The 72089-nt window shown below is 38.1% G+C and overlaps 2 protein-coding genes and 1 long non-coding RNA gene across 3 annotated transcripts in view; 1 reads left to right on the top strand and 2 right to left on the bottom strand.

Moving 5' to 3' along the window:
* CYP77A5P (cytochrome P450, family 77, subfamily A, polypeptide 5) overlaps positions 1-1997 on the bottom strand; it is a 4666-nt gene extending 2669 nt beyond the window's left edge. The window contains exons 1-3 of the mRNA XM_090020268.1: positions 1458-1997; positions 177-287; positions 1-60 (exon numbers count right to left, since the gene is read on the bottom strand). The exon at positions 1-60 is cut by the window's left edge and continues 157 nt beyond it. Coding sequence (XP_089876394.1) covers positions 1-60; positions 177-287; positions 1458-1922 — 636 coding nt within the window. The 5' untranslated portion in view covers positions 1923-1997. The remainder of the gene's footprint in view (positions 61-176; positions 288-1457) is intronic.
* Positions 1998-28791: 26794 nt separating this feature from the next.
* On the top strand, positions 28792-33641 carry LOC149827236 (uncharacterized). The gene is made up of 3 exons (XR_016434764.1): positions 28792-28872; positions 32439-32774; positions 33613-33641. It is a non-coding gene; the product is annotated as an uncharacterized LOC149827236 (long non-coding RNA).
* Positions 33642-37329: 3688 nt separating this feature from the next.
* Positions 37330-57471, bottom strand: LOC149827235 (uncharacterized). Its single transcript, XM_090018471.1, has 3 exons — positions 57468-57471; positions 56230-56918; positions 37330-37428 (listed from the first exon to the last, which is right to left on the bottom strand). The coding sequence occupies exons 1-3, from the start codon at positions 57469-57471 to the stop codon at positions 37330-37332; spliced, it is 792 nt and encodes a 263-aa protein (XP_089874597.1).
* Positions 57472-72089: the final 14618 nt, after the last annotated feature.

The raw sequence follows: 72089 nt of genomic DNA, 5'->3' as shown, positions 1-72089 counted from the left end.
CCCCTGTTTGGAATACTTTGTAGCAAGCGTGGCTGCTTCTACAGGTGAAACAATTGGAATCTGCATGTCCAGATGAAGGATGGCAACAATTAAGTGAAACTTCAATGAAGGAAACAATTTGAAATCTATTTTCTCAATTTAATCCAATAATTCATTCATTAAGATGGAAACTTAACCGTTATATCAGTTGTAAGGGAGTTTGAGAAACCACCAAATAATCTCCAGAGAGGAACACGAACACTATTAGCCACTGCATCAATCAGAGCCATCTCGATTCCTGCTCTAACCTATAGAATATTATGTCGAAAAGCTTGAGATCTTTTCTGGATTTATAAGATGAATAAGACACATTGCATAAGCTTATCACAGAGAAAGGTACACTCAATGCGACATAAATAAATTACTTTAAGATTCCAGGGAAAAAAAGAAAACCATGAAAATACATACTTCGTTAAGAAGAAGAATGACAAGCGCATAGCCAAGTACAGCGAACTCATTATTTCTTAAATTAGATAAGAATCCATAAAAAAGACAATATGTATCTGGTATGTCCAGTTGCAAGCCCAGAAAGGCACGCATGCATGGGAATTAGCAACACAAATATACCTAAGACAGAATACACAAAATCATATTGGCTGCTGCCCAATTGACAAGCATGGTTTCAAAGTCGAAATCAACATTCCGTCTGCCTTATGTACAAAATTGAAATTAGTTACTCTGAAAAATAGTTTACTTATATAGGTTTGAATTGGTAGTGTATACAAACCGATGAAGAGCTATTCTTGTTGGACGAAATGAATCATGTCCACAGATTTATTATATCTTGCTAATGAATCGTAATTACAAAAAACTATAAGTAGCTTGCACGTGTTGTGCATACATAACCAAAGCTTTTCACAGTTAATAGTGGGGAAGCACTATATTTAGCTTAAATCTGAACACACAGTCAATATACATCAACAAAACATCATGTTTAAATGTTCCACATAACACAGAATCCACCGATACATCATGTCCAAATTTATCAACCTTAATCTCAAAATTCACATCCATCCTTTTCTGACTACCATGGTACACTGCCAACATCAAAGAAACAAGTTGGCAAAAAGAAACCAAACCAACGTATCCAAAATTCATGGAAACCATCTTTTCCTCGATCATTCACATACCAAGATCTCCTTTTTCTCAAGAAGAAACGTACAAACTGGAGTACCACACATGCCCACATCACAATTTCACTATATTTTCCATTCCAACCAATGCCCACTGAAAGGTGTCCTACAGTCATCCTTAATTTGCATAAAGCCATAGACTTCTAGCTAAAAAACACCCAACCATCATCATAGAACCAAAAAACACATAATTTGAAGACATGGGTATCAAAGATCACCCTCAAAAAACAAGTACCAGAGGAGAGAGAGAGAGAGACTATGCCACAAAGAACTCTAGATACTCACAGAAGCAAATGCATGGCCAGGAAGCAACTGATTGATCTCATGCAGCAGCGAATACAGCGTCTTGGGTTGAGCCTTCTTAAGGAAGTCGCAGGCCTGCCTCGCCTTCTCCAACGCGAACGGCTGATCTTCGGCCGTAACCGAAGTGAGGACCGGCGTTTCTCCCCAACCGACACTCCCATTGCTCAATTCCACTCTTATTGCCACATTCTCCACCTTCTCCAATCTTGAAGATGCAATCGTGAATGGGGAGATCAATGGTACATTGAGAGGCCTACCCTCTGCTTGCCTCACATCAATAGTGAAGGTCTCCCTCATACTCTGGAACCCAAAAGATGTGGTGGAAGTCATGCTTCTGCAGACAATCTTCAGAGAAATTTTGAGGGGTTTTTGTGAGGAAGAAGATGACCCGTTTGGGATTCTGAGGAGATGGGTAGGGAGCAAATTGGAGGAGGCAAGAGAAGCCATTCTTTACACAGAAGACAAGGCAGGCGGCATCTACTCATTGAGCTCTTCTTGTACTCCTCGCAGGTGCCTACCCCCATTATTTTTCCTTTCTTTAATTTTTCTAACGTTTATTTTGCCTCGTAAAAATATTTTCCTCACTATTCTTTTTTCATTCTCCTGTTCCAACTTCATAAATAATGCAAACCCTGGGGATGGCAGTGGACTTTGGGAAAACGGGGCTCCGCCCTGCCTTGCCTCGCCCCGTAAGACCGTGGATGAAGGACATGAAACGAGAATAGGGGCGGGGGGCGGGGATGGAGGTTAAAATGTGTAAAATAAAAGAACACAGCAAAGAAGCAAAGGAGAAGACTTTAAGTGGTTCGGCCAGTATAGCCTACATCCACGGTATAACTAGAGAATAATCTTTTTTCATATGTAAAACAATTAATACAAAGGGCTTAATATAGCCCAGCCATAATAGGAGATAAGCATAAGATAAGGAAAACAAATCTTTTCAAAAAAAAGAAAAGGAAAGCAGCTCAGGTTGCACTAAAAGAAAAGACAAACTTAACAAAATCAAAAAACCCGTGAGGAATGGATTTACTCTTTTTCCATATGGATTTACTCTTTTTCCCTCCCCACCTCCAATCTCTGCCTTGCCCCGCCCCTATCCCCTGATCCTTCCTTAGGGATGCCAGTAGACCAAAGGGGAAATGGGACCCTTTCCCACCTCGTCCTGTTTGGATCAGGAATGGAAGACATGAAACAGAGATGGAGGTTCAAATTAAGACCCGTGCGAGAATGGAGGGCAGGATTTTAAGACGGGAGGGGAGTGAAGACCTTGTCCCCCGACCCCGACCCCGACCGGTCCACTGCCATCCCTAGCAGAGCCCCACCATTCTGCTGTTTCAGCCACATTTGTGGGAGTAAGATGGAGTGACAGGTTGCTATGAAGTTGGTGACTTGTCTCAGGGAGTAAGACTCGGTTAGGATCGAGTTGTTTCAGTTACGAGCTCAGTGGGCTTGGTCACATTTGATTCGTGGGTCTACAGGCAAGACCTTGCAGATTTTATTGATCCAAGTCCATGGTGATTGGCACGACTCAGCTGGTTAATGAAAGTTATTGTGAAGTCAGGGACTGAGCTCTGTGGCTTTTGGCTGGTGACGTGATTGGTTACTGTCGTTTATGGATTTTTTTTTTTTTTCAAAAGCAAGCTGGGGTTAGGCAGACCCCTACCATGTATCTCTTAAGCCCCATGTGATAGAGGGATTCGAACCTGGGCCTTCAGCCTGGCACAGTACCTCACTTACCACATGGGATACCACCTCAGTGGACCAGATCAAATTGTTCCTGGATAATCCCGAGGGGGCTTGGCTTAGGCCATCAGATGGGCGGTCAAAGTTCCGATTCTTATGAACATCACTCCCTTGCGCAAACCAGCATCCAGCATAGGCCTTAGGGGTGAGGGTTCTCCCCTTAAAGAGGTGCTTCTGGTAACTGTGGTAGTGACAGAGCTTGTAAACCAGCTGAGGAAGAACTCTCTCTCCCTCAAAAATATGTATGTCATCCCTCACAAGTACTTCATGGCTTTGCTCGCTTAACTTATTTTATGAAAGACGAGCTTATCCGGATGAGTTAGAACCGATCACAAACTGCTTGTCTCATTTCCTGGCCTTAGTATTGACTAAGAGGCATTTTGGAGCACATTAGCTTGATTTAAAGCTAGGCTGTTATGCTAAAGTTAGGTACAGTGAGTCTGATTGAACCAGTTATGTGCTTAAGCTCATAATTAATTTTTTACTGAGATTCAAATTTTACACTGATTCACCTGGGTTCTAAGTAGCTTGAGCAATACGACCCATGTTGATGATGCTCCAATTGAATTGATTTCCAAGTAATCTAGAAACCATTTGAATTTACTCTACTTGGCTGGCTAGTCTTTTGGCTCAAGTTTGACCAACATGTCAACTTGGTCTTACTGGCTTGTTTCAAGTAATGGACTAACACTTCTAGGATCCTGTGGTACCATAGTCATCCAAGCCTTTCATTATAACTCTTTTTTTCGTTTTAATATTTTGCTAGGGTTGTCAACCTCAACTTGTGACACACTGATGGAAGGTGGAGCATAAACTTTTTTTTAGTTTTAATATATGTATTAACTATTACATATGGTAAGCATATTCCAACCACCTTGGGGTCGCCAGCTTGACCAGCAGGGTGGTTGTGAAGGTGTTGAGTTGAAGACCCTGGATCAAACCTTTGCACAAGGGTGTTTTTTTAGCTTTCAGAGGTGGACCAAGTAAGGCAGGGTGATCGTAGGGCCTCACCTGAGGTTTTCCTCACACCAGCCAGGTTCCTCGTCATAAAAATAAAAAAAAGAAACATATGGTAATTAAGCATATTCCAAATTAGGTATCACTTTGTCATATAAATCGGCCTGTATATTCTACAATAGTTTTTTTTTTTAGAGAGAAATAATAATTCATTAAAAAGTTGAAATAATTTAAGCATTATACTGTTGCAACAAGTTATGAGGTATCACTTGCTGCAACAGAAAATCAGAGAAAAAAAACAGATCAACAATACATTCACTTCAATCCAGCTGTTTCGGAAGAACAACAGCTACAACTGAAAGCCAAAGAGGTTCCACTGCAGCTGCAGAAAACCCTAAGCGAATTATCTGGTTGCCCTGGAACCAGATCAGTCACCTGTAACAAGCCTGTTTCGACCGACCCCAGTTGCTACTCCAGATTACCAAAGTACATTAAATATTGAATATGATAGAAGAAAAAGATAATGTTAGATATGAATGGTTATTATTATAAATAAATAAAGGTAAAATTATTGTAAAGTTTTCTATGCCGACGCCAAATGGTGTCATGCATGCACTTGAGAAAATTACAGAAAACCACCTGCCCTGCAATCTCTCTCCTGTTGCTGAGGTTAGTCAAACAGCTGATGTGAAAACCAGAATTGAGTTAACCATCCCATAATAATCCGCAACTTATCTAAGTTCCTGGCCACATGATGCAACTTTCCCTTATCAAATTACATATAAACCTACCAAATTGCCCACATCTAATGGAAGCCCCATTAAAAAATATTTATATTTTTTTTTTTACTCAGAGAAACTGCCCCGGGTGCAGAAACCTAACCGTGCTGGCTCAACCTGCCATTCTAATGGTCGTTGTCCTGTCAGCGCAAAACTCCTGCGAGGTAAACCTCAGGTTGGGTTGCTGATACCAAAGCCTTTGCTGTGCCCACCAGCTAAAGGAACCCAGATCAGGCAGTTTTTTGCTCTTTTATATAATTACTGGATAATGCAAAGAGAAATGATACTTTTTTATTGCTAGATAAAGGGCTTATTCACAGGGACTGTGGTCCTGATCCCATGATTACGTATAAAATAACTCACTAAATACACGGTCCAGCAGTGCAACGTAACTTTCAAAGAAATAAATTTGCATGCATTATCTTGCTTTCTGAAAAGAATAATCCTTTTGTCACGGTGGACGTAAGAGGTTTTACTGGTGGAGGCCTTTACTGGGGCCAAGTATGTTCACACACATGCATGTCTTATCTGATGAGAACTAGGTTCATTTTGTGGCTTAGCCACACACAAAAAAAAACACGTTTAATCAAGTTTGCACTAGATTATTTGACTGTTGGGGTCCAATGAGATAGTGTGATGGTTATGTGGCACTTGTTAGTGCAACGAAACAAGAGTCACAGAGAATACGAGAAGGAATAGGATGAAGGAAGCTCACCCAACAAGCGCTTATATGCACTTACGTTCTAAGTGTTTACAAGGAGGCTCACACATGCACTCCAATGAAAGCAACAAGACAACACGTGGAGACTCTCGCACTCTAGCATACACAAAGAAAATGTTTTCTCAATTCATTTCATTGCTTAAACTTTGATGCTCGATTGACATAGGATGGGTTTCACCCTACACTCAATCCTAATCATCCAATCAACGGTTAAGATTGGTCCACAGTCTCACCTGGACATGCATGGACTGATCCTATTCATTCAGATGCTTGAGTTGGAAAGCTAGGATTGATATAGATTATTATGATGATTTGATATAGCTGATACGTAAAGAGCATGGTGCAAATGACAAACAATTTCAGACCTATATCACTTTTGGGCACCCCTTTAAAGGTCATCACAAAAGTCCTCGCTACACACCTCAAGCAGGTGATTCACCAAGTGATAGGCCCCTTGCAATTTGCTTTTGTCCCCAAACAAAGGGTTCATCAAGGATGTCTTTTTACATATGAGGTGGTGCATTCGATGATTTTGTCAAAAAAAAAAAATCATTCCTTTTAAAATTGGACCTTCTAAAGGCTTTTGACTCGATAAGTTGGAGCTTTCTTTCCCTATCATGAGAAGAATGAGAATAGGTGAGAGGTGGATTCAGTGGGTAAACACAATATGGGAGTCCTCCTCAATCTCGGTCTGTATTGATGGTAGTCAAGAGCTATTTTTCAAGCCCAAGAAAGGCATCAGGCAAGGTGACCCAGTCTCTCCACTGCTTTTTATCCTTACCATGGTTGAGTTACATGCTTAGTTAGGCATGCAAGAGTGGGTTGTTCAAGGGGTGGGGGTGCCAGGTATAGAAAACATTACGCACATCCTCTTCGTAGATTACATTTTAAGTTTTTGAGAGACAAGCGAGGAAAACATGAAGAACTTAGCAATAATCCTCAAGGTTTTTTCAGAAGTCTCCGGTTTGCAAATTAACATAAGGAAAAACATTTTATGTCTCTTTAATGAGGATGTGGGTGACTATCTAGCTGGGGCCAATGTGAGGCATATCTTTCAATGTGGGCATCTCAACCTGCCTATGCGGTACCTAAGTATCCCCTTGCATAAGGGTGTTACGAGGGCTGCCCTTTGGTCTTAGGTGGAGGATAGGGTAAGGAGTAAAGTGGACTCCTGAAAGGTTAAGGTGTTGTCGCAAGCCAGGAGGGTAGTCCTAGTGAAGGATGTGCTAGCCACAGTTGACTAGCATTTCATGAGCATCTTTGCAATCTCGGCTATAGTATTGAAGAGAATAACTAAGATGATCAAAAGTTTTTTTGGTTTGGTCAATCGAAGAAATAAGTCACGGCTCTGATTTTATGTGAAGTGGTCACTAAGCCGCTTGTGAAAGGAGGGCCTGGTATCAAGGATTTGCGTTGCTTTAACATTGTTCTGTTGGTTAAATGGTGGTGGTTGATAGCTAATGGGGACTGGTCGATATCCACTGTCCTTTGTTGCTAGCATGATATTCAGGGTTGGACATGGAATTGGGTAGGCACCTCAAAATGTAAAACAGGGTTAGGCTTTTGGAAAGGTTTGGTGAAGGTTTTGAATATTTTTATGTAGAATGTTATAGTGGAAGTAGCATAGAGTTTTTTAGAGATGTGTGGGTTGTCGAGAGCTCCTTCAGGCATTCATTCCCTGATCTCTTTCATATATGAAAGGGAATCGAAAAATCTGTCAAGGACTATTGGTTTGACGTGAATGGTTGGCAGATTGAAGTCTGTCATGATTATAACCGGGTCACAGTTTCGTAGCTACAACAACTGCTCAATTTGGTAGGTGGGAAACATCTTGCTACAGGGAGCAACCATTTATGTTGGGTGCTCACAACAAATGGGTATTTCACAGTGATGTCCGACTACAAGGCTATAGACAAGCCATCTGTGATGTGATTGCCTGATTGCAGCTTATGGTAAAACCATCTGCCTCTACATGCCTCTATTCTTGGTTGGCTAGTTTTCTGTGGCCGGGCAAGAACTGACAATAACTTGCAACATAAGGGAGTGCACCTTGCGAGAAAATGTCGCTTATATGAGCAGGTTGATGAGAGCATACAACATTTATTTGCCCAATGCAAATGGATGGCTGAACTACACCTCAATGCTTAGGAAGTGTCATTCCCTTATCATTGTGCGAGCCCCTGTTCTTGTCACACCATCTGCATGCTGCGGGCAGCAGGGCGGCTTCATTTGGAGCAACTGGGTGCTGATTTTGTGGAGGCATCAGTGATTGTATCGCAATGAAGTTATTTTTGATGAGGTGGTGCCATGCTTGTATAAGGTTTCCTGCATTATTTACTGTGACCACTATCAGGTTGCCAGGTTGAACCTCAGGAAAAAACAACAATGTTGATTGAGAGGAGTTGTTGTTGCTTTGTTTGTAGGGGGTTATAAATCCTGATCCTCCATTATTGTTGCCTTTTTGTTCCTTTGTAAAGATCACTCTCTAATTTGTGATCAGTAATTTGCATCTTGTATGTGTCCAATTTTAACCTAAATTTGAATGAATAATCGTGCTTTTTTATAAATAAAAAAATTATATAAAAACTTGAGTTATTAGTCTTAAAGCATTCAGGGATGTTACTTTTTTTTGAAAATGTGGAGATGTACCTCTTGGCTTGAAAGAGAGAGAAAAGAGAGGGTATGTCTCTTTTGGTGTTCTCACTAAGGGATGTAATAGAGAAAAATGGTGGTTTTGCTTTCTTAGGTAGTTTTGTAATGTCTTGGCTTCTCTTGAATATTGAAAGAAGTTGTTGAAGGACAAAGAGAAGGTACATTGGCTTCTTCTTGGTGACAAAGAGAAAGGATTGGGCTGCACTAATTAATCCTCTTAGTGGGTCAAACCACAGGTGTACTTGTTCTCATTTGTGTTTTTGTTTATTCTCTCTTGTATCAGTGATTGATTATATTTAATAAAGGCTCTCAGTAATATCTTCGTGAATGTAGATAGTTTTGTTGAACTATGTAAAACTATCTTGTCTTGTGATTATTTGCTTCTTTGTTGTTATTATTGTAATGGTCTGTATTCTCTAATCGCATCAATATATGTAGTGTAATCTTGGTTATGAGCCCCAAAAATCACTACAATTCTCAACTTTTTTGGTAAAGAAAAAAAACTTATGGGGAACTTGAGTTTTTGTGAGGAAAGGGTGACTTTTGAGTTACTCCAACAAATGTTCCTATTTAAGATTTTCAATGAAAAGTAGGGTTTCACAAAAATTGTGAGGTCAATTTTGAAGTATCACGTGAGAAGTGAAACCTTAAATGAAAATTTCTCTAAGGTTGTTAATTGAATAATTAGGTTCTTACCACTAAGAAAATAAGAGGCTGCTCTTTCCCCCACAAGGGCTTGAGCAGGCGACTTGTGATTGTTACTAAATTGATGGAACATCAGGAGCTCAAAACTTACTGGAGGGTTCCCTGTTGCAAGGTTGAAGCCATAGTTACCAGAAGCTTCTTGCTATATGAGAAAACTCATTTTTCTAAAAGCTTGCTTCAGAAATGAAAAACTCTTCACTTCTCCAAAAGAAGGCGAAGCTTTGAGAAACCGCTTATCAAATATAAAAAACTCTATCCTTTTTTATGGGAATCTCGAACGATTTTGTTTTTTTTTAATACTTTTTGTCACTTTTCACTTGCTTTTCTTTCACTTTTTATTGTTTTTATATTAAAAATTTATAAATTTTCTATAACAAGCTTGCATGTTGTTTTTATATATACGGCATTTCTTATTTGTTTCTACCCATGTATCATATTGCTTTATGCATGTTTCCTGTCATTTTTTCATGTGCTTGTATAATCAATCGTATCGTGCTTACTGCTTCATAGTACTTTTTAACGATAGATTCTCCGCTTTCGCTTCACACATCACACTTTGCTTCTTGTATTTATTTTGTTTCCTGATAATTTTTAACTTTTTTTTTATGAATAATACATACTAGAGAAGATTGATCCTTGCTTTCATTAGGATGTAAATAATAGAAGACTCCACCACAGGTACCATAGGTTCAAGCAAGAAGCATTTTTCAGCTACTTAGATACAAGAAATTTGAAGGCCAAAAGAGCTCATGTAGGATATAAATGTTAGAAGTTAATCCATCTTTAAGCTTAGTTCATGTAGTTTAGAACTTGAAATGCTCATTTAAATTGGTAATTTGCCCAAACATTCAAAAGGAAAAAAAGATAAATAATATGAAAAATGGCATATATATATATATATATATATATATATATATATATATATATATATATATATATATATATATATATATATATATATATATATATATCAGTGATATTCATGGGGCGGCTACCTGTCAGCATATCCAACTCGCACATCAAGAACTAAACCTCCAATATGTCAGGCAGCTGCCAAAAGAAGTCTGGAACCTACTTAAGATGTGGTAAGAGTCTGACCCTTAAATGGTGAGTTTGGATTCAAGGAATTTGGTGGAATTGGACCCATTTCTTTTATAATTCTTGCATCGGAAACAAGGGAAGGATACATATTTGGATGAATCAGATTCCAATTCTAGCTAATTTCACCAATCCAAGCATATCCCTTATGATCGACCTTATGATGGAGTTGTGGGTAATCTCAACTTCAATTGAACTTAAATCTGTGTCAGTCTGCACTAATTTGCCTTGTTCATGGTCTAAGAGATCACAACAAATAAGGTGCAATCACTTTGCACATTTTAGTGAGCTACTGCACCTGATCTACCCTTTATCTTTTGTGGAGCCCAGCTAACGACAATTCAAGGTGTGCTAATGGCACTCTATGTGTTATCAACTGAATTGAAACATGATGACCAGGATGACTTGTTTTAATCATTACTTTATATCTGAATGTATACGTTAGAAAGTTAACATCCTTAATTTTAAATCTTTTAATTTAAAATCAAATTTGATCATTTTGATGATAATACACTCAAAGTAGAGTCAAGAATTTTATTGAACAAATCACTTTGGTTGTAACTTTAGATTAGAATGTCAAATTGACCTAATCTTTGGCTCATTTAAAAGCTAAAATCCTCTGTTCAATCCATCTTTTGAACAAAAACTCTGAAGATACTGTTTGAAGGCCAAAAAATAAGGTTGAAGTCATGATAGTCTCAAAATGGGTAGAAAAACATTGGATTTTGGCCGAAAATGCTTAAGTCAAAATTAAGGTGTCTACACTTGCACATTTTGTTTACAAGAAAAAGATATATGTTTGCCTATTTCACATGAACTTCTAAGGTTAAATATGTACAATTGTGAGTCAAGCATGATGTTTGAATATCTGATCATTTGTGAACCATGGTCTCATGTTTATTTTACATGCATGATATGTGTTGTTCTGTCATGCTTTACACATAATTGTAATCCCAAAATTTTGAAAATCAAAAGAGGATTTTATCCAAAAAAGTTTTTGGATTAAAAAAAAAAAATTGGATTCGAATATAAGATGAGTGAGTTGTAGGGACTGTTTTTTAAGAGCTTTCTTTTTTGTTGAGCAAGGATTAGCCGTATGAGAAGCTTAAAATCTTTTATATCCAAGCTTTAGCTTGCAAAGGATTGTACCTCGTACACCACCGATCAAATAAAAAGAAGCAAGTTTAATGGTATGAGCCATCACCATACTGACAAATATTGCGAGAAATTGCTTGAAAGTTTAAAACGGCAATTTCTTGCAAGATTTTCAAAATATCGTGAGATTTATGAAAAAAACATAAATACCATGATTTAAATGCGATATTTACGTTTTAAACGGATTTTTATCATGGAAAATCATGTATTTTTATTTTTAAATATTTTTATTAATAATTTCTTATAAAAAATAAATTTTTTATTTTTAAATTTATTTTTTTATTGCAGAGATTTTGCCGAAAAAAATGCAAGATTTATGGAATTTTTTCAATTTCTCGCAAGTTTTTGAAAAATGAGAATTTGCCAATAAAATCGTTTGTCACTATGGCCACCACTAAGGCTCAAGAAAAACACTAAAACATGAACAAGTATACTAAATGTTAGGAAAAAAATCACACTTATAATGATAAAATTTAAGAAAATAGAAGCACAAAAAGAACTAAATTTCACCTCGAGATTGGTATCCCTTTTCTATGAAGTATACGGGCACAGGGAGACTTCGGCATATCATATGGGTGCTGGTCAGGTGCAGTGGCACACTCAAAGTGTGCATTGCGATTGCACCTGATGCGCCTTTTGGCTAAGATTGATTCTTAATCAACTTAACTGTAAAGCGTGGGTTCCATAAATCAAGTGAAAACTAGGGGTGGCAATCGGGTCGGGTTGGCGGGTTGGCGTGTCAGCATACCTCAACCCAAACCCGACCCGTTTATTAAACGGGTCGGCTGTGGCAAACACGAACCCGACCCGTTTAATAAACGGGTAACCCGACACGACCCGCCAACCCATTTAATAAATGGGTTGGGTCGGGTAAACGGGTTTTCAGGTTCGCGGGTCAGGTTGGCGGATTGGGTTGGCAGGTAGGCAGGTTGGCGGGTCGGGTTGACGGGTTGACGGGTCGGGTTGGCGGGTCGGGCAGACGGGTTGGGGGTTGGCGGGTCCGGTTGGCGGGTTGACCCACCCGCCTAACCCGTTTATTAAACGGGTTGGCTTAAGCCCAACCCGAACCCGCCTAAGAGGCGGGTTGGCGGGTCGTGTCAGAAATTGCCACCCCTAGTGAAAACTCAAACTAGTAAGGACTTTGTAAACCTGGCTAGATGGGTCAACGTAAGATATTTGACGTAGAAGGACATGAAGAGTTTGATACTTTGGTATCAACTGCATGTAATTAACCTGAGTCCAACCTTTTTTTTTTATGACAGAACTCATTTGGATCGAACCGTAACTGGGCCCACCGTAAACTACTAAACATCAGGATAGTGGAGTGGCTCTACAGTGCTGCTCCATACCTATCTCTGGTTTGATTCAAGGGTGACTCAAACGCGAGCAAATCCAGCGTTCAACTAGGGGGAGGAATGTAATTATATTATCTTTATGACGAAACCTCTTCGTCTATGCTGACTGAATTTTAATAAAATCTTTTTCATTACTTCCAAAATAGAAAAACTAGGGGGAGCCATGTAGTGGCTGCCCCTTATAAACAAAAAAAGAGGTGCCCCCTTATTAAAGAGGGAACCCCAGAAGGGCTAACACTGCCCTAACCAACTGAGTACAGGGGCGAGTACTACCTATACTCTTATTCTATATGTCCAAAATGCAAGATAGGTTATGGGATGTCTCCATTTAAATGCAGATACAACCCAAGTAGTGTGACCATGTCCAGGTCCAAATGACCCGAGTCTTGCACAGCCAGCCCAAATGGTTGTCAGGATACAACCCACTGTGACTTGTCAATGACTTTACTCATCAAGTAAAAAAATTCAATAGGTGAAGACTCAGGCCAACCTGAATATATAGGAGAATAATGCACCAAGTAAAACTCAAAAACTGCTCCGACACGAAGCATTAGTAAAGGCCTAGGATTGAGCCTATGATCGAGCTTGTCAGTCTTTAACCAAGTGTGCCCTGAGGACTACCCGTACCTTGATCGCGGCCGGATCAGGTCAATCACATTGCATAAATGCAATGTGCCCCTCCATCTTTTTGATACACCCTTTGAGCCGTGGGGGCCTAACAAGAGATGGAGGGCACTCAGGTGCAGCAGCACATTGCATTTGTACAACATGATTGGCCTTGATCGGGGTTTGTCTTGACTAGGGCGGTTCAGTCCAAAATGTCTATAAAGAGGGTATAGATTCACTTTGGATCAACATTCTAGAAATTTCTATTTTGAAAAAAAACAGATAAACATTAAGACATCCTAATGCACAATCTCAGGTAGCACATGTATGCCCTAGCTTCATATGAACGCTTTGTCATGATCTGCAACCAGTTGTTACGTGTAAAGCCAAATTGGGTTCTCACACCGTAACCGGGGCAGTACAAAAATGACACTGATCCCTACTCAGTCGTCTAGTCTAGTTCGACAAGGTTGGTATTTGGTAATGACAAAAATGCGTGACGTTAGAAAAGGGGCAATTTTGATATAGGCACCTAACCTATCAAGAATTTATGTTTAGCTGACTCAACTTTTAAATATTTAAGATAAACACTTAATTTTTTGAAAAAACAATGTAGGATTGCGAGCTTCGTTACTTTGCATTCACCTCATGCTGGTTGGGTTGTTCATTTAGAGAGAGAGAGAGGCTAAATTAAGGAAAATAAGATATTTTAGCAGGTGAAATTGCATTTTGATGGTGAAAACTAGACAAAAAGTAACGCAGGCAGCCATTCAAGAAGTTTTTCAAAAAGTGAGGAGTATTTCCTTAAATACTAGAAACCTGAGAATGCTAAATGGAAATAAGTCATAGGCAGGCGGCCTGAATCTAAATTATCCTTAAAAAAAATGCCTCACGTATTTCAACAATCTCATATATTCCGTTCCATATTCATCGTCTTTGCAAGTAGTATTCCTAAATCCATTTTCTCTTGCAAACACCTGTTTGCAACCATGAACTACTCTGACTCCAACAGTTGTTTTTGCAGTGACCAGTTTATAGATTTCCAGCCTTCTTCCCCACCAACAATCCCACAACTCCTTAATACTGTGGACGTAGAGACTCTTGGTTATGAGTATGAACCCTTATTCTCTGACCTTCTTCCTTTTTTTGCTTCTGAGATGAGCTTACCAGGTCCTATGGGTCAGTCGGCTCAGGCCCCTTGCGAGAAGATGGAATCTCAGTATAAAGGATCACCATGCCAAAGCATCTCTAATCTTGAGAACTGGACAAGTCTGGTTCAGCTTGATCTGCCTATATCAGGACTCACCCATAATGTGGTCAGCACCGGGGACACTGGGTTCGCATGTGGAAGTGGATGTAATGAGGACGTTGGTTCACTAAGTAGAAACCATAAGGAAACTATGGAAACCATTAGAGAAGTAGGCATATCTTGTTTTTACTGCATAAGTATGTGCAAAGAAGATAACCAGATTACATTTTCAATCACAGGATGGTGCTGAAGCAAATCTAAAGGTTGACAAGGCGCCTGAGGGTTGTAGGAAACGTCATGCGATGCACAAGGTTCGGAATCTCGTAGAGAGGGTAAGCATTAAGATCAAATTGTTTATATTATGTGTTATATTGTAAGATTCTGCGTTTGTTGATCTAATAACGTTAGACTCCCACCGGGTGTGCGGGTGCCTTTAACTGGTGGGCTCCGTAAGGGCTTAGGTGTCGGTGATCCAACTCGGATTTACCTCGGCAGGCCCATTAAGTGACCCGATTCTCGGTGAGGGTTCCTCATCATAAAAAAAAAAAAAAAGTGGTGCTGTATGTCTCAGTCATCTTAAGCTCATATTCAACCTAAACTGAGCACTTTCTTACAGTGCAGTTAGGGTGCTATGTTAACAATACACATTATTTTGGTTCACCTTATTGTGTTATTGACAGAAAAGAAGAGGCAGAATCAATGAGAAGATGGAAGCTCTGCATAAACTTATACCTCATTCAGATAAGGTCAAATGAACCCTGTGTCTGTGTCTGTGTCTGTGTGTGTTGAATTAGGTTTGTTTGGAAATTTGATCATTGAAATTGGATGACAAAGGTCTCAGTGATGAAGATAACATTGAATTTACAGCGTGACAAGGTCTCAATGCTAGCTGATGCAGTTGAATATATAAAATCCCTTCAGCTACAACTTCATGTAAGCCATAATTCTTATCTAAGTTAATTATTTGTTGCAATGACATGATAGTTTATCCTGACATTAACTCAATTAAGTATCAAGGGATCATTTTCATCTAGTGTCCCATGCAAAGAAAGGCATTCCGACTGCACCATGCATTATTTAATAGTGTTTTTCTTTATCATTGGTTATATAATGCTTTTCTTTGGCATTAAAACAGGACTACTACTTGCCTTGAAAGTTGCAGTGAGTAATCACTCATCAGGGTTGGCCAAATTGGGGTGGACTCGTATATGTATTTTCCAATAACCCATTCATTTCATCATCATAAAGCTTTGTGCCTTTGCAGTTAGGAGGTTGCGTTTTTGAGTTTATCTGTCCAATTGTGGGACTAATATGTCATTTAATTTTTAGAATTAGGAACCTTCTAGATTTCAAAAATGTGCTGTTTTTTTCTCCTTATTGTTTTTTGGGTACATAGAAAAGGGCATTATTTATTACAAATAAATCAATACGGTTTGGTAGAATATATCGTCACAGAACTGGAGGGCAGGTTGGGTCTGGGACTTTGTAGTACACACAGATCGAGAACCACGTATATGTGGATCTGACTCACGCCTACAAATACAGATCCCAATCTGGTTGGACATTGAATTTCTTGGGTAATAAGTTGGATCAGAAAGATTAGTTCAGATCCAACAAGATCTACATCTGGTCAGATATGAGGAAGGATGATACAGAGTCCAGCAGGCCGGGTCCAAACCAAATCCAACCCAAATATGGGAACAGAGACCATTTCTAGGTCACAGGTGCGTTTTCTAGGTATGTATAGATTTACATAGTAAATGCATGGTCAACATGAAAAGAGACTCATGGTGACCGTGAGCTCCACAGGAAAATGGAGTTCTCATGTTTAGGGATGGCAGTGGACCGGGGGACAACGGGCCCCACCCCGCCTCACCCTGTTTGGACCACGGATGAAGGGCATGAAACAGGGATGGAGGTGGGGATGAAGGTTAAAATCTATCCCCATGCGGGGATGGACTTACGCTTCCCCCCCCCGCCCCATCCCCATCCCCATCCCAATCCCTGCCTTGCCCCGCCCCATCCCCAATCCTTCAAGGGATGACTATAGACCGAGGAGAAACGGGGGCCCGCCCCGCCTCGCCCCCGTTTGGACCGGGGATGGAGGACTTGAAACAAGGAGGGAGGCGGGGTTGGAGGTTAAAATCCATCCCCGTGCGGGGATGGAGGTTCAGATTTTGAGACGGAGCGGGGGTGGAGACCTTGTCCCCCGCCCCGGTCCACAGACATCCCTACTTATGTTTGCTTCACCAGAATATGAAAATGAAGGATTTCATATGTAAACCTCCATTTTCATGTGTAAATTGGGTGAAACAAAAGACACGGCTCCTAATCCATGAGGGTAGCAAATATTTTATATGCACACACACACACATAGCCTTGTTATGAGCTTAACCGGCTATTCACCTAGTTTAACAGCCCTAGTCCCCATGACTACATTATTCCAGCTTGCTTACTCTTTGATATGCTAGTTTTCAGAAGGCAGCATTTCGTGTATAGCCACAATCTTATAAGTTTCTAACATTGCATTAAAGCAAGCCCTTGGGATCCATATCCAACCATATAATCATATCCACGAGGAGGTCTTGATCAATAGTAGCAGTGAAAAAATGACTAACGTTTTGAGGCTTTCAACATTTTCTCATTTCATGATTTTACCATGCATCCTTGAGCAGGCTATGTCAATGGGAAGCAGACTATACAGCGTGCCATTTGTTCCCCATTCTATTGGGCAACATCATCTGCAATTCCCTCACTCTTGGCCAGAGGGACAGAGAACAATACATGAAGGGATGTGCTTTGGTGATGGGTTGCAGGAGATGAGCTGCAGCTGTTGTGTTCCTCTCCAGAACTTGGGTCATTCGTTTGTTGCAGGGGATTTATCTCTGCCATTGATGCAAGGCTTTTCACCTTCACAAATACCAGTTTTTCCATCACCTAATGCTCCTATGAACATTAACTGTGGATTGTTTAGTCCACAGTATTAGCAAATGGGAATGCCACACCAGGTTAATAACTCAACATTTTGAAAGCAAAAAATGCTTACTGTCCAAGTATTGCACTAGTGCATTAGAATCAAGAGAATCTTTTTAGTGGACCCTGGCAAGAGATGGACAATGTGGGCTGGACTAGGCCTGGGTCAAGCCCAATCGAGCTAGATGTACCCAGGCAAGTGATTTGACAAAACACAAATTTTTGTGTTTTGAAAACACCACTATCCACTGTGAAATGATGACATCAGCACTTTTTGATGGGCACACCGCTTGCCCAATGGTGGTTATTGAAGTGATGGACGGTCATGATTTCAAAATACAAAAAATTGTGTTTTGTCAAATCACTCGATCTGTCTTCTGACATACCCGAGAAGGCTAGACCAATGCTGTCACTATCGTTTTGAATCGGTCAATTACGTATCGTTTCAGAAGAAAATTTATACATACTAACCTTAATCGGCTAATTTTTAATAAATGTAAATAAAAAACTTATTTTTTTTAATATTATTTTAATGGTTTTAACGCATCACATTCTGATTAACACAAAATATTTTTTAATTATTTTTTAACCGATTCAGAATGCTTCACTTGGGGATGAATTGGTATCGGCCAATTCACCTAAATCATCCGCCAAACGATTCAGGGCCGATACCCATACTGACAACATTGGGCTAGCTAGACCATTGGCCAAATTCTTATTGAAAATGAGCCCACAGAAACACATACACATACAAAGCACATGCAGACACCAACACATATCTTAATCACCTTAAAAAAAATAGCTGCACATGTTTTTTTGCTTAATCCAAACTTGTAGACGTGTTCATCTTTGCTTATTTACTAAAAACATGTTTTGCAGAAAAAATGTGAGTCAGGTTGCAATCCAAGTGGTAAGTCAGTCTCTCTCTCTCTCTCATATGTCTTTCATATGCAATAATATTTCTTTCACTTAGCCATTCAAGTTCTTGTTGATGGCCGGCCAAACTAAGCACCATTCAAAAATTTAAAGAGCTGAGAGGTTTGCCAAATGTCTCCTTGCCAGACTTTCCATGCAGGGTCATCTGACATCAAAGGATGCTCATCAAGTGTTGTTTCAAGCTGCTCCCTTGTATTATATGTTTATATTGAGCCTAGGAAATTTGTAATATTGCAATTAGAGATCCCTTGCAATCACCCTTCCCTTTTCCTCTTGTGTATATATCTCTTTGTTTTTCATCCTTTGCTGAGAATAGAAATACGTGCAATATCCCTGCCTTTTGCAACTCAGTTTTTTCCTGCAACGTTGAAAAAACACACACAAAAAAAAAAACAGAAATGTGAGTTCTGCATTTATTTGGGGAGTTTCGAATCATTACCTGCAAAAAAATGAGTTCAGTCGGACATTCGATCCAAATCTAACACTTTATTTCTGGATTAGGATTCTTGAAATGTGATCCAAGAGTGCTTCTGATTTCATATTCATATTTTTCAGATTTGGGTTGGATCGAGATGTGTTTTGAATTGTTGAAAATGCTTGCATACATGTCAAAATCTGATTCAAAAGCCAATCCCCACTAACTGGACCATGTAGATCACATCTTTTGAACTAGATTCAGTTAAAAGACAGTGAGATATTGCTCATTTGAACTGATCGATACTGTGTATGCATACATATATATATGAGTTAATATTTTAATATTTGGTACTAAGATACAAAATTATAAAGATAGAAATCATACGAGTAAGCAGTGTCGAGTCAATTTGACCACATATATAGATGTGTTCAGCGTGATTTGTTTGCTATGGATCTGACCTTGCGTCACTTTTTTCAATGTAAAATATATATTTTCATAAAATTTTGCTAAATTGTAGGCCACTGATTTTTGAAGTTATCAAGAAACTTGATTTCGTGTCACAATCACATGGTTTGAAACGTACACCTACCAAGCAAATATGGTAGATCACATTCATAGTGTCCAATCCAAAAAAATCAAAAAAATATGAAAAGAAGGTGATTTGAGTCAATATTATTCTACATTCATTAATATCATATATTCAACACTAACCCAACCTCCTCAGGTTATTTTCCTTATACCGATGATAATTTATCGTCGGCTATATTAGTTTCAAAATAAAAAAATAGATATAACCGATGATAAAAATCGTTGACTATCTTTCTTGTAGCGACAATAATTGATCGTCAGCTATGTTAGTTTCAAAATTAAAAAAATAGACAAAACTCGACAGCTATATTACTAATATCGACAATAAATATTTGTCGTCTATGGTAGTTTAAAATTGACGATAATGTTCGTTGTCTGGTAATTGGTGACTATTAATTATCGTCATAATTATAATTTTTTTTTTACAATAATTAATTATCATCATAATTTAAAATCGATGATAATATCATCATCCATACCTCTTCTTGATCATCTTTCACGTCTTCCTATTCATATTACCGACGACATAAGAACGAAGATAAAATATCATTGATAATACTTGTTTTTACAACGATATTATATGTCATCGACATTAAATTGTTATTGAAGACGATAATTTATAGTCTCTATTTTTTTTTTAAGTAGGTAATGACCTGTTTTCTTGTAGTGGTTCAGTTTTATGCTACTAGGGTGATACAGTGGGTGCGGCTGGTTAAGGCCAGTATCTCCACGTATAACAAACAAAAAAAGAAAGAAAGAATTAATGTGTAAGGCCTCAAAAACATTGTTACCATTTTATGACGAACCATGGTGGCATAAATAAAGGTGGGTTGGACAGAAGGAAAAAGGGCTAATTAACTACTCTTGGGTCTGACTCAACCCGACTTGCATGGAAGCAGCTGCGGTCAAAATTTTACACCATTTTAAAATATGAGGCTTAACGCTATGCTCCACCACATTGACTGGCTTTTATAATCAGCGAAACCAACCCAGGCCAAAAGCTACGTACATGTCCAAACAAACAATTAGTAAACGAACCGAGTAGCTCATGGCTCGACTCGTCGCAAAGTCTTTCGTGATCGGGTCGTATAAATGGCAAGCGGAGACATGAGTTGCATGTTAAGTATAAACGAGTTGAGCCTGAATACAGGGTGTTCATCTCGACCCATGTAAGCTCGTGAGATCACAATATATAAGGAATATAAGTCTAAAATTAATCACAAAGAGTTTGTTTGTTCAAGTGCTCAAGGTGCATGTCAGGCGAGCATAGGGCTGTCAACGGGTCCAGTTTGTGTTGGGTACCCAACTCGACCCGAACCCAAATTCTCTCGTATGAGCATTGGAAGTGCCAACCCGAGTAATATTTGTGTCAACCTGGACCCGACCCTGTTTTTTTGTTGGTACCTGCCCTAACCCGAATATATATATATATATATATATATATATATATAATAAAAGTAAATTTCTTAAATTATGTATATCCAGGTTTGGTATTCTATTTATGTGACCCGACAAAACCCAAACCTGAGCCTGATTATTAGTTATATGGGCGGGCCCAGGTCAACCTTGACCCAACCCGTTGACAACCCTAGGTGAGCCTTGACCCAACCCGTTGACAGCCCTAGGTGAGCATGAGGTATGTAGTTTGAATCCCGCTATTATCATCTTATAATGCCTCATGTAAAAAAAAATTACACGAGCCGTCTAGACATCGACTCATCTGGGTCAGGCTCGGGCTTGGCAGGTGCTCAGCTCGGATAAACACGAGTTCAACCCCATCCAGAGCTGGGTTCCATTGTAAACGAGCCAAGCCCGAACATCTTGTGTTCAGTTCGTTCCGGCTCGTTTACCAGACCTAGCAACAATTGGCTTCGGCATCATGTAGTGTCTTTCATTTTCAAAGAAGAATACAAGAATTACTGCATCAACAGAAGAGAATACAGATGGGAGGACAAGTGTAATGAGATATCACCCCAGCCCAGAAGCAGTTACATGAAAAAGCGAACACTGTCCTCACTAAAAACAGGGAGTGGCTGAACTGAACAGAGCAAACAGAAATACAGAAATGAAATAAGCAACAGTAACGGGCCATGAGAGGCCTGGTGTAGGATCACTATGTTGCCCCCAATCCAGTCCAGGGGGCGTCCAGGCCACTTTCGGCTAGCTTTGTCCCTAACTTCCCATCTTAACTGATCAAGGGTGAGAACTTGATCAGTGTGCTGGCCTCTGAAAATATGGTGGTTTCTCTCTATCCAGTCTCTAAATAAATTTTCAGCGCTTGCCTTTCGAGTTCAATTTTGCTGCGAAGACACCGTCACTGTTCAGCGTCCATGTGAGACCATCCTCACTCTGCGTAAGAGAGAAGCGTGATAGTTGCCTCAAGAGATCAGACCATTGCTGGAAAAACCAGTTCGGTTGGGTCCCTTCCCAATAAAATCTCCCGTGTACCTGATGTCTTCGACCAGACCTCTTTCACCTTAGAAAATTTCCTTCTTGTTGCATAGTAGAGGTTAGGAAAGGTGAACTTTTGAAAGATGGTGATTAGTCCTTTTTTTCACCTTGTTTGGCAACCTGAAAATTTGAAGAAAGTGCAACACCGTAGGAGATAGGTTAAACCTCACAAAGTTAATGCATCCTGCCCTTGATAGTAAATTAATGATAAGCACATTTTTGGACATTTTCCCTAATGCTGTCCTCCACTCTGCTCCAGTGCAACTCCCTGGATACGCCCAAATGTAACGGCAATCCCAAATGCTTTATTGAGAGGGATCCTACTTCGCAATTAAAATGTTGGAGGCTATCACTTGTAACTCACCAGATCAGGAGTCATTTAGAACCAACACCTGACTCTTGTTCTCATTCATGCGTAGTCTAAATTTTTTTACAAAGCATTAACAATAGCACACAATGCCTTCCTATTTTTTTCGACGCCTCCCACAAACAACGTTAAATTGTCAGTAAATAAGAGATGAGAAACTAAGATGCTCAGCGAGACCCTACAACCTTAGAATTTTCCGTGTTTGAAGACCCTTGATCCAAGAGAGTCATTTATCACCAAATCTCATGTTTTGCATACAAGATAATAAAAATCTTCTTTCCAAAGAATCAAAAGTGTTTTCTAGATCAATTTTTAAAATAAATGTTTTTGTACTTGAGGCCTGATAGAGTGAATTGCTTCTTGGGCCACTATATACTGTCATATGTTTGCATTTTGTGTTATGGTAGAAACTTTACCCATCAATTAGCGTGAATTTTATCAAGGTGAGAGAGAGTGTCACACGCATAGATTTTTTTGAAAACCCGCAATGTGCCACACTGCCTAGTCTAGCAAGCCTAACGGTCAAAGGTCGCGCATCAACACTTTTCCATGCGTTGAATCATTTCATTGGCCTTGCACACTACCTCGTGCGTAGCTGCCTAGCGAAAGCTGATCAAGTACATCTTCAAATGTGTATTCTATGTAGTCTATGCCACTTAGTGCATAGCCATCTCATACCAGCTATCACTTCTAAGAAGGTACAAACTTGCCTTAGTCTTGCATGTCAGAGAGCGTATTGTGACTTCATGCTTATGCTACAACAAAACCTTTTCACTGAAGGAACAAGACCTTGCAACCCCCAGTCCGAAGACCAGATGATGATTGAACACCATAGAGAAGAGCACCACTCAGACTCATTCACTGATGCCTAGGCATTCACTCACCTAACCCCGAGTCACCATACTTGGTTGGAATCACCTAAGGTGATACTTTGGGGGATTATCCCTAACCCATATGCACCCCCGTGCGTCCAAATGCTATGCATGGGGAACTCCTCCATGCAGAGATGTCCTTAATCAAGTCTCCCAAGGCAACATACTTTGATCTGCTGGCACTACTTAACCAAACAACACTCTACTTTTATGTCATCATATAGCGATGCATTAACGATGATATTGTTGCTTATCGTGTGTTGTGCTATCACCGCACATCACCAATCAAGCCAACGCATACCGCATGTTCCTACACTCGATGCATTTTTCACTCAATAGAGCTCCACACTGCACCTGCCCCATTCTAAAGGCTCGAGCTGGGACATTCTCCTCCACCCAAACCATTATCGTCCTCGATAATGGTGGTACAGGTAAAAACACAGTCTTAACTGATATGTTAGTTTTCATTCATACTTATCTTTGGTCTACTTCTTTTTTTCACCCTACTCAACTTGTTCTAGTTTTCATCTACCATCACCACAACCTTTAACATGTCAATTCTTATTCCTTAATATATATCCAATCACTTAAACAACGATCTTTCGCTTCATTAACATCGAGTATTCTTTAGTCGTGGGACCTCAGTGCAGTCCCATATACCAGCAGGTCATCTTCGACTACACGACAAACTTGTCATCTTCATGTTCATGGTTGAGTTACCTTCCGACCTCAGCAAGGACAGTTTCAAGCCCTTGGTGGTTCTCGCAGAGAAAGACGACCATCAACTCGTGTTGTAGGGATATCAACTCTCTTAAGGCACCAACTTGCGATTTTCCAACGGTTCAAACTAGTCTTCAAGTGAGGGACACTTATTGACATATCACCCCAAAGCGGTCCTTCAAAGTGTCTTCCTGGGCACTCTTCCACACAAGGGGCAACACGGCCCAATGCTACAACTCTCATCTGAAGCCACCAAAATATTTCTGCAGGAACCAAACTGACGAGCCATGAATAACAACTTTTTCTGTACACACAATCCATAAAAAAACTGCCAACTCAAGGAACCAAAATAATGAGCATTCTGCTCAAGATAGGCACTCCGCTAACCCACAATTTTGGGAGAGAATATAGAAGTTTAGTTGAGTCTCTCATACCCACAAATCCATCTAGCCGAATCCAACTTGCATTCTCTGCATGTACAAGGCAAACGTCACGCTCTACCTGCGAGCCTAACGTACAACTGGTAGAAACTTTTAGCTTATCCACGTTTTCTTAGCCAACTGAACAACAACATTACACTTCTGCTTGCCATCGACAAGATGACTCATACCACCCTGCCAACATCTTCTTATGTGCTTAGTCAACAACACTTTAGCTGCGCAAATTTGTGTAACTAGGATAAACCATTACTGTCTCCTTCAGTATCGTACTCAATAAACAACAAGGTCTCTGTAAATCTTTTTGTTCTGATACCAATTTGTCATGGGCATAAAATTTTTACAAACCTGAGATGCGCCAGACTACTAACTCTGGCCAGCCTAATGGCCAAAGACCCCACACCAACACTTTTTCGTACGCAGTTGCCTAGCAGAAGCTGATCAAGCGCATCTCCAAATGTGTATTCTATCTAGTCCATGTCACTTAATGCATAGTCGTCTCATATCAACTATCACTTTTTAAATGGTACAAACTTGTCTTAGCCTTACGTGCTAAGGAGCGTATTGCGACTCCATGCGCACCCTACAACAAAACCTTGTCACTGAAGAAACAAGACCTTGTGGCCCCTAGTCTGAAGACCAGTTGATGATTGAACACCATTGCGAAGAACACCACCCAGACTCATTTATCGAAGCCTAGGCATTCACTCACATAGTCCCGAGTCATCATACTCGATTAAAATCACCTAAAGTGATCCTTGGGAGAATTAGCCTTAACCCACACGTACTCCTGTGCATCCAAATGCTATGCATGAGAAACTCCTGCAAAGTGAGAGGTCCTTAACCAAGTATCTTAAGAAAATATCCTCTAATCCGTTGGCACTACTTAACCAAACAACGCTTCATGTTTGTGTTGTCATACAACGATGCACTAATGACGATATTGTTACCTATCGTGTGTCGTGCTATCACCGCACATCACCGATCAAGCCAACACATACCGCACATTCCTACACTTGATGCATTTTCCATTCAGTAGAGCTCCGCACTACACTTGTCCATTCCGAAGGCTCGGTCCGGAACAGAGAGAGGGGTAATAGTTAAGAGAAGTTCTAAATTTTGCTTCTCAAACTGCATCTCAACCTATGTTGCATTGTGAAAATAGAAAGTAGGGCCTTCAAAATGAGTTGGACCCAAGATGTTCAGTTGACACCAAACTCAGCTACAGTAATCCTATACATCAAGAGTCCCCTAAGGGTGTGGGTAGATTGGTGCACTTGGGCATCAAATTCCATCAAAATTCTCTTGCTTTTCCTGCATTACATGGAAGCATTTTGGTTCCAGACACCCAATTCCGTGAATGCAACCACACCAACAAAGGTGAGATCCGTGCCGCTCCCTGGTCGGCCCCTCCTAAGGTTCCCATTGACTGTTGGCTTTACCTCGCCTAAACTAAAACAGCATCAAGGCTGTCTCATATATTAAAGAATGAACTTAGTGGTTTGCTGACAGATTGACGTCCATATGTCTTTGTCTGCCATTTGTTTCATTGAATTATTTTTAATCTTTTAGGCTAAGTTTGGGAGCCTTGCAATGGGATAAAAACACGGTTTCAATGTATTGCCAAAATATCGCTTTGTCAATGTGTGAGTTGAGAAAAAACATCTTCTCGTGAAAGGTGTTTGACAAGTGGTGTTGGGACTGCCAACACCGGTCACAAGGCATTGTTTCAGCAACTCCATGGGAACGGATCTCATCATTTGAAATATGATGGGTTTCATCATACATTCTATCCTAGCCATCCAGCTGAACCAGCATCTAGCCATTGATTGGATGGTTAGGATTGAATGTATGATGGAACCCATCATATTTCAAATGATGGGATCCGTGTTCCAATGCCACTGCTCCCAAACAACAAACAGCAAGAGTGTATGAGAGCATGGCTGAAACTACAACACAACCTCCCATTCAAGGCTCCCAAACATAGCCTTATGGTTTATGCAAAACCAAATTAACTGATTAAGGGTTAAATTAAATGACCCAACTAAGCTAAAAGATTGGATGTTTGTCAAGCAGGTCGCTACATGCTCACCATGCAGCAAGGCTGCATATAATGTGAATTAAGTCATTCCAAAATGGCGATAAGGACAGCATTGGCCGGGCTCAACATTCTATAAATTTCTAATTGAAAAGGGACAGATAAACATTAAGGCATCCTATGCACTACCATGTGCAGATAAAGAACACGTGTCATGATCTGCAGTCAGTTGTTACATGTAAAGCCAAATTGGATTCTCAGATTTTTTTCGTGAGACCCTGGCTTTTATCTATAAGAGCCACGACACTTACAATGACACTGAATCTGTCACCCTTGTTGGTAATGACAAACAATGTACAATATTGCATATAGGCGCTTAACCTATGATATTTGCTTCATATAAAGCACCTAAGTTTTTTTAAAAACTTGCTTTCAGAACTCTACTTAGCTTTTTCTTCTGAAGGATGTCTTTGGTGCAGATGCGTACACGGTATCAATGAGTTGAAACTCTTATGTGCAAGTTAATTATTTTGACTAAATCTGACCTTGCAGATATGTTTAGTATAGTCAATTTGTTAAAGATCAACCAACATTTATTAGATTGTGTTTTCTCAACAAAACAATACTTTTTTTAAGTTATTAAAATTTAATGCATTTATTACCATTGATTTTTTAATCGCTAAGAAAAAAAACTACACCCACCAGATTCTGGTGATTCAAAAGTCGATCTTCATGTAAATCATATCTATAAGGTTAGATTCACTTACAAAACACTAGCAATAAGATCTTGCTTGTTTCAACTCATTGATATTGTATGTACATCCGCACAAGAGACTTATCCTTTTTTGAACGATTAACCTTAGTGATCTCTTAAAATGACATTTTTAACTCTTTAAATGCTTTCACTTAAGAGACTCAATGCAAACATTTTTCACCTTTTAATTGTAAACACACAGATTTACTTAGGGCATGTCTGGAAGCAAGAAAAATTCTAAAGTTTTGATATAACTTTTTTAGTTGAAAAATTTTTACTTGTTTGTGTAACATGAAAAAAACAAAACAAAAAATGTGAGAAAAGAGAGAGAGCGAGGAGGGTCGATCAACCCCGTTTCAGAGAGAGATAGAGATGTGGATGACTACATCCAAGAGAGAGAGAGAGAGAGAGGGAGACTTAAATGCAAATAAGAGATTTTAGAGTGTAAAATTTTTATCCTACAGTAAGAAGCTACCAAAAGTAACCCAAATAACCAACCGAGCAGTTTCTGATAAAGCGGGAGGTTCTTCTTAAATATTCGAAACCTGAGACGGCTAAGCAAAATAGAGCAATAGGTTAGAAAGCTACATGAAAATTACCTTTTTAAGAAACGGGCACATTTTCCAACACCAAAATATCTCCCCTATATATTCATTCTCTCTGCAACTAGTAGCTTGCATTTTCTCAAATCGGTTTTCCTCTTACAAACACACTTCTTGTTTTCCTTGAACTCTGACTCTAACGGTTGGCGGTTTTGCAGTGACCACCAGTCTATACAGTTCCAGCCTTCTTCATCAGCCACAATGCTACAACACTACGACACCATGACCCTTACTAGTTCACAACACCTTAATGTTGTGGACTTAGAGACTGGTGGATATGGGGATGAGCCCGTTTTCTCTGACCTTCTTCCTTGTTTTGACTCTGGGTCGAGCTTAGCAGATCCTATGAGCCAGTTGGCTCAGGTCCCTTGTGAGCTGATTCAGTCAAATTCTCAAGGACCACCAAGTCAGAATTGGACTCAGGTTGAGCAGACTAGGTTAGGATCCAGCCAGGATGCTGTCAACTACAAGGACACTAGGTTCGGATGTGCAAGTGGATGCACTGAGGACGTTACTTCACCAAATAGAAAACACAAGGAAATTACGGAAATCAGTAATGAAGTAAGCATCTTCTTTTAGTGCATGATATATGCAGAGAATATAACTAGACGATTGAGAAAAACATTTTCAACCACAGGATGATGCCGAGACAAATCTAACGGTTGACAAAGAGCATGGGTGTTGTAGGAAACGTCATCAGATGCAGCAGATTCACAATCTCACAGAAAGGGTAAGCATTATAAAGTTTATAGGATCAAATAGTTCATATCATGTACTTTTTTATAACATTATCTTTGTTGGCCTAATAACATGGAGCTCTGTCTTATATATATATATATATATATTCTACTCAAACTACACCCTTTCTTTGAGGTTAGTTTGGGCGCCGTATTAATAAATACACATGATTTTGTTCGTTGTTGACAGAAAAGAAGAGGCAGAATCAATGAGAAGATGGAAGCCCTGAATAAACTTTTGCCCCGTTCAGATAAGGTCAATTGAAACAAAGTGTGTGAGTGTGTGTGTGTTGAAGCAGTTTGATTTTAAATTTGATCATTGAACTTTTTTCAAAGTCGACACCACGTATATAGTAGAGAATAGGCTTAATGAATGATGATGTAGATGCTAACCTTGATGACAACATTGAGTTTACAGCGTGATAAAGTCTCACTGCTAGATGATGCAGTCGAATATGTAAAATCCCTTCAGCTACAACTTCACGTAAGCCTCTTTAACTTTTTAGGTTATTGTATGCGTGTTTATTCTTTGGCTTCTGCAGTAGTTGCTGTTATTTTTCGGATTTTTTGGATTTTCTAAATCTGCTGGATGGATCTCATTATTTCGAAGCTCTGTTTTCTGCAGCCACTCTGTTCCACTGTTTTTTTGTAATCTGTTTTCTTTTGCACCAAGTGTAACGCTACTTCAATGAATTATTATTTCCTTAAAAAAGAAATGGTGTTTATCCTAACACCAGCTTATTAAGTACCCATTTCACTAAAAAGCAAGCCACTGTTATTGAGTGTTTTCCTATATCATTGGTCATATAATGCATTTCATGTCATTTTTTATTGGACTTCACATTATATGCGCGGTGGGCTTGCAGTGACCTGCCTGACAGCCATACATCTTGGCGTTTCTTGAGATGGGTGTCGTGTCCATCTCTAGAAATGTTGAGATGGATGGTCAGCTGTAGTGGAGCTGCATGCTAAAAATATATGTATTTACCAACAAGTCATTCATTTCACTTGTCACAAAGTAACGCACCATTTTGTCCAACCCTAGATTAATATGCCATTTTTGGAATTAGGAACCTTATAGACTTCAAAAATGTGTTTATGGTTTTTCTTATATTTTATTTGTTCCTTCTTGTTTTTGGGCTGAAGGACAACATTTATTACAAATAGCACAATAAGGTTCATTTGGTAGAGAATATCATTACCATACGATCTGGACCTTTCTACTACACCCAGATCCAGAACCACATCTATGCGCGGATCCGACTCACCCTCATGAATACAGATCATGATCAAATCTGGTTGGATATTGAATGGGTAATATGAGGGATTAATCAGTTCAGCTCAGAACCAACAAGATCCACATGTGGTCCACGTATGAGGAAGGATGATAGGTAGGGGTGTCAACGGGCCAGGTTTGCCTGAACCCGACCAATACCAAACCTTATAGGGTCCGGGTATGGTGATAAATAAGAAGACCCGATTAAGACCCAGGTTTGGACCCGAAGGTCCGATTAATACATGGACCCGGGTATAGTTTGTGAAATTGTATACCAAACCAGGGCCCAAACCGAGTTCCTATTAAGACCCACAATTTTCAATGTAAATATGATAAAAAATATTGTTTTACTGGGTATGGCTCGGGTGTTGTTCATGTAGTTTTTATCGGATCTGGGTATGGTTTCTCTTATGGTGGGTCTGATTAGACTGAGGTCCGGACCCAATACCATACCCAAAACTTGGGGCCAGGTCTGGTTCCTCCTGGGTCCGAGCCAAACCCGACCCATTGACACCCTAATAGGTAGTCGAGCAAGATGGCCCAAATCAAATCCAACCCGAATATGGGAACTGACACAGTTTTTGGGTCAGCATCCTATGCATTCGGTGCTCACTGGCTACAGTTCCCAGCCATTTCCTTCACCTAGAACAGTTAATTAATCCCTTACAAACAAACTTAGATTTGATTTCTATTTTTGTTTTATATATAGGGTAATACATACGTGCTAAATGAGTTTTTTGGTTTTTTGGGTGTTTTTTTTGGGGTTTCGATCCCACAAATGTGTTGAGCATGGGCAATTTACTAGGAATCCACACCTGAATCATTTGGAGCCTAAAAAAATTACAAAGATTTTGGACCGATGATTTTTTTATCCTTATAAAAACTCACCCAAGTGTCGGAATGCTTCAAGAGCTGATCCCTATAAATCTATTACATAGATCACATCTCTACAGAATTTAAAAATAATAGAAAAAGCCCAAAAAATCTATTTAGCATTTCATTCAGCATGCATGTATTACCTTATATATAAGGTTAATATTGGTTACTAATGAAGGTACAATACTAATGAGCTGGAAATCATCTGTGCAAGTTGTATTGATTCAATCTAACCGCATAGATGTGTTCAACATGAGTTTTTTGTCGTGTTTTTTTCATGTAAAAATGTGATCTTTTGAGTTATAAAAATGCAAGCCGCTGATTTTTTTTACCCCTTTAAAAACTTAATTACTTTTCATAATTACATGATTCAAAACAAGTTTTTTTACTAAACAAACCATGTAGATCACATCTATGCGCTTAGATAGAGTTGATACAACTTGCAGCTATGATTTCATGCTCATTAGTATAATACCTTCAGTAGTCGCTAATATATATATATATATAAAGAGCAGAGAGATGAGGAGGATGGTCTTACCATTTTTCAGATAGTTTTGCTCAATGTGTCCCATTAGATGTGTTTATCATTGCTTACTCAATAGAGTTAGATTATGATTTTTTATGCTCAGATGTATATTTTAAAGTGGTAACAAAAATCATGATATTTTACTAAAATTTGAAGATAAAATATTTACATTTTTACATCAAATCAATTTGAAAAAAAAAATCTTAGTAAATAACCAATCATAAATGCATCTAACAGTTTAGATCGAGTAAAAAATACTTACAAATATAATTTTTAGAGAGTCCTATCATAACCTACGAAAAAAGGGTTAGGAACATCCCCTTCTCGTGTGTGTGTATATATATATATATATATATATATATATATATATATATATATATATATACACACACACAAAAACCCGTATCATCGAACGGGTTAGCATCAAATGACGTTCGGACTTGCAGCCGTGCGCAGCCTATCCAAAAAAAAACCCAATAAGGGTTTTTAGCTGCAGTTCTTGACTATCCTAAAAACTGTACAACACAAAAAAAAAATAGCGTCTGATTTGTGTTAGATGATTTACCTGTTTGATGATACAGGTTACTATATATATATATATATATATATATATATATATATATATATATATATATATATATATATATATATATATATATATATATATATATATATATATAAAGAGAGAGAGAGCTGAACATATTAGGCCCTCTTTTCTGGTTCTGCCCGGTTAGGCCCCATAGTTTGAAGTGTTTTATAATAGATCTAAACCATTTGATGTGTTTTATCATGCTCGATTTAGTGGGAATCTAACCTTGGATCACATTTTTTGGACAAAAAAAATGTATTTTTATGAGCTGAGAAAATTTATATATAGAGAGAGTAATGTGCTCTTCCTGCCCACCTTCTCATTTTGCTCCGTTCTTCCCCATCAAAAATTACTTTTTTCTGGGGGGGGGGGGGTCTCACATCTAACACCATAGATGTGACCTATAGGTTTTGTTTAGTGCAACTGGTTTTTGAATCATCCAAAACTGACCTCTATACAGGTTTTTTCAATGATCCAAAATCAATGGCTATGAGTTTTTTTCGGCTCATAAAATCATGTTTTCTTGTGGAAAAAACACGATTCAAGAGTTTATTCCCACTAAATCTATCATAAAACACTTAAAAACTGTGGGGCAGAATCGGGCAGAATGAGAAATGGGACTTAATATGTTCGGTTCTTATATATATATATATATATATATATATATATATATATATATATATATCATACGGAGGCATCGATCAACAATATTATTAGCAAAATGAATAATTTATTGAAGCTTTTAACGTTTTCTCATTTGAAGGCTTGGTCATCCTTGAGCAGGCATTGTCAATGGGGAGCAGACCATACACTACACCATTGGCTCACCCTGCTTCTGGGCATCATCACCTGCAATTTCCTCAATTTTGGCCAGTGGGACAGACAACAATACATGAAGAGATGTGCCCTACCGATGGGATGCAGCGCATGAGTAGCAGCTGTTCTCTTCCTTTGGAAAACACGGCTGATTCATTTGTTGCAGGGACTTCATCTCTGCCACTTATACAAGGCTCGCCACCTCTGCTACTGCCAGTTTTTGGGTCTCCTCGTGTCCCTATGAACATGAACTGTGGACTGTTTAATCCTTCACAGTATCAGCAGATGCGAATGCCGATCCAGGTTCATAACTCAATCATTTTAGAAGTAGAAATATGTATAATTTGCATATAGCCAACTAATTTATAGGGAATTCGTGATTAGCTGCCTCAGTTTTGGTTTAAGATAAAGGCCTACTTTAGGGGTTGCTTTTGTGTTGTTTTTAATGCTAATATGGTTTAAATAGGCCAAGGTTCCTGAAGTACTACATGTTTATTGTGACATGTAGACAGCCACCCCGGTCACACGAGTGGCAGTGGCCCTGAGGAGAATGTGCTGACCCCTTTGTCGGTTTGACTCCCACGGATGTATAGACTTGGGTGTAGGTGACTAGGGATGGCAGTGGACCGGGGGACAACAGGCCCCTGCCCCGCCTTTGGACCGGGGATGAAGGGCATGAAACGGGGATGGAGGCGGGGATAAAGGTTAAAATCTATTCCCGTGAGGGGATGGAGGTGGGGATGGACTTACGCTTTTCCCCGCCCCGTCCCCGTCCCAATCAAGGGATTACTATAAACTAAGGAGAAACGGGGCCCGCCCCGCCTCACCCCCATTTGGACTGGGGATGGAGGACATGAAACGGGGATGGAGGCAGGGTTGAGGTTAAAATCCATCCCTTTGCGGGGATGGAGGTTCGGATTTTGAAACGGGGTGGGGGTGGAGACCTTGTCCCCTGCCCCCGCCTCGGTCCACTGCCATCCCTATAGGTGACCCCACCCAGGGTTTACCTCACAGGGAGGCGGGCCCATTAAGTGGCCCGGTTCTCGACTGAGGGTTCCTCGTAAAATAATGACATATCTAGTAATATATGAGAATGTGCTCCTGTTACCAGGCACAACTAATTAGAACTTGTTCTATGCAGAAAAAAAAGTGGCAAGGAGCTATGCGGTGATCCAAACAGTAAGTGGCGGCTGCTCTCTCTCATGTGATTTTTTTTTTAACTTAGCCATTCAAATGATTTGTTGATGGACAGGCTAAAGCGAACACCATGCAAAATTTCAAGGCTGTGTTTGGATATGCAAGTTGTAATTCCCACTGGACCGGGAATTCTCCTGTCTATCCAACCACAGGGCAAGGCAATATAGAACTGGGGGCTTTGGGATTGAATTTCTGTAAAGGGTAAGCTCATCAATAGACATTCTGATGTAGGAACAGAATAGAGAACTGGGGTCCACAGGGTTCAATGGGATTTGTTTTGTTAGTTTGGATATTATCTTTTGTTTTGGGTCTTGTAACGGGTATTGGGTCTATATATGTAACAGATTCAATCCTGAATTTGGTAATTTATCATATTAGCTAGGTTGCTTTCTTAATTTGTACCCCAAAAATGGTGGGTGATCAGGTGAAGCAGCACACAAAAAAGTGTGCAATCACATGGCACCTGATCTTCCCTCCATCTCGGTTGCCGTAACTAATGAGAACCATGTTGATCTATTAGAAGACACTACATGCATGCAAGAGTGGAGCCTAGTTTTTAGTTCACCTCCAAAATGCAAGCTCATGGAAAACTATGCCATCCAACTTATCGCGAACTCTAGACATTAATGGAAGTTAGTATATGTTTCTGCTTAGTCGTGCATTTTTACCCTGGAATCAATCAAAATTGGTCTCCCAGAAACATAAAACAAAAAAAAGAAAACAAGGGGCGTGTGATTCGCGGATGTGCGTGGACAGGACAGTGGGTCCTCTCCTGTACTGTCCATGGACAGGACAGGATGCACTGTCCCACCCTGTCCATGCACCCAATTTTTTTTTTCGATGTGTTCGGCATTGTCCGTCCACCGCCATTTTGGCATATGCGGGACACACCATTCTTGCATCTGTGTGTCCCGCATGTGCGTGGGTACAACGCATACAGAGTATCAAACACCCCACAAGTAACAAATGGAGAAGTCATGGATCAGTGGCATTGCATGAATGCTCATCTGCCAACAAAACCATAAGCTCACCCTTCAGTGATGCAAACAGCCATCCCACCGGCAAAGGTACCAACCATACCAATGGGGGCTCCACTTGTCTGGCAGCTAGTGCACGTCACCTTGTGTTGGAACTTTGAAATTTTAAATTGTTGGGGTTAAAACGAACGTACCGGGTCTCCCCATAAGTGTGAATCGATAGAAACAATAAAGCAATGACAGTGAAAGAAATAAAATAAAAAAACAAACAACATCGAAATTGAAAACACACAAAAATTTGCGTGGTTCTCTCAAGATGAGGTACGTCTACGGCGACCGATAGGTCAACACCTTCCACTATCTTCAAACAAAGATTACAAAGTGACCAAAAGACATACGCTTTACAAACACACAAGGTGTAACAAAATGAACAAGAGAATATACCTCACTGAAGAACAAAGAACGAATGATCTAAAGAACCAGCTTGACGAAGTTGTCCTGAAAGAAGTGTAACATCACTTCTTGTTTTATTCTCTTTGCACTCTTTCGATGCTCTAAAAGAGTTTTTCCCTCTTTCCTTCTTTTCGCTTTCTTCCTGGTCCATCTCTAATTTCTCTTTCATCCATCCCTTATAAAGAGAATGAGACCCACATTTAATGCGGAAAACCAAACGTCTTACACAACTTATGATGCGCCTGAAGCGCCTTATCACAAATCACTATCCAGCGATAACCACAAATCGTCATCCAACTGAAGCACATAATGTTAACCACAAATCGCTATGCAGCTAAAGACACTCACCACAAATCGTCATCGATAAATCACTAATCCTCAAACTCTGAACAGCTGAATCGTCATTCAGCTGAGAAGACTTCTACAAATCGCTATCCAACGAATACAAAAATTGTCCTCAAGAAGATCAGGCATAGTGTTTGGAATTCTCTAGCGATACTGAATGTGCATCGAACCAATGGATCCAACAAAGGAAGGAAACCCAACACAAATCTCAATGGTATTGTTGTATAACGGGTAAGGGTCTCTGCCTAACCCCAGCTTGCCTTTAAAAAAAAAATAAAGTATCAGCCAATGTAGGGTCTGATCCTTGGCAATGTGTTTGGATTCATGGGATTGGACAGAACTGGATCCAATCCATCGAAATGCTTCCACCAAAAACAGAGAAAGAGGCCCATGAGCTTTCAGACTTGCAAAACTAGTCAACGTTGTCAGACCCAACTAGTGCTCGTCAGGATACAACCCATTTTTTACTTGTCAATGCCTGGACTGGAAATCATGGATTCACTATAATCAAACGCAAATTGAGTAGGTAAAGGCTCAGACCAACTTGAATAGAAGCATGGATGCACCAACTAAAACTCAAAGCTGTTCCCCACACGAACCGTCACCAAAGGCCCTAGCTCCCAGGACTGAGCTTGTCAAATATCTTAACCAAAGGTGCCATGATGACCAATGTCTTGACCAGGTGGGTGTCGGACCAAAATAGCCATAAAGAGAGCATTGCCCTAAACTTTCTAGAAATTTCTATTATTTTTATTTTTAGACAGATGAGCGATCCACAGAATTGCTCTGTTTATTTTTAGACAGATGAGCGCTTGTCCTGATCTGCTTCAGTTACATGTGAGGCCAATTTGGATTCTGGATATTTTACTTAAGACCATAGTTTTGATGTTTACACGACACATACAATGACAACGATCCTTGCACCATCTAATAAGGTTGGCAATGACAAACAATATGACACTATAAAAAAAAGGTTCATATATTCCAATACCAAAATATCTCCCTTATGTATTAAATTTTTGCGTCCTCAAAGCTGAAGCTTCCATTTCTCAATCTGTTTTACTCTTACAAACACATTCCTTCTTTGCCATGAATTCTGATTTTATTTTTTTTCTTTTGACAGCAAAGTTCTCTGCCGAATCGGGTAATCTCCGGGTGCGGCTACTGACACGGTGTAAGTACACTACCACACTAGTATCAATGTATGGTTTAAAAGTTTTTCTTTAGCGTTGGTCATATAATGCATCTCTTTAATATCTCAAGCAGCACAGCTAGTCTTTTCATGCCTTGAGAGTTGCAGTGAGAGTGAGTCATCAGTGCACTTAGCCAATTTGGGCTGGTGCGATTAGCTAGATCGTTGGCCACATGATTACATTGCTTGGAACCCAAACACATTGACAACCAGAGAGATATCTGAAAAAAAATCAAAGACTAATCTCTCCACCACTCCTAGAATTCTATTTCCCAAAGCCCCCGGAATCTGCACGCCACTGAACCGGAAGCCTGTAAGATACGGACATTTCTAGTACACCCAGATCTAGAACCAGGGGCGTAGCTAGGATTCATGGGGGGGGGGGGGGGGGGCAAACATGGGCGTAGGAAAAAAAAATTGTGATAATTGGGGGTTCGGGGGCGGCACCCTCACCTTTTCTTCCTGCTGAACAAGGAAATCCTCCTGCATTTGTTGAATGGCAACGAATGGACCAGCTTTTATTAAGCTGTCAAGTAGTGGGTTTAAACACATCTTATTCAGTCTGATCTGCACTCAAAAGAATGTATGCATCACACTCCAGATCTCGCATACAATAGTTAAGACATCAATTACAAAATTTAAAGAAAGGGTCTAATTCTGTTGCTGAATATTTTCACAAAGCTAAAAGGATTGCTCAACAGTTAGCAATGGCATCAAAACCAGTCGATGATGATGACTTGGTGATGTACATTTTATCTGGTTTACCATCTGAATATGCTGCTCTTAGAACTTCCTTAAACACCAGGGTAGAACCAGTTAATCTTGAAGATCTTCTTAGTCTTCTGTTGGTTCATGAAGCTCAATTAAATGAAAATGAAGCTATTGGATTAAAAAACTCTATGGCTAATCTCACTTTCAAGATGTCAAATCAGTCCAACACAGGATGCAACAACCAGAATCATTCCTTCAATACATGCGGTCGTGGAGGAAAATTTCAAGGAAGAAGAGGTAACAATCGCTTCCAAGGAAACTCTACTTGTTTTTCATGTGAAAATGCAGGTCATCATGTTCCTGTTTGCCGCACCATATGTCAAGCCTGTAAAGTTCAAGGACATTGGAGCCTTTTATTGCAAAGTTTATAGCTTCCAAAAGGATGCTCTCACAGTTGAAGCAAATACGGTTGCTACCACAGTTGTCTAGGAAGGAGGATGGTAACCAGATTCAGGTGCCACTCACCATGTGACTGCTGATCTTAACAATTTGGCATCTCATAATGAATATCAAGGCAATGATCAAGTTCGAATTGCAAACGGTACTGGTCTCAATATTTTTTCCATCGGTAAAACAATTTTACACACTTCAAATTCACAATTGATTATGAATGATATTCTTCATGTTCTTGCCATATCCAAAAATCTTATTTCTGTTTTTCAATTTTACTAAAGATAATGACATTTATTTTGAGTTTCATTCTGACTGTTGTCATGTGAAGGACATCAAGACATGCAGAATAATATTGCAGGGCGTCAATAGGAATGGGCTGTATCAAGTTGAGTTGGCAAACAAAAGAAATGCTAAACCTGTAGTATGCTTTGGAGAGTAAGTGAAGAAATCTCAATGGCATGAGAGATTAGGACATCCTTCATATAAGATTGTCAATCATGTGATAAATAAATATGGTTTGCCAGTCTTTCCTAGTATTGATATTTTCTGTCAAGCGTATCAACAAGGGAAGAGTCATGCTCTTCCCTTCCCTTCTTCAGTAAATAAGGTGCTTGCTCCTTTAGAGTTAGTGTTTGTTGATGTTTGGGGCCCTGCACCAGTGTCGTCTATGCAAGGACATATCTATTATGTATCTTTTGTTGATGTTTTTTCTAGATACACTTGAATTTCTATTATTAAGCAAAAATCAGATGTGCTTGGTGTTTTTCAAAATTTTCAGAAGTTGATTGAAAACCAACTTAGCCACCACATTAAGGTTGTTCAAAGTGATTGGAGAGGAAAATTCAGACCTATTTCTAGTTATTTGAAAACTCAAGGAGTTGAACATCGGATTACGTGTTTGCATGCTCATGAACAAAATGGGAGTGTAGAACTTAAGCATAGGCACATAGTAGAAACGGGAATTACCCTTCTTGCTCATGCTAGTGTGCCTCAAAAATATTAGGATTTTGCTTTCTTAGCGGTTGTTTATTTGATTAATCGAATGCCCACTCCTACTCTTAAGATGAAGAGCCCATTTCAAGTTCTATTTCACAAAGAGCCTGAATATACTTTTTTAAGAACCTTCGGATGTGCGTGCTATCCTTGCTTAAGGTCCCTTAATAAACACAAACTGCAATATAGATCTACTAAACATGTTTTCTTGGGGTATAGCAGTCAACAGTGTTAGGAAAGTTTTAAAATTGGTGATTTCTTTCCACCAAAAGTGCTTTAAAAAGTTTAGTCATATATCTAAGAGAGAAAAGTTTTTCAAGAGGCTTAAATAGAGAGTTTGTTATCTATTCTTTACTTTGGTAAGCCATGAGTCTTTAGGTGGATTGCGGACGTTGATGCGCATCATGCAACAATGGACGCGCCATTCGCGCGGCGCGCGCATGCGTGCGCAAGGGCGCTTGAGGCGCAATGTGGCATTTTGATGGCGCACTTCGCACGCTCACAGCGGTGCGAGGTGCTTATGAGGTGCAAATATTCGTTTTGACTTTTCGGTTTTAAGTTATCTGGTCATTTGAAAAGCTTTAAGTTGCATGTATATCGAGTTAATGCTGCATTATGACTGTTGGACGGTTTTGAAGGCCTTTTGATTGACAGTCAAAGGTGGGTGACCGTTCAGGTACCTTTTTGTCCTATTTTCAAGCCGTCAGATTTATGACCATTAATCTCATTTATCGCAAAACGTTTTGGCCTCTCTAAAAGTTTATAAATATCTTCTATTTTCGTCTTTTGTTAAGACAAGAATTTTCTGACTCTCCAAATCTTCTTCTTACTTCTTCTCGATTTGGCTTGCAGAGTACAAGTGTGGTAGAGATAATCTGTTCTTACGAAACAGTGACTCTCTGGAGGTTCAAGCCTAGTTGTATCCTAGGAACTCAGTCGCAACAAACCCCTTTTCGCTTCTTCGGACTTCTCGGAGTGGGGCAATTGAAGTTCTAAAGATAGCGATCTTAAGAACGTGCCTCTAGGCTTGAGATCTTTTTTCTGAAATCCATTTTTCGTAAGGTTGGAATAGCAATTTTAGAACTTCAATATGGCCTCTGGTTCGACATCCAACTCCATCAATCTGCTTAGCCGTGACCTTGAAAAACTCGATCGATTTGATGGGTCAAACTTCAAGCGGTGGCAATCAAAGGTCTCTTTCTTGCTATCCGAGTTGCATATCGACTATGTTCTCAAAAAGTCCTGTCCCACTATCGCTGCTGGAGAAGTTGAGATAGAAGAACAAAAGAAAGAGCGAGAGAAGTGGCATACTGACAACTACCGATACAAATGGCATATCCTGAACACTTTAGTCGATTCTCTCTTTCACTTGTATTCACCATTGGAGTCGATTAGAGAGTTGTGGAATGCTCTCGAGATCAAGTACAATGCAGAAGATGCTGGTAACAAAAGGTTTATCGTAGATCAGTATGTTAAATTTTTTATTGTTGATGATAAGCCCATACTTGCTCAAATTCATGAGATGCAAATACTGGCCTATAAGATCAAAGGAGAATGTATGTATCTTGATGATGACTTCCAAGTTGTTGTCATCATTGGAAAGCTGTCAGATTCCTGGAAAGAATATATGAATCACCTAAAACATAAAAATGAGAAAATCACTTTAGATGGTCTTCTTAAGGACATCCGAATTGAGGAAGAGACTCGTCTTCGTGACAAAAAGAATTCAAGTCCTAAAGAAGGTTATTCTAAAGTGAATTTTGTTAGTAACAAGGGTGGCAAAATCATGAAAACCAAGAAAATAAAAAAGAATTTTATGAAAGGGAAAAAACCAACTGATAAAAGGAAAATTAGTTGCTATGTTTGTGGCAAGTTTAACCATTTTGCTAGAGAATGCAGAGAACGAAAGATGACTGGTCCTAAGCCAAATGAGTCAGAAGAGCGGCTTGTTGCTGTAATCTCTGAAACCTTTATGGTGGCTGCAAATTAAGATTGGTACCTGGATACTGGAAGCACTGTTCATGTGGCAAACAATAAGAACTTATTCAAGTCGTATGAAGTAGTGGGGGAGGGATGCAATCTCTTTATGGGAAACTCTTCCTCAACTAAAGTGCTGGGAAAAGGGAGTGTGAAAATTAAGTTCACCTCTGGGAAAGTCCTAACACTTGAGAATGTCCACTATGCTCCAGAAGTTCGAAAAAATTTAATCTCTGCAGATCTCCTGTCATGAAATGGTTTTAAGATTGTTATTGAGTCTGGGATTGTAACTGTGACCAAAGGAAAAATCTTTGTAGGAAAAGGGTTTGCCACTGGTGGTATGTTCAAGATGAGCATAAATAAAGCTACTACTTCTATTTATATGGTTGACACTTATTTTCTTTGGCATTCATGATTATGACATATAAATTCTTGTTGCATTCATAATATGAATAACTTTGGTCTTCTTCCTTGTCATGTTAGAATAGAACATAAACATAAGTATGAGACATGCATTCAAACTAAGCTAACTAGACTCTCATTTTCTAGTGTAGAAAAGCATTATAAATTGCTTGAATTAGTGCATTCTGATGTGTGTACGATGAATAATGTTTTGAGTCGTGGTGGCAATAGGTATTTTATTACCTTTATAGATGATTACTCGAAATTCTGTTATGTTTATTTGTTAAAACATAAATATGAAGCATTTTTCAAATTTCTTCTTTATCTAGTTGAAGTAAAATATATGTTTAAAACAAAGATTGTACATTTAAGAACAGATAGAGGAGATGGATACTTAGGTGGAGAATTTGATAAATTCTGTGAAGATAATGGTATTATCCATTAAATGTCAACTCATAGAACTCCTGAACAGAATAGAGTAGTAGAAAGGAAAAACAAAACACTTGTAGAAATGATGAATGCTAGGCTGCTTAATACGGGTTTGTATTCCAACTTATGAGGAGAGGCTATACTTTCTGCTTGTTATATTATTAACCGAGTTCCTTATTCCAAATCTGATAAATCACCTTATGAATTGTGTTTTGGTAAGAAACCTAATCTTAGTTATTTTCGTGTTTGGGGTTGTTTAGCATATGTTAAATTTCCAGAAAATAAAAGAAAGAAGGTTGGACCTAAAACATTTAAATTTGCATTTGTTGGGTATGCTGAACATAGTAAAGCATATAGATTTCTGAACATTGTTAATGATGTTATTGTAGAATCTAGAGATACATCTTTTATAGAACATAAAAATGCATTTGATTCTCTTCTTGATGGAAGCCGGATTATAGTAGATGAACATCCTGTTAATGACATGAATGAATATTCTAATGATTGTGCTGATGAACTAGAAACTGAAGCCAGACACAGTAAACGCATTAGAAAACCAACTAATTTTGGTTCTAACTTTTATACATTTCTAATTGAGAATGATCATGTGTCTTTTCAAGAGACAATGTCTTCTCAAGATGCTGCCTTTTGGAGAGAATCTATTAGTGATGAAATAGAATCAATTATGTCTAACAATGTTTGAAAATTAGTGGATTTACCTATTGGTGTTAAAACTATTGGCTGCAAATGGATTTTAAAAAAGAAATTAAAAGCTGATGGTACAATTGATAAATTTAAAGCTCATTTGGTTGCAAAAGACTTTAAACAAAAAGAAGGTATTGATTATTTTGATACTTTTGCTCATGTAACCAGAATATCTACTATTAGAATTCCGATTGCCATGACTGCCATATATAAGCTTCAAATTCATCAAATGGACGTGAAAACGACCTTTTTGAATGGAGAATTAGATGAAGAGATATATATGGAGCAACCTGAAGGTTTTGTAGTGCTAGGGCAAAAGCGCAAAGTTTGCAAACTTGAGAAATCCTTGTATGGATTAAAGCAAGTCCCTAAGCAATGACATGAAAAATTTGATAGTTCTCTAGTACATAATGGTTTTAAAATTCATGATGCTGACAAATGTGTTTACAGTAAAGTAGATTGTAACTCAATTATCATTATTTGTTTATATGTTGATGATATGCTTATTTTGGGTTCCAATAATGAATGCATAAATCAAACAAAAAGATTTTTATCTTCAGTGTTTTGTATGAAAGATTTGGGTGTGGCATATGTTATTTTAGGAATCAAAATTGTAAGAAATAATAACAGCATTGCACTATGTCAATCACATTATATTGAGAAAATTCTTACAAAGTATGGATATATGAATAGTTCACCGGCATGCACACCATATGATCCAAATATGAAATTGACTCCTAATGTTGGTGCAAGTATTCAACAATTAAAATATGCAGTGTTGTAGGTAGCCTTATGTATGCAATGAACTGCACAATGTCTGATATTGCCTATGCAATGAGTAAAGTGTGTAGATACACTAATAATCCTGGTCATCAACACTGGAATGCAGTGAACAGGATTCTTAGATATCTAAAGCATACTTTAGACTATGGAATTCACTATACCGAGTTTCCTGCTATTATTGAAGGGTATAGTGATGCAAGTTGGAATACCGACTTTGAAGATTCCAAGTCTACGAGTGGTTGGGTTTTTACCCTTGGTGGAGGAGCAGTTGCATGGGGGTTTAAGAAACAGACCTCTATAACTCATTCTACAATGGAATCTGAGTTTATTGCTTTGGCATATGCTTATAGAGAAGTTGAATGGCTTAAGAATATGCTAGTGGATATTCCACTAGGTGAGAAGCCTATACCTGCTATTTCAATGTTTTGTTATAGCCAATCAGCTATATATAAAGCAGGTAATATGAAATACAATGGAAAGTCTAGACATATTAGTCTAAGACACAGTTTTATAAGACAAATGATTGATGACAATAATATTTCATTGAAATATGTGAAGTCATGTCAAAATTTGGTAGACCGATTTACGAAAGGCCTTTCGAGAGATGTCATCAATAAAACCTCGAGGGGAATGAAAATTAAGCCAATTAAGTCATCACCTAAGGATACCCAACCTAGAGCGTTGGAGATTCCACATGCATAGGTTCAATGGGAAACGAATTTGTGAATGAAAGATATTGAGCATATCTATGTTAGCCCATTAGTGATGTATGCTCATGAGTTGTAACTAATATGAGGGTTGAGCTAATAGCTCTTAATGAGTTTGTAGGCCTTAAGGCTAGGGTGTGTGTTACAATACACCTAGACAAACTCACCTATATGAGTGTAGAAATGTGAGTCGTTTCTTATGAGAATTGACAATTCTCTAGAGCACTCATGAATCCAGGAAAGCACAAGGCTCTAAATGTGCCAACATGAAATCCACGCAATCGAACTTTTGGAAACTGTGTATGATTGAAAACTCCGTTAACAATATAAGGAGCTAAGTTCAAGGTAAGTCCACTTAGCACCTTGGTTAATTTAGGTTTTCTTTCAAATAGTGGGGGTTAAAGTTATGCAAACACTCTCACTGATGCATAAGTTTCTATGCAAGCCAAATATATTTTAAAACTGGTGGGGGATTGTTACGAAAGTTTTAAAATTGGTCTTTAAAAAGTTTAGTCCCATATCTAAGAGAGAAAAGTTTTTCAAGAGGTTTAAATAGAGAGTTTGTTATCTATTCTTTACTTTGGTAAGCCTTGAGTCTTTAGGTGGACTGCGGACGTTGTTGCACATCGTGCAGCAACGGACGCGCCGTTCGCGCACACGCGCACGCGCGCACATGCGTGCGCAAGGGCGCTTGAGGCGCAATGTGGCATTTTGATGGCGCACTTCGCACGCTCGCAGCGGTGCGAGGTGCTTATGAGGTGCAAATATCCATTTTGACTTTTCGGTTTTGAGTTATCTGACAGTTTGAAAAGCTTTAAGTTGCATGTATATCGAGTTAATGTTGCATTGTGACTATTGGACGGTTTTGGAGGCCTTTTGATTGACAGTCAAAGGTGGGTGACCGTTCAGGTACCTTTTCATCCTATTTTCAAACCGTCAGATTTATGACCATTAATCTCATTTATCGCAAAACGTTTTGGCCTCTCTAAAAGTTTATAAATATCTTCTATTTTCGTCTTTTGCAAAGACAAGAATTTTCTGACTCTCCAAATGTTCTTCTTCCTTCTTCTCGATTTGGACTGCAGAGGACAAGTGTGGTAGAGATCATTTGTCCTTGCGAAGCAGTGACTCTCTGGAGGTTCAAGCCTAGTTGTATCCTGGGAACTCAGTCGCAACAAACCCCTTTTCGCTTCTTCGGACTTCCTGGAGTGGGAGCGATTGAAGTTCTAAAGATAGCGATCTTAAGAACGTGCCTCTAGGCTTGAGATCTCATTTCTGAAATCCATTTTTCACAAGGTTGGAATGACAAACAGAAGGGCTGCCTATGTTTGAATCGTACTACAAACAAGCTCTTGATAAGCCGACATGTGATTTTTGACGAGAACACATTTCCTTTTCAAGGTTATATACCAACAAAAAATATACTCCCTCCAACTAAACCTATTACCATAAACCTTCCCTTTCCCACACCTACATTAAGAAGTAGTGTAGCCACAAAATCTCCTACCATTTCTAATCATGAAGATCCAAATCCACCTACAAGCTCTCGTCTCCAGGTACTACTGAACTCATATCAAATCCTGAACCTTCCATAATGCCTGCTAAAACCCATATGATAACTAGATCTCAGACCGGATCCTTGAAACCTAAAGTCTATACTTTTTCTAAGTACCCTATCTTAACCACTCTTTTGATCGAATTAACCGAAGCTCCTGAACCCACTTCCTTTACTCAAGTCATCAAGAGTCTTCAGTGGAAAGAAGCTATGGACAAAGAGTTTTGTGCCCTTGTTCAAAATAAAACATGGATCATAGTTCCTCCCTCTCCATCCCAAAACCTTGTTGACACAAAGTGGATCTATAAAATAAAGCGAAAGGTCGATGGAAGTATCGAACGATATAAGTCTCGGTTAGTGGCAAAAGGGTTTACTCAAGAAGCTGTAATAGATTATTTTGAGACTTTTAGTCCTGTCATCAAACCAACAATAGTTCGAACAATTTTATCTATTTCTATATCAAAAGGATGGATCACTAAGCAACTTGATATACATAATTCCTTTCTACATAGAGAATTAACTGAGGAAGTGTACATGATACAACCCCAAGGCTTTGAAGATCCAAGATATCCTCATCATGTATGCCATCTTCATAAAGCCATTTATGGTCTAAAGCAAACTCCTAGAGCATGGTTTCACAAGTTGAGCCCTTTCTTAACATGTATTGGATTTGTTGGATCTTGCATTGATACATCATTATTCATATATGCCAAGAATAACATTATTCTCTATCTCCTCGTGTATGTTGATGACATTATTGTGACAGGAAATTCTAAGCAACTTGTGACTCATGTTATTCATCAACTTGCCAGCAAATTTTCGTTGAAGGATTTGGGTCAGCTTCATTATTTTCTTGGTATAGAAGCCACTTTTACCAGCAAAGGGCTCTATCTTACTCAATGAAAATATATACTTGAGCTACTTCAACGTGTTCATATGCTCGAGTCCAAGCTAGCAACCACTCCCCTACCCTCCAATCTGAAAATAAGCTGTCATGATGAAGAACCATTACAAGATGCTAAAGTCTATCGTCAGGTGGTTGGGGCACTTCAATACTTGACAATAACTCACCCTGATCTCTCATTTGTTGTCAGCAAAGTCAGCCAATATATGCAAATTCCTATGTCAAAGCATTGGATAATAGTGAAGAGAATTCTTCGTTACATTAAGTCCACTATGGATCATGGTCTTCTTATACCGCCCTCTACTAAGTTTTCTATCACAACATACACAGATACAGATTGAGCTGGTAGCTTAGATGATTGCAAGTCTACAAGCAGCTTTGTAGTATTTCTTAGACAATCTCTTATATCATGGTCAGCAAGAAAACAAGCCATTGTGGCTCGGTCGAGCACGGAGGTTGAATACCGAGCATTATCTAACATAGCAGCTGAAGTATTATCATTTACTTATCTTTTGCAGGAACTTCATCTCTCCATGGCAGGCATTCCTACAATTCTGTGTGATAACTTAGGAGTTGTTTATCTTTCTGCAAATCCAGTTTTTCATCAGCGTACCAAGCACATCGAAATAGATGTTCATTTCGTTTGAGATCATATTGCCAAGAATCATGTGATCGTTGCATATGTGGCTACAGAGGACCAATTGGCTGACCTGTTTACTAAACCACTCTCTGCAACTCGGTTTCATATGCTTAAAGACAAACTTCACGTGCATTTCTGCCCGTTCAGTATGAAGGGGGCTGTTAAGGAAGGTGGTTCGGTCACAACTACCAAACCAGAATTAATTCCTATCCATAAGGAAGATCGAATCAGTTCTGATAAGGACAGAAGATAACTCTGATGATGGCAATCCCAAAACCAAAGATGGCAATCTCAATCACAAAACAGAATGCACCAAACTTAGAAGATCTCGTGACACACTTGTTGTAATCAAACATGATAAGAATAGGCAAGATATTGACAGAAAAATCTTGTGTATCTAAACAACAACAGATTGATCTTTTAAAGGAACCTCTCACTTCACGAAACAGAGGAGCGTGAGAGAAAGATATTTCTGGTTGTGGACGTAGACTCTAAAAGAGTCGAACCACATTAAATGGTGTCTTTAATTTATTTCATAATTTTTACATGCCCGAATGAGTTTGTTCCAGTGGCGGAGCCAGGGGTGGGCATGGGTGGGCGGTCGCCCACCATAGAATTAGAAACTGAGTCGACTCAGCGACCGAGTCAACTCGACTCGGTACCATCACGCAGACGCAGAGAAGAGTTCCAACTTAGAAAAATCCGGAATGACAAGTTGAAGACTGAGGCAAAAGCATGCGGTGTGAAAATCAGCACTAAGCGACAACCTGAGGGTCCAAAACCTGGTTTTATGGTGGAAGCGGCGACACTGGAAACTGTAACCCCAATCCCACAGTGGCGGAGCCAGGGATGGGCGACCGCCCACCTCAGAATTAGAAAAGTGGCGGAACCACTTTGAAGCCAGGGTTGGCAAGTGCCTACCTTGACCAGAAAACCCCACCAATAGGGAGTTAAGGTCAGGGTGGGCTGTGTCCACCCTGATCCAACAAAAGACGGGTTAGTGCCCACCCTGATGAGAGATCGGGTCATGGCACCCACCCCCAACCTCTTTTTCGTGGCCCCTGCTTGACCCTGATTCCCCTCTCTCTCACCTTTGCCGTATTTTGCCATTCAACGGGCATCTTCGGTGCATGCCCCTGGTGGCTGATCATTGGGTCATCGTCTTCATCTTCTTCTTTTCTTTTGTTCCTTTTTATTTTTTTTCAAATTATGATGTTTGTTAGGGCTTAGGTCTTTATTTAGTTTTTTAATTTAAATAACATGAATGTTTAATGAAGATTTTAAAGTTTTTGTATTTTTTAATTAAGATTAGGCATGTAATGAATGCTTTATTTTGATTAGAATATTGAGGGTTTTGCTTTTCTTTTTCGGTTAGCATAAATCTATGAATGTTTTTGGACTTATGGTATTGATTTTAGATTTTTTTTTCTCAAAATGACGTGAAAGTTTTATTAGGGTTTAGTTTTTTTCTTTTCAATTATCATTAAATATGATTTCATGAGTGAAATGCTTGATTTTAGTTTTTTTTTCTCAAAATGATGTGAAAGTTTTATTAGGTTTAGTTTTTTTTGTGTTTTTTTCTTTTCAATTATCATTAAATATGATTCCATTAGTGAAATGCTTGATTTTAGTTATCACTTATCAAACCCCTAAATCTATGATTTTTGTTAGGATTTAAGTTTTTTATTTTTATTTTTGAAATAAAATGAATATTTATTAGGTATTTTTGTGTTTCTTTTTCAATCAACATTAAAAATTATTCCATGAATGCATGCTTTAATTTGGTTAGAATTTTAAGGGTTTTATTTTTTTAATTAACATATGTAAATTATTTTTGTTATGATTTAAGGTTTTGAATTGATTTTTTTTATAATAATATAAATGCTTGGTTATAGTTTTGGAGTTTTTTAAAACTACCACTAGGCATGAATCTATGATTCATAAGTGCTTGTTTTTAGTGGAATATTAATGATTTTTTTTATCAATTAGCATAAATCCATAATTTATGATGTTTGTACGAATTAGGGTTTCAATTTTTTAAAATTTGTATGAACGTTTAATTATGGTTTTAAGGTTTTTCTTTCTCAAATGCAGAAATCTATGAATAATGAATGTTTGATTTTGGTTAGAGTGTTAGGGATTTTTTTTATATCAATTAGCATATCCGAGAGATCTGTGATCTTTATCAATTACTATTTTTTTATAATTAAAAATAAATCAATTATGAATTATTTTTCAAATATAAAAAAAAATGATGATGTCAATTGTAAAAAGTATATTTTAAAATAATTGCTTGATTTTTCTAAAACATATTATTATTATTTATTAATATTTTTTTACTATATATTTTTGCCCACCCTAGTTTAAACTCCTGGATCCGCCACTGGTTTGTTCATCCCTTTTTTTTGTCTTTCAGAAAACAAACCTTTTTTTTTATTAGCTAGAAAAATAATCTGTAGGAAAACCATTAATCAAAACAGAAAGAGACCAATGAAACACACAACATCACCACATGTACTCTCTTAATTCTTATGATGTAAGTTGTCCATCCAGCTACTCATGGGACTCTAGAAAATATATCACTTTGACTTCTAAGAACTTGTTACCATAAAAAACCTAACATGATTTCTCTTTTGTAGAAAGTGATATGCATTCCTTATGTTAGATAACCTAACCCACTAAGTATCACTAGGGACCCAAACCAGATGCATTTTAATCACACTTCCATGACCCAGTACATATGAAACAGTTTGCACAATGCTATTGACCTTCATCAAAAGAGAATCTTTAAATTAGAAAAGTTAGTGCAGCAATCTTTTAAAACCAACTTTATCATTTTCCTCAGTATCAATTCTATTTTAGATCTTTCATGTAAAGTTAAAAAGCTGGTTGGGAGGGTGTGAGGTAATGAAGTTCTTGCAATTATGCATCATTATAATAAGAAAATTACTAATAGAGTTGCCCACAAGGGCTCGTTCATCTGGTAGGGGAGAATCGCAAATGTCACCAAGTTAACAGGACATCACAAGTTCTAAAACCATCGGTAGTGTCGAAGCTGGGTTACTCCCCATTGGGCAGAGTGTTTTACCAACTGGAGGCCAATGTGCTGTTCATGATGGGGTTCCGTTGGACTATCCAACAAACCAAATATCTCTCAGAACCTGATCCTGTCAAATCAGGAATTGAAAAACAATAATTGGGTTCGTGGTGAGCCCACAAACTTGCAACATGAAATTTAAAAAGTCAAAAACATTAAAAAAATTGAGTTTCAGGCCGTATTGCTTTCTTCATGTTAATCCCCCACCCATGGGATAATATGTGGAGGAAATCTTGTCAAGTATTTCTATTTGCCTATTGCCCGTAGTGATAAGGCCACGATCCCAAAACCACAATAAGAATATATACACATCTGCATGGTTAGATTTAAAAAAAAAACATAAAAAAAAAACTTTCACGAACATATAAGGCCCCAATTCTTGTTCTGCCGCATAGGTTTTAAGTGTTTTATGATAGATCTGAACCGTTAGACGTATTTAGCATGCTCAATTTAATGGGAATCGAGTCTTGGATTATGTTTTTTCGACCAAAAAACATATTTATCTGAGTAAAAAAAAACTGGTACCTTCGTAGCCATTGATTTTGGATCACCCAAAAAATTTGTATACAAGTCAGATTTCGGTAATCCAAAAGTGGGCGCCCACTAAAAAAAACCTATAGATCACATTTATGGTGTTAGACGCGAGAAAAAATACTTAAAACTATGATTTTTGAAGGGGGCTAACGAGACCTAACGAAAAAGGGGGCCACATTACTCAGAGAGAAAACTGAACATATTAAGCCCCATTTGTTTTGCCTCATAAGTTTTAAGTGTTTTATGATAGATCTGAACCATTAGATGTATTTAACATGCTCTATTTAGTAGGAACCGACAATCGGATTATGTGTTTTGGATGAAAAAACATGTTTTACTGAGCCAAGAAAAATTGACACCTTCGTAGCCATGGATTTTGGATCACTGAAAAAAACTGTATACAGGTCAGATCCGGACGACCCAAAAGCTAGTTTCCACTAATACTATCCTATAGATCACATCTATAGTGTTAGATGTGAAAATAAATACTTAAAAATATGATTTTTGAAGGAGCCTAACGAGACCTAACAAAAAAAGAGGCCTAAGGAACACACTAATTACTATATATATATATATATATATATATATATATATATATATATATATATATATATATATATATATATAAAGGCCCCAATTCTTGTTCTGCCGCATAGGTTTTAAGTGTTTTATGATAGATATGAACTGTTAGATGTGTTAGAATGCTTGATTTAGTGAGAATCGACTCTTGAATTATGTTTTTTCGCCCAAAAAACATATTTAATTTCCTGAGTCAAAAAAATTGATACCGTCGTAGCCATTGATTTTGGATCACCGAAAAAATTTGTATACAGGTTAGATTTCAGTGATCCAAAAGTGAGTTCCCACTAAAAAATCTATGGATCACATTTATGGTGTTAGACATGAGAAAAAATACTTAAAACTATGATTTTTGAAAGGGCCTAACGAGACCTAACGAAAAAGGGGGCTGAATTACTGAGAGAGAAAACTGAACATATTAAGCTCCATTTGTTCAGACTATAGATCTGAAGCATTAGATGCATTTAGCATGTTCTATTAGTAGGGACCCACCCTTGGATTATGTGTTTTTGATGAAAAAACATGTTTTACTGAGCCAAGAAAAATTGGCACCTTCATGGCCATGGATTTTGGAACACTGGAAAAACATGTATACAGGTCAGATTCCGGTGAACCAAAAGCCAGTTTCCACTAATACTAACCTATAGATCACAACTATAGTGTTAGATGTGAAAAAAAAATACTTAAAAATATGATTTTTGAAGGATCCTAACAAGACCTAACAAAAAAGGAGGCCTAACGAGCGCATTACCCACATATGTATAGAAAGATAGAGGGTGTGATTGGTAGCTGCTCACATGTTAGGTGCTAAATGGGTTTTTCATTCTTTTTTCATTTTATTTATAAATGCTCACCATACAGATGTGATCTATTTACTTGATTTTATAAGGATCAGCTCTTGAAGCGTTCGAAACAAACACATCGGTGGGTTTTTATAAGGTTAAAAAATTAATGGTCCAAAATTTTTGAGAGTCCAATTATTATTTTTTTCATTGAAAGCACATGTTCCAGGTGTGTGTGGTCAGAGAAAAAAAAATTAGAAGGGCAAAAAAACTCATTTGGCATGTATCATTTAGCACCTAACGTGTGTGCAGCAACCAATCTCTCTCTCTCTCTCTCTCTCTCTCTATATATATATATATATATATATATATATATATATATATATATATATATATATATATATATATATATATATATAGATAGATAGATATAGGGGTGTCAATGGGTTGAGTTTGGTTCGGACCTAGGTGAAACCAAACTCAAACTAGATTTTTGATGATGGTAACGGTTCCAGACCCGGGTCTAATCGGACTCACCATACAAGAAACCATACTGAGATCCTATATGGACTATATGATTCAAACACGATAAAATAATACTTTTTATTATTTTTACATTAAAAAATTAGAGATCTTAATTGGAACTTGGGTCGGTCCCGAGTTTGATATAAAATTTCACAAACCATACCCGGCGCAATGTATTAATCAAACCCTTTGGGTCCGACCCCTAATCAGGTCTTATTTATCACCAAACCCTAACCCTATAGGGTTTGGTAGGGGGTATGGGTCAAACTCAACCCGTTAACACTATATATATATATATATATATATATATATATATATATATATATATATATATATATATATATATATATATATATATATATACTCACAACTACAACTAGGATAGGCTTTTGAAAACTTTTTGTGACACAGCCAATCTATGATGTCCACCATTATTGCCTCTCAACTATGAATTGGTTGGTTGGGAGGTGGAGGCCCATCCAATTATGTTTTACACGGCTGAATAATGTATTACATATGCTTATCAGGTTCCGTGCATATCCTTACACATACAACATCTACCCAAGTTTAGTGCAAACATGAAACACAAAAGGCAAATGGTGGATCTAAATCTTACTCAAGAACGTGTTATTCTATAGTGTTTTGTCATTGTCAAAAAGGACAAGCTAGCTTGACCTAGTGCAAAAGAGAGGGCACTCTCCATCCCAAAAAGAGATTTAAAAAGCCACGTTCATTGTGTCATCTAGGATTTAGGGCGGGCAAACAAGACCAGCTTGTGACTAGGCTAGAGTGGGTGACAATTAGGGGTGCCAACGGGTTGGGTTTGGTTCGTACTCAGGTGAAACCAGAATTAGATTCGGTTTTCGGGAATGTTTATCGGGTCTCGACTCAGGTCTAATCAAGTCCACTATAATAAAACCATACCCGGCCTGGACCATACTCGGTAAAATCATATTTTTTATCATTTTCACATTGAAAAATTGTGGGTCTTAATCAGAACTCTGGTCGGGTCCGGGTTTAGTATAAAATTCCACAAACTATACCCGGGTCCATGTATTAATCGGACCTTCGGGTCTGGACCTGGGTCTTATTATTTATCATCATACCCGGACCCTATAGGGTTTGGTTCGGGTCGGGTCCAGGTAAACCTGGTCCATTGACAACTCTAGTTACAATATACATATATATATATATATATATATATATATATATATATATATATATATATATATATATAATGCTCTCATTCTGTTCCTCCCGTTTTCTCATTCTACCCCTTTAGGTTCCTTCAAAAATCACAGTTTTCCTTATTTTTTCTTACATCTAACACCATAGATGTGATCTATAGGTTTTATTTAGTGGGAAGCAGCTTTTGGATAATAGGAATCTGACCTGCTTATAGGTTTTTGGATGATCCAAAATCAATGGCTATGAGGGTATCAATTTTTTTATTAATAAAAATATATTTTTTCATCGAAAAAACATAATCCAAGAGTCGATCCTACTAAATTGTGCATGCTAAATTCATCTAACGGTTCAGATCTGTCATAACACACTTCAAACTATGGGGCTGAGTGCCTAATATGTTTAGTTCTCTCTCTTTATATATATATATATATATATATAGAGAGAGAGAGAGAGAGAGAGAGAGTAATGGATATGTGTTAAATGAAAAATGCTAAAATGATATATACCTGCTAAATGGTTTTTTTTTTCGGTATTTTTTTTGCAGTTCCGACCCCATAAATGTTTTGGGCATGCCCGATTTACAAGGAATCTACACCTGGATGATGTGTTTCCAATGAAAAAATGATATTTGGAGCCTTGAAAATTTACAAAGATTTTGGACCGTTGATTTTTTGAACCTTATAAAAATTCACTAACGTGTCAGAATCCAATATTTAAAGAGCTGATCCCTATAAAATAAAGCACATAGATCACATCTATGCAGTCAGAATTTAAAAATAAAATGAAAAAAACCTATTTAGCGTGTATTATTTAGCATATTTCATTTAGCACACACACATATATATATATATATATATATATATATATGGGTAATATTGGTACCCGGGTGGGTAAGGAAATCTCAAGTGTAAATATGTAATATTTTTATTTGGTTGCAGTTTTTTTGCAAACCTGACCCTTGAGACATAATCTACATATCAATTTTAGTAAAAACTGACCTTTAATCATATTTTTCTGATGTATATATGTCAGATTTTAGAAGGTTGAAAAATAATGACTTACAATGCACCAAAATTTCAAACATAAAAAATATGTTTTTATGTCAAAAAACTATGATCGGTCGATTCCTACAATTTTAATCATGCTGACACATACATGAGATAAGATTTGGTCAAAACAACCACCTACTATTATTTCCAACCGGCCAAGTTGAATAGGCCCACCTCCCCTCATTAGGCTCGTCTACAAGCCCTAATTGTCCCCTTAAAAAGTTGGTCCAATGTCTCAAAAAATTGAATGGACCTTAAGGCGGGGGAGGTTCAATGGTGCAGTTGAGGAGGTGCCCAAACACCTAGTCAACTTACTGCCAAATGCTCGTAACCGTCCATTTTGAGATGGATGGTGGCACATTATATTGCCAACTGGTGGCTCCCACACAAAGATTTAAAGCAGGGGGGCCTGTGCCTGACATCACCAAGTCAAACGTCTAAAAAGAAGTGATTCACACGCATGACAAACGCCATACATGCAAAATGGACCTTAAGCATCTTCGTGGTTTATTGACTAGATTGTCGGTGGACAAAAAAAAAGCAAGATTCAACATCATCCACAATTTTTCTGACTTCATGAGCTGTGAAAAAATGAACTTGGTGATTAGCAGTTAATGACCATGCGTAATTATAGCCTCTGCTTAGAAGGAAAGCAGCAGGCTGGTGAGCAAATTTTTCTGAAAGGCAAGCTGGGGTTAGGCAGACCCCACCAGTTATTATTCAACGTACCACTGGGGTTTGAACCTGCAACGTCCCACCACAAGGAGACGTGCACTGACAGCTCCTAGCAACCACGCAGAGCGCCCGTTGGTTCAGTTAAAAGGTTTTAACAGCTTAGAAGTTGGCCATACGACAGAGCACCAATCTCTCCTGAACCTCCCCACTTGAATCTGGGTTTTCTTCCATGTATATATATATATATATAGGTAAGTGTTTGAGTAATAGCATCATTACATACAAATGCCTCTAGATCTCCCATGCGTAGGTTGTTTTGATTCAATCCAACCTCATGGATAGATTCAGCATATTGAAAATAGTGAAAAACCAGCTTTAAATCATGTTTTTTCGATGAAAAATACAATTTTATGACCCAGGAAAGTATCACATTGTAGGCCATCAATTTGTGTAGATTCAAGAGCTAATTATGACATAACCATGTTTAAATGAGCTTTACTCAAATTAGTCTAAAAAATTATGCTTAACACTACAAGAAAATCATGGATTAGCGACGGCTTATATCCATCATTAATCCGTCGCTAAGCCGTCGCTAAACAGTTTAGCGACGGATTAGCGACGGATTAGCGATGAATAGAGGCCATCGCGAATTTTTGCTCGCTAATTAGCGAAAAAACTTATTTGTCGTTAATTCCGTCGCTAATTTGCGACAGATTAGCGACGGACATTATCCGTCGCTAATCCGTCGCTAAATTTAAAAAAAAAACAAAAAAAAATGATCCATGTCGGGCGGTATTCCGGCAGCAATAAGCCGGACTTATACCGCACCCGACAGGCATCGTCGTCCTCCGTGAACCGGCGTCGTCGTCCTCCGTGAACCGGAGGACGACGACGCCGAAGGCAGACCTTGCGTGGCACCGCCTTCGGGGGCAAGGGCTCGCACCCCTTGATCATCAGCCGCTGCGCAAAGATGTCGTCCGCCGGGCACGTCCCCCCGATGTCGTACGGCATGTACTGCTTCAGCTCCTCCTGGAACCGTCGGCAGGCGTGACCCACCGGCGGGTAGATCTCCTCGGAGCCGAAGGTGGGCGAGAAACCCAGCGGCAGCTTGTGCGGACCCACCACGTTCCTCACCTCGTCGGGGACATCGGGGCCCCAACCAGCCAGGTGATCTGTCTTGGCACCATCATATTGTTCAAGGACCACGGGGTCGTTCTGGCCGCTATTGCTCCCCCGTTCCGGCAGCGACTCCTTCAGCCGAGCCAGCTCCGTGAGCAGGTTCTCGAGGAGGGTGTTGGAGGAGTGAAGCTGGTTCTGCACCTCGGAGAGATGGGCCTCGGTCGTGACGAGGCGATTTTGCGTGGTGTTGAGCTCATGGAGAAGCTCGTGGGCGTCAAGCACGCTGCCCAGGCGCTGAGAGTATTGGGACCAGTTGAAAGGTCCCGTGAAGATGTAGACGATAAGCATGTTAGAGAAGACCAGCAACAGCAGAACCTTGAGTCTCGACTTGAGCCGTTGTCGAGATTCTACCGATGCGGGCTTCAGATGGTCGTCAATGAGTCCGCCCTCGTTCACTTCACAAAAAGGAAAGCGATCTGTTGAAAAATAACAATAATAAAGAAAGAGATCGAGTGCGATCGATTTAAATCGAGTGTGATCGATTTAAATTTCGAAAGGGAGAGAGGGAAAATTTCGCGCTCGGTTTAAATCGAAAATTAGCGAGAGATTTAGCGACGGAATTTTTCCGTCACTAATCCGTCGCTAATTAGCGACGGATTAGCGACGGAAAAATTCCGTCGCTAAATCCCTCGCTAAAATGTTTTTTGGTATTGAGAATTAGCGACGAAACAATTGTTGTCGTTAATCCGTCGCTAATTAGCGACGGATTAGCTAGAGAAAACTTTCATCGCTAATCCGTCGCTACTTAGCGACGGATTCATGAAGAAAGTTTTCTCTAGCTAATCCGTCGCTAATTTGCGATGGAAAAAATCCGTCGCAAATTTCCGTCGCTAATTAACATTTTTCTTGTAGTGTAACCCAAAGCTGATTATGACTGGTTTTGTGCCTGGTTTGCTTAGTGGTGAAGCCAATTGGGTACCAACCATTTTTAGTAGGGTTTCTTCAATATTGGTCCAATTAGAGACCCATGGTGTCTGTCCAAAAGGTTACAAACTCTAAACTATTGACTTCCTAAAAGAATTGCACTATCCTACCTTTTTCTCTTATTCAATTTTTCATATTAAAAAAGTAACAAGTCAACAATGCGGATGGCCACTGTTTGAATACTCCAAACTCATCTTCATCCACAAGCCAAATGGACCTAGATTTTTCTTAAAGAAATTATCTAGAGGCAATGTTCTTGTAGAGATTGCAATTGCTCTCTTTCCTTGTAATGCCTGACTACTTTATGAGAAAAAGAAGTCCATTACAGCACCAAAATGGGTATTATATCATTTGTCCTATGGAAAGAGGATAAATGTTTAAATGGAAGCATACTGCGACCGTAAAATAAGGGAAAAATTAAGGAGGCTATTGTAAATAAAAGACCACCTCAAATAGATGGTGTACTTTTATATTCAATAGATCCTTGAAGAGTCCTGCCACTTTGTGTTAATTACTGCAGTAAAGTAACAGGCGTTCTTAACATTAATTGCAGACTTAAGTACTCCACATGAAAAAACGAGGGGCATCTTATACTTGAAGCCTATATATTGACAGGGTCAATTGGTTGGAGCATCTTAGACATTCAACCCTTTCTACCAACATAAGGGAACTGGTGGTGATCAAGTCCAACTAGAAGAAGAAGAAAAAGAATACAGAGAGAGAGAGAGAGAGAGAGAGAGAGAGAGAGAGAGAGAGAGAGAGAGATGGTGAGAATATGGAAGGAGGTAGGAGATGGAGTTGGCCTTGATAATGGGTTAATTTTGCTTTGGATGGCTTTTGCCACCTTGATCATCATCTCCACCATCATATTCTCATGCGCAGATGGTGCAGACAAAGACCGAGAAACCTGTGCTGCTGGGGGAGCCTGCGGAGCCGAATGCGGCGTCGGCTGTGGTGCAGCATGTGGTGCATGACATCCATGGATGGAGTAGCTTTGTGCTTCACGAAATTGTACCTATAAGATCATAATTGATATGTGCACTTTTTTTCACCTTTTTTGTTGCAAGAGTTTAATGGAATTTTCGGCAGTTTTGTAATGGATACTGCTTGCTTCAAGAAATCCAGTTGGCTCTATTTCATCCAATTATGTATGCATTTTTATACTTAGATCACTTTTTCTACGGTTGATCTGTGTATTTTTTTCACAAATCACTTTGTTTATCAGTATTGAGCATAGCTTTGTGCCAGGAGGATGTCTTAACGCCTTCATTTTTGTTCTCAATTGAGTTAATTTTATAAAGACTTGTCATTCATTGGTAAAGAAAAGAAAAACACGTTATATATAACTGATTCTTGGGTTATATTCAATCTCCACCGCATATCACGGCGGGTATGTTCATAGGATCCATTTACGTTTCCCAAGTGAAATGCTCCGTTCCTAAGTGTATGGGAGTGAGGAGGATTGAATATAACCAACAGTCAATTATATTCTATATAATTCTCATCATTAAAAATCGTATGTAATATCACCTGTTCTACTCTCTGTAAGGAAGAAGGGCAGAACAAGTTTAGTTAATTAGTTCCTCTTGTCTGGTGCTTAGGGGCTTGGGAATTAGGTGCAATGTGGTTGCACAAAAAACATGTGCCGCCCCTTCTCATGCAATGATGCCTATCTGTTTCAGTCCAAGCTCACAATGTGAATTGACATGTGTCATTCAGCGAGATGGAGCAGCGCATGTTTTTTGTGCAATCTGCAATCATATTCCACCTGATCCTTACTCTGTTTATGGAGACTCCAGCTGGTTAATTTGTAAATTAGCTGGTTACAACTGTTGAATCTTTGGTGTTCAATCTTGATCTCTAACCGCCCCAAAAAGGTTTTGTGCAGTAGGATTGGGCCTAGGCTGTTAGACAGGTGGTCAAGGTTTTATTCTCATGGGCATCACCCTTTTGTGTTATTAAGCCAAAACAAGGCAACTCCTCTCGGATGAGGGGGTGTGCCACAGTTTTATGCAGTAGGAGAAGCAACCGTAGGTTAGCAGGCATTAACTAGTGGGACCAGGTCTCTTTAGGAGTGGTTTCTCAGTTCCTCATAAAAAAAAAAAAAATCTTAGGCCCAACCGATCTACAAATTTGTAACAGTGCACCATCTTTAATCCAGGAATCTGCAACCGATCTATGGATTTCCCCTGAATATCTCGTCGTTCAAGAATCAATTATGACCTCCAGGTCTCAGCCAAATGAATTCCATGAATCCATTCACTACTTTCTGCAGTATACATGATCATGCGCTATTGCTTATTATGATGTCTAAGCAAAATATTCCCTTGTTCCAATACGAATATGAATGTATATATTGGTTTCTTGTTTTCCTTTCCTAGTAGCAGAAACATCAACCTTATCAATATGTAACATGTTCTCCAAGACTGATCTTTGAACTGTAGAATTTCAATCTTCTTAATTGAGACGAGCACAAATGATACCAAAGGTGGTGTTCGAATCATGACTACAATCAAAGTGCAGCATAACGTTACATCACAATTGCATAGGATTCTTACCACTCAACCCAGATGTAAAGTAGCTTTTACACGCCCCTTAATCATGCTCTCTATTGTTTGATTCTCTGAGAAAACAGTAGGGAGCACTTACGCCGAAAAGAGAAGCCTCCCACTAGACTCACTGGTAACTTTCATGTTGTACAGTCTGTCGAGTAAATTTGTATTGTATTGGACCTTAGTTCCAATTTCAAAAAATCTGGTCCAAATTTTCAAAAGTAGGGAAGATGGTGTAGTCTAATTTTGGCTTATGTCTGTTGGGTTCCTGATGCAGGGGCGGAGTGAGGCGATTCTGGTTTAAGGATCCATTTGAATCCAATTTTTAGTTTAGGTTTTTTTGCTGAGAATTGAATCTTTCTTATGTAATAGATCCATATCTTAGTATTCTAAATTTTTAGTTTAGGTTTTTTTGCTGAGCATTTTAAAATTAAGATTTTTGGTTATTCTTTATAAATTCTCGTAGTTTGGTTTAATAGTTAATTTTAGCATTCACGTAGACTTAGTTTTCTTATGTATAATCATAACCACTACTAACTTTGGTTTTTGTTTTGTAGGTGATAAGAAGCTGGAGGTTAGTGCAATTTGTCACGTGTGATAGCATGTTCCATCATTGAAATGACAAAAATGCCCCTACAACCTAGGGCTTGAGTCACTTTGTAGTTTTGTTTTCATACTTGTTCAATTTTGAGTTCATTGTATTATTGATTGTAATTGAACATGTTAATTTTGTAATATCAATAAAGTGCAAAGTTTAGATTTAAATTGAGCATATCTCGTTCCCTGTAGATCGATCCGTACTCGCCATGAAAGTAGAAAGTCAGTTTTATTATTTAGTTATCGATTTTTCAAAGTGTTTTGAATGAAAAAGATGTTTTAAAATACCGATTACAAAAGAGCAACCAATTTTTTGACGCCGTTGTTGGGGAATGGTAAATATATTCTTTTTATTTCTAATCTTTCAGTTTATTGATATTTGATTAGTTAGTTGTGTTTATTTATTCTAGTTAGTAGGATTAATTTGTAAATATAGGTTCCACATAGTTAGTACATATAAGATTCACATTTTGTTTATTTAGGATTCACAATATTGCATGTTGCTGGAGCGATTAGACATGTGAGTTCTAGATAATATAGTCATGCTTTCTTATTCATATACTAATTTTGTGATTTAGCTTTAGATCTAGCTTTGATTTTGTTATTTGAATTCTGTTTAGCATACTTAGAATAGTTTAATTTTATTTAGTTTAGTTGTTTTTGTTACTATTTTTTATTTTTTGCTTACGTGGGTGGGTAGTTAGATAGATTAGGTTAGGGTGCGTATATCTAGACTTAGTTCCAGTGTATGCAGGGGCGAAGGACTTAGGTATCTTGCTGCAACCTTTGGTTCAGAACCCAAAGAGAATTTTACAATCTTCTCAAGGTTCAATAAAAAATGGAGGATTTAGAACCCGAGGTTCCTACGCACCCACTGAGGGAGTACTTCCTTCCCACGGAGTACACCCAGGTGTCATGCATTTGGAGACCCGATTTAGGGGTGCCACATTACGAGATTAAGGCCAACGTTATTCAGATGCTTCTATCTTTCTATGGCCTTAGTCACGAGGATCCCTACAAGCATTTAGATGAGTTCCTCGAAATCTGTTCTACAGTTAAGATACAGAATTTCGATGACGATGCGATAAAGTTGACCCTCTTCTCATTTTTATTGAAGGATAAAGCCAAGTATTGGCTAAAATCCTTAGAAACGATAGGAATAGGGTCATGGGATCAATTACAGCAAGAGTTTTTGAAAAAATACTTTTTCATAGGCAGAACAAACCAATTTTGATGAGTCATTATCAGTTTTTCTGAACTGGATGGCGAGCAATTTCATGAGACATGGGAGATGATGAAGGTTCTTTTGAGGAAATGTCTCCATCACCAGGTGCCTAGATGGCAACTGGTGTAGAGCTTCTACGATGGATTATCTGACAGGAATCGTTAGATGATCGACGCTTCATGTGGGGCGACATTCATATTGAAAAGCAAGGATGAGGCCTGACATTTATTTGATACTCTTGTCGAGAACTCATTGCACCATGCATCTACCTCTCGTTCTGAGAGAGGCTGTTATCATTGTAAAAATTTACTTTTGCAAGTCAAACTGACCTTTGAAAAAGATTTTGAAAATAACTCGCCTCCATTTTAAAATGCAGGATAATTATGAAGAATGGGACTTGCCTGTCGATACGAGGTTCAACCGTTCCTGACACCATAACCAGGGGTAATTAAATAAAGGATCAATCTAGTGTTTTGCTTTGCTTTGCTCAACTTGTCTAAATCGATGTTCTATTTCCTAGATGCACAAAGAATCAGGCATGTGCTATGACTTAGAGAAATTTTTTATTGAAAAACATGATGTATGCTTTAGAGATATGAAATACTTGGAAAAGATGACACTTTGAAAATCGTGAGCCTTGTTGAGAAAATATTTCTAAAGAAAAGAAATGCCAATTTCTGAGAAATCCAAGTGTTTTAGGAAAACCGATTTCTAAGGAATTTCATATAACTTTGGAAAAAAACTTGATTTATTTGAATTCAAACTTTGAAGTAAAGAATCTAACTTAGAAAATCGTGGATTGAATTTGAGAAAGTACTTGAAAAATCCTTGAAAGAACCAACGGTTTTGAGAAAGTCAATTTTTGAGGAAAATCTAGCAATTTTGAGGAAAATCAGTTTCTTTGACATGGAATTGAAAAATAAGTCAAAAGAAAGGGAATGTAGCCCTATGAAACTTTTATTTTCATGATGCAATCTAAACCTAAATGCTGTATGAATATGATTTTGAGAAAAGTTTTTTGAGAAAATTGTTTGGAAAAGAATGTTTATGTGCCTTATAGAACTTTAATGAAGTAATTTCCCCTCATATCCCTGACTATTGCCACAAATATGGATTGAATATATCTCATTTGATTCTAAAAAAAGAAAAACATTTATAAAAGATTGAAATATGCAATGGTTTTTTAAGATAGCCTAAGAGTGTAGGCTGATTATGGCTTAAAAGAAGATGATAAATCTGGATTTTGTTCGTATTATGATTATGGCCATAAATATGAATGCAATCGAGTTTACCAACTCCCTAGAAGCTAGTGCATGTGCCTTTGATGTAGACCATGGTAAAGTTGAATATGCATGAATCATCATCCATCACACATTAACATTATTGAAAAATAAAACTACATGCAATGCAATCCTATTCTAAGTAGGAAAAGTAAATTCTTATTCCAAATTTACAATTACAATTTGCATAAAAGGAAAAGGAAATAAAATAGAATACACTCTTAAATGTACCTGCAAAACTAGAAAACTTGTTAGTAAAAATATGTTAGCTTTTTTAGATTTATCCATTAATATCTGAAAATTATTGGATTTATCCAAATATAAGTATTTTTCCATGTTTTCCTAAGATAAACATAATAAAAGATGATATAAAATTAAAGAAATAATAAAAATAAACAACTTTAAAATTTGGAATTTAGAAAAAAATGAAAAAAATACCCCTAAAAACAAGACCATGGACTTGAAACCAGGGTTTTCAAAAAATATTTTTGTAAAATTTTAGATTTATGGCTCAAAAAGATTCAAATCAAGGCCAAATTGGGTATAAAGTATCATAGAATGATTATAAACATAAAAGAAAAACCTAAAAAATATAAACTTTTATAAAAAAACTCAAAATATCACAAAAATCATGGTTTTTGCCAGTGTTTCGCTTGAATCGGGACTCTGCGGGCATCCTGTTTTCATGATTTAATCATATAACATATCAAATGAGCTAAAAAATTAACCAAAATTGACATGGATAGTTATGATAATCCTAAAATTAAAATAGAATAAAAAAGATATGTTTTTGACATTATCAAAATATGAAAATTGAATAAAACCCTAAAATACACAATTTAACCCATAGGCACGTATCTGTCACAATGTCAGACCCAAATCAGAGATCAAATCACCATAAAAAATCATAAAATTTTACAGAGAGATACTAGACATAAAAACAGAGATTTCCTTTTTTACAGATTGACAAAATCATCTCTGTTTAGGGAGATATCATTCCGGCAATATACAATCAATTATAACAAATATATAACAAGTTGAAATACATGCATCTGGTTTCGGGTATAGAAAAATATAGCAAACTACATTAAAAAATTATAAAATTTTAGCAGTTGATAGAAAACACATAGAGAAAAATTTTATCTTTTACGAATCATCAATCGGATCTTTGGTTAAGGATATACAATCAATACAAGTTGATCTAGGGTTTAAACAAAGTATAACAAGCTCTGAGAAACTGCTTATATATTTTGACAAAGTAAAAATAGCAGACAAATGCAAAAAAATATGAAAAAAATACAGTAAGTACTCGACATCAATATAAAACTCTTAAAACTTACGGATTGTAAATTGAATCTTTGACTAGAGAGATATTACCTCAGCAATTTGTTCCCAAATCCCAATAGTGATTTCACAGTTTAAAGAATAAGGTTTGGTTTTCTATTTTTTTGACAAAGCTAAAGAACCCAAAATAATCTGATTTTTTTACAGAAGATCACTGACAAATCTGTAAACCAACCCTAAAAAAATTGTATTTTTTTAATAAAAACTTAAACATGGAATAATATGATTTTTTAATGCCCGGGGTTGAAACACATGGATATTTGATAAAACATCAAAAACCCTAATCTAAATATGAAAAAGAATGAGAAAAATGTGTAAATAACATAACAAAATTAAATTTGATGCTTGAATGAGTAAAATAAACATTAATACAGTGAAATAGAATAAAAAAATTAGGGAAAGCATGGTTAGAACTTGATTTAGCCTTCAAAAGAGGGATTCAACCCATTAAATGGGCGAATCTCATCTTTTTATTGGCTTAAACATAAAAAAAGATAATTTAAATGATTCCAACGGATTAGAATCATGAAAAACACCATTAAACAAAGTTAGATTACTTTCTTGAATTGATTTTGAGATTCTTGAAGGTGAATCATGCTTGAAACCCATAAGCAAGGGGCGATAATGGTGAAATTCATGGTAAAAAGCATAAAAAATAAATAAAAACCATGAAAGAAAATATAAAATCTCACCTTGGGTTGCTGCAGCTTCAATGGAGGAAGGAGAGGATGCTGAGAAGAGAGAGATGCCACGAAAATTGAGAGAGAAAAAGATCCCTTTGACCCTTGCCTTTGGTCCCCTTTTATAGCTTTTGAAAACACCTTAATTAGTGTTAATTTGGAGAGTTTTAAAATTTTGAGTTCATAAAGATAAGCTAAATGGGGAGTATGATTTTTGGTGGGTTCCTAACCCTAAAGGGATTCTAACTAACCTTAATTAAACCTCTAAATGTTTTAGGAAACTTCCCAAATATGGTGCCACATTTGATTTTTAAAACCCTAATTTTTATAACTTTAAAAACCTAAGTTAAAATCTAAAGTGAAAATGAGGTTTTAGAATCAAGTTTTTGACTCTTTTAGACTCCTGACCTAATTAGAACATTGACCTAACTCTTTCAAGTGTGGCACCACCCAGAGTGGGCCCCACTTGATTTTTCAGAAATCGATTTTAAAACTTGAAAATACAAGTTTTCAAAAGAGGTTCAGAATTTGAATTGAAATTGAAAGTTTTTGAACCAACAGAGAGTCCTGACTGGATTAGAACTCTTCCAGATGTGGTGCCAACTGAGTGAGCCCCACATCAGGGTTTTGAAAAAGTTGAGATAAAGATTGGAAATGGTTTTAAAAAGAGTTAAAATCACCAAATGAAAATCAGAGGTTTTGAAAATAGAGTCCTAAGCGAACTGAAACTCTAGGCTAGAATCATAAACCAACTAGAACTTTGAGATTTAGGTTTTTGCTAGCCAAACGAAGAAGTTTTTGAAAGATTTTCTCAAAATTAGTAAAAATAAGTAAAAAAAATAGTTAAGGCTAGAATCCTAACTCAATCGAAACTTTGAAATAGAGTCCTGAATCAACTGAAACTCTGCGAAATGAATTAATTTTTGAAAAATAAGTGAAGAGAATAAAAATAGAAGTAGAAACAAAAATTGAAGTGTAGTCTTAATCGGATTAGGACTCTGGGACAAAGTCCTGATCAGACTGAAACTCTGAATTTTTAAAAGATAAATACAGGAATTTTAAAAAAGTTTTCTCAGAATTTGATAAAATGCGCTGAAAAATGAAGTTAGGGTCAAAATCTCAGTTCAACTGAAACTCTTGAAATAGAGTCCTAGGTTGACTAAAACTCTATAAAATTAGATTTTTTCAAAAAATAGACGGAAAGTTTTTAAAAATAAGTGAAAATGAGAGTTAAAACAGAAATCAGAATAGAGTCCTGATCCAATCAGGACTCTGAAACAAAGTCCTAATTCAACTAAAACTCTAAAATTTTTTATTTTTTTTAATACAGACAAGAAGATTTTGGGAGATTTTCGCAAAGACAAGTGAAAACAAGATGAAAACTGAAATCAGAATTAGTGTCCTGATCTAACTGGGGCTCTAGGACAGAGTCCTAATTCGACTAAAACTCTTAAAATTTTGAACAAACAATAAGGTTTTAGAAGTTTTTTTGCAAAAGTTGATGAAAATAAGGTGAAAACTGAAATCAGAATTAGAGTCCTGATCCAACTGGGACTCTGAGACAGAGTCCTAATTCGACTAAAACTCTTAAAATTTAGGGTTTTCTAGAAAATAAATGGAAGAATTTTAGAAAACAGGTAAAAAATAAGATAAAAATTGAAGTCAGATTCAGAGTCCTCATCCTACTAGGACTTTGGGGAAGAGTCTTAATTTGACTAGAACTCTAAGAACTTTTTTGGTTTTCTAAGAAACAAATGATGAAATTTTAAAAAGGAGTTTTGAAAACAAGTGAAAATGAAATCATAATAGAGTCTTGATTCGATTAGGACTCTGGGGCAGAGTCCTAGTCCAATCGAAACTCTAAAATTTTGGCCAAAATGAAGGGTTTTGAAAGGTTTTCTAAAAAAGAGATAAAAATAGAAGTGAAAAGTAGAGTCTTGATCCAACTAAAACTCTTAGAAAAGAGTCCTAATCAGACTGAGACTCTGAGATTTTGGTCAAAATGAAAGAAATAGATAAGGGATAAGACTACCTCTGATTTAAAACCAAATTGAATTTTGAAGAAGGTTAAAAAGTAAAAGGATAGAGTCCTGATCCGACTAGGACTCTGAAAATTTGAAGAATGAAATAAATTATAAGCGACACCACATAGATGTGTCTCATCTGAGAACTGAGATTAGTTAAAAATTGATTTTAAAATGAATCCAAATCATTTTGTAAAAAAAATGTTTTTAAATAAAAGAATATAAGATCCTGGGGGTTAGCCAAATGGCAAATGTTAATTTAAAAATCCAAGTTTTTTGAAATTGCTTTCGTAAGAAAGGTTTTAAAATCGAATCTGGATTAGATGTTTAGAAAAATCAGAGTGCTGGATCTCGAAAATGAGATGAAATACAATGAAATGATGAGAAATAATGAGATATGACATGAAATGTCATATGAAATACAAACCCTGGATAAAGGATTTCAGGTATTAGACCCTGATCGATAGTTGTACCAGTTTAAAAAGTGGTAAAATTGATAAAAATGATCAAAACGATTTAAGAAATGGTTTTTGTTCCTGTAGGGCCAAAAGTGACACTAAAAACTGGGGTTTTAACTGGTTTGAACTGAAATGAACTGAGTTTTAAGGTTTTAGAACTCGAATGACCTGACAAAACACTAACTCGACTAAACTCCTAAACTGAACGATCGAGAAATGATATCATTTCTTAGGGAAATGGTGAGAAATGATCACTAGAGTGAAGTGAGTTACGAACTGGTTTTGAGCTGGAACAAAGATCAGTAATACTGAGATGAACTAAAACTGAAGCTCAAACACTAGCTCAATTGACTGGACTTAGCTCAATTTCAGCTGAAATAAGCTGAAATAGGCTAAAATGGACTCCTAAACTGTGGAAAATGGATTTGAACTAGAACCGTACTACTTGAACTCCTGTTGAGCTCAGGTTAGACTCGGAGGAATAAGGTTGACTGGATTTGACTTACCCAAGAACAATTGACTGAGGTTCAGGTTAGAAATGAGCTCATTTCTCAGAAAATACACCCATTTTGGCAATTAGAAATAAACATGATCTTCTAATCGTGAGCTCAGGTGAGCTAGAAATGAGTGACATTCTAACTGTTCTGAGCTTAAAAATGAGCTTGGTTGACTCTGACTGACAAGGATCTAAGGTGACTTAGGGGCAAAATAGGAATTTTACTAATAGAATGGGGTTGAAATGATACCTAAAAGGGAATCGACCTAGGGTTAGACTCCTACACTGACCTACAAGTTTGACATCTATGGCAAGGGGTGTCTGGAAGTGAACGAGGAAAATTTGGGGTGTTTACAGAGACACACCCAACGGAGCCAAGCGGGGTGGTGTTTTAGAGATTGGCTCGACTGTTGAGCTACAAAGCAAGGTAGACATGCTTTCTCAGAAGTTGGACAAACTTCTCTCGAGCTCGTCCCAACCTCATATGGTGTACGCGTTGTGTGTCAGTCTGGCACATGTTGTCACTGAGTGCCCTTCAGCAACTCAATATCCTGAATTTGTGCAAAAGCAGGTTCAGGCTGCTCAGGGATATGCCAAACCCATGAACAACCCATTTTCATCTACATATAATTCGGAACGGCGTAATCATCTGAAATTTCTATGGAAGAACCCCCAGGCTTCCACTCATACTTTTCCCTCACATCCCGCTCAGCCACCTCCATTCACTCAGACATTTCAGAGGCCGAGTTTCCCTCAAGCCACTCCTTACTCCTCCCAGCCTTTGCAGGAGTCTGCTTTGTAGACATCATTCAAGGAAAGACTTCTCCAAGCATTCTAAGAGGTGAAAACCTCTAATCAGAATACCTTTGAGAAGTGTAGCCAAATGCTAAGCTCCCATACACAATCCATTGCGAAATTGGAGATGCAAATGGGACAGTTAGCATTAGCGCTAAATAGAAGGCCTGAGGAAAGTTTATTGAGCCAGACTATCATGAACCCTAAGGGCAATGAGCAGATGTCAAGTAGCCTGTACATGACAGATTCACAATAACAGACCACAACAGTTATGGCTCTTAGGAGTGGACGTGAGTATTACGTTGAGAGTAAAACGATGACTAATGAGTTAGAGCCGATCAAACCATCTTCTATAGCCCAGTCATCATCCTCTATTGAGGCTAATGATAGTGGTGAGTCTTCTCATAAGGAGGACCCCCCGATGTATATTCCCAAACCACCCTATTTGAAAGCCTTAGAATCTTTGATAGGCAGAGGAAAGCAAGGTATGAAGGTCCAGGACATGTTTGAGATCTTCAAGCAGGTGAAAATCAACCTATTTTTGCTTGATGCCATTTAGCAGGTGCTAGCTTATGCCGAATTTCTCAAGAAACTATGCACTCAGAAGAGGAAATCTAGAAGAAGAGTTCCTACCAAGGTCCTTCTGACTCAGCATGTGAGTTCGGTGCTTTAGCACCAGACTCCACCAAAGCTTAAAGACCCTGGAGCCCCAATTATTTTATGTATCATAGGAAACATTTAGATAGAACATGCTTTGCTCGATCTTGAAGCAAGAGTGAACATTTTGTCTGGATATTTCTATGATTCATTTAGGCTACAAGAAATGAGACTGACTTCAATTACACTACAACTAGCAGATCATTCCATTAAGGTGCCAAAAGGTATCTTGGAGGACGTGCTAGTGAAAGTGGAGGACTTCTATTTTTTGGTCGATTTCATCATCCTTGATATGGAGGGAGTGAATAGCCATTACCAGACTCCGATCATTCTGGGCAGACCATTTTTGGGAACTGTCAATGCATGTATCAATTACAGAACCAAAGCCATGAACTTATCATTCGGCAACCAAAAGGTTAGGTTGAACATTTTTAATGCCACGATGTGTCCCGTTGAAGATACAGAATGCTTCCAGATCGATGTTGTCTAGGAGTTAGTGGAAGCACATCCTGAGATATACATGGCAGATGGTTCCTTAGATTTATATTATACTGTTGAGGATAGTTATAGCAATAGTGTAGATGTATCTTCTATAGAATCAGGTGCCCATCCTTTGAGAGAGAGTTTAGAGCCTCTCCTACAACTTGCGGAGACCCCAACTAGGTCGTCGATAGAGTCTTCCCCAGAGCTTGAGTTGAAACCCTTACCAGATTCACTCAAGTATGCATATTTGGGAACGAGGGAGACATTACCTATGATTATCTCTTCGCAGCTCACTGAGAAGTAGGAGCGTAGATTGATTGACATTTTGCGAGAGCACAGGGTAGCTATTGGCTGAGGGGTAGTGGATTTGAGGAGGATAGACCCTTCATTCTACATGCACCAAATTCATTATGATGAGGAATTCAAACCGGTGTGAGATATGCAAAGAAGGTTGAATCCCAACATTAAAGAAGTAGTGAAGAATGAGGTGGTCAAGTGGTTGGATGCTGGGATCATATACCCCATTTCTGATAGCCAGTGAGTCAGCCTGATTCAGGTTGTGCCTAAAAAATTGGGACTCACTATTGTAGAGAATAAGAAAGAGGAAAGTATTCCAAAGAGGACCACCACGGGGTGACGAGTCTGCATAGATTACAGGAAATTGAACATTGCAACACCGAAGGACCACTTCTAGTTGCCATTTATAGATCAGATTTTGGAGAGATTCATTAGACAGAGCTACTGCTATTTTTTAGATGGATACTATAGATATAATATGGTAGTTGTCCATCCTAATGATCAGGAGAAGCCCACATTCACATTTCTGTATGGCACCTTTGCATTCAGGCGTATACTGTTTGGGCTATGCAATGCCCCGACGACATTTTAGAGGTGTATGATAGCTATATTCTTTGACATGGTGATAGATGTCATGGAGGTATTTATGGACGATTTTTTTGTGTATGACCATTCATTTGAGGATTGTCTCTAGAAACTTACTCAAGTACTGAGTAGGTGTATGAAGACTAATCTAGTGCTCAGTTGGGAGAAGAGCCACTTTATGGTCGAGGAGAAGATAGTACTTGGACACATTGTGTTCAAGAGAGAAATCGATGTAGATAGAGTCAAGGTTGAGTCGATTTCATGATTGACTCCACCTACTACGGTGAGGCAGATACATGCGTTCTTAGGGCATGTCGAATTTTATAGGCGGTTCATCAAGGATTTTAGCAAAATCTCTCGACCTCTTTGCACATTATTAGGCAAGGATCAACCTTTTGATTTTGATGAGGATTGCATGAAGGCCTTTGAGGTACTCACAGATGCCTTGACTACTGCACCAATTTTGAGATCTCTAGACTAGATGCTACCATTTGAGATTATATGCGATGCGTTCGACTATGCTATGGGGGCCATTTTAGGACAACAGATTGATAAGAAGCCCTATGTGATATACTACAAGAGCAGAACTCTAGCTGATGCATAATTGAATTACACGATGACAGAGAAGCAACTGCTCATTGTAGTGTTCGTATTGGATAAATTTAGGTCCTATCTTCTTGGTTCCAAGGTGGTTGTCTATTCTGATCATGTTGCATTGAAGTATCTTCTCAGCAAGAAAGACATCAAACCTAGACTCATTCGGTGGGTTCTGCTACTACAAGAGCTTGATCTCGAGATTCGAGATAAGAAAGGAAGAGAGAATGTAGTAGCAAACCATCTTTCTAGACTGATCTTGGATTTCACTCAGGATCAGAGATCGATTAGTGACTCATTCCTGGATGAGTAGATCATGGCAGTAGGGACTTCGCAGTTACCCTGGTTCACAGATATTGTGAATTATCTGGTTTCGAGGCAGATTTCTGTGCATTGGACTAGGAACGAGCGAGAGCAATTCCTAGCACAGGTGAGACATTACTATTGGGATGAACCGAAGTTGTTCAGATATTGTGCGGATTAGATCATTAGGAGGTGCATCTTAGAGGAGGAGTATGAGTCTATTCTTTGTTTTTGTCATTTGTTAGCATGTGGAGGGCATTTTCGCAGTAAGAAGACAGTTACAAAGGTTTTGC

This window comes from Nuphar pumila, chromosome 10, assembly GCF_984573655.1.
Source record: "Nuphar pumila chromosome 10, dmNupPumi1.hap1.1, whole genome shotgun sequence".
In the NCBI taxonomy this organism is placed as follows: domain Eukaryota; kingdom Viridiplantae; phylum Streptophyta; class Magnoliopsida; order Nymphaeales; family Nymphaeaceae; genus Nuphar; species Nuphar pumila.
Note: the sequence above shows the minus strand (reverse complement) of the source record. Positions and strands in the feature narration are given on the sequence as shown.

Coding starts and splice junctions, on each gene's coding strand:
- LOC149827235 (XM_090018471.1), bottom strand. Junction 37,429..56,229: donor CGAAGGCGGTGCCACGCAAG/GTCTGCCTTCGG, acceptor CTGGTGTTTAAG/GAAGTTCTAAGAGCAGCATA.